The sequence below is a fragment of the Parasteatoda tepidariorum genome, chromosome 9, assembly GCF_982258835.1.
Source record: "Parasteatoda tepidariorum strain Cologne lab strain chromosome 9, Ptep-v5.0, whole genome shotgun sequence".
Lineage (NCBI taxonomy): Eukaryota > Metazoa > Arthropoda > Arachnida > Araneae > Theridiidae > Parasteatoda > Parasteatoda tepidariorum.
Window position 1 is genome coordinate 69,367,622 of NC_141763.1, and position 50,667 is coordinate 69,418,288.

General features: G+C 29.0%; 1 protein-coding gene and 2 long non-coding RNA genes across 3 annotated transcripts; 1 reads left to right on the plus strand and 2 right to left on the minus strand.

The window, feature by feature from the left end:
• Nucleotides 1-16,485: 16,485 nt before the first annotated feature.
• On the minus strand, nt 16,486-22,396 carry LOC107438434 (uncharacterized). Its single transcript, XR_001583366.4, has 3 exons — nt 22,235-22,396; nt 19,656-19,853; nt 16,486-16,735 (listed from the first exon to the last, which is right to left on the minus strand). It is a non-coding gene; the product is annotated as an uncharacterized LOC107438434 (long non-coding RNA).
• A 2,757-nt stretch (nt 22,397-25,153) lies between these two features.
• On the plus strand, nt 25,154-27,434 carry LOC139426749 (speckle-type POZ protein). The gene has a single exon (XM_071186630.2). The coding sequence runs from the start codon at nt 25,333-25,335 to the stop codon at nt 26,788-26,790; it is 1,458 nt and encodes a 485-aa protein (XP_071042731.1). The 5' UTR covers nt 25,154-25,332; the 3' UTR covers nt 26,791-27,434.
• A 9,049-nt stretch (nt 27,435-36,483) lies between these two features.
• Nucleotides 36,484-43,713, minus strand: LOC107438433 (uncharacterized). Its single transcript, XR_001583365.4, has 3 exons — nt 43,574-43,713; nt 39,579-39,767; nt 36,484-36,645 (listed from the first exon to the last, which is right to left on the minus strand). It is a non-coding gene; the product is annotated as an uncharacterized LOC107438433 (long non-coding RNA).
• Nucleotides 43,714-50,667: the final 6,954 nt, after the last annotated feature.

Consider the following 50,667-nt stretch of genomic DNA (forward strand, 5'->3'; position numbering starts at 1 on the left):
AGTTTGGAAAGCACTGCCTTAAGGCCATGTGAATAACATGTCTGTCTCCTCGGCTGTTAGTGATGGGGGCCGCTGAGATCCTGCACGGCGTTCCACATGACCGTCATGAGCTCATCGATTCCATATTCTGCTAACAGTCATGGGATTTCGACCCATGCAATACTTCGGTATGATAAACCACGATCTCGGTAGGCCACAATTCGACCTCGATCAAACTCAGACACGTGCTGGTTGGCATTTCTCCTACGAGGCATAACAGAAACTTTTTTACCCTAGAACAGCACTAAAATTCAATTTTTGTATGAGAAACTTACTGTCAAATCTCTTCTTTTATACACATTGTTGTTGTCGCTACCTCAGCTTGCTTGCATAAATGCGTTGATAAGCTAATCATTTGCATACCGCAATATGCTTTATCTGTCCTGCAAATTTCACGTTCGTGATGCGTATCCTTCCTGGTGCAGCAATTTTAATGGCCAGTTGTGTAATATGCAGTTTTTGATCAGCATTCGATATCAAGTCAACAATATTTTTACTTTTGGTGGAAAAAAATTTATTTGATAATGAGAAAAAATACCCATTAAGTAAAGTTTTATATTTTAGGTTGAATAATAACGTTTTAATTGATAATCTAAAGTTGTAATAATAAACTCTCTTTGCTTCGATAAAAATAAGAAAATATTAATTCGGTCACGATCTGCGACTTTAATAATCATCAAATGTCGTATTCTTTTGTCAAAATGAGACACAATTTCTCTTAACTAGTGTATTTTCTTTTCTATTTATAATAGCAAATGGTATGGATAATAATGGGAAAGGAAGAATGGAAATGTTTTCATTTTATCTAAAATAAATAAATCAATAAATGATTTTTCTTAATTTCGTAATTTTCTTAAGATTATTCGTTTTGGCCTTTCTAAATAATAAAAAAGTATTGACTTAACATAGAAAAGAAATATATAAGCTTCACAATAGATCTTAACATTGATATAACCATACTGTAATAAGTTTTGATATTTTCTGGCAATTAAAAAGCTATTAAACTAATGCATCAATTGCAATTTAGTGTAAATTTCTAACTGCAACGATTATTGATCACGCGTATACTCATTATCGATAGCTTCAATTAAGTAATTTCTTTTTTTTTTTATCACTTCGGTCAAATGATTTCAAGGGACTGAAGCTTTAACAAAACAAAAATTATCGAAATCAATAATTTTTTTTTATTGAAATCTGTATGATCAATCTATTGTACACGGTATTGAAGAAATAAGAGGTTAACAGTGTGCATTTTTTAGTATTTAGTCATTGATACTTCTGCGAGAAAAAATTGCAGTTTTGATAGTAACATATACTATGTTGATATGTATAATGCTACAAACTGAAAATTTGTGTGCTCTGAAATGAAAACAATGAATCAATTTAAATATGTGAATAAATGTATTTTTACATTACTCAATATGAGCTGTATCTATCCACTCCTATTTTCCGAGTATAGAAAATTTAAAAAACTGATAGTCCCTATTGGAATCTCACTAAATTGTCTTATTTCAATATTCGTGATTACTTCAATGGTTTCATTGTCTCTAAAGACTTCTATAAATGCTTTTGTAATGGAGGGCACTTTGACATCTCTTACATTGCTTTTATTTCGTTGCTCCCTTTTAGTAAAATGTCATCGCCTCATTCGATTGGCTAACAAGTTACAAATAAGTTGTAAACGGCAAAATATATCTGCAAGTATACAATATATATTATTGATGCTTGTCTGGATTGTTGCTAATAATACCATGAATATTATTGTTTTTATATGTACCTCAATAACAGGAGAGTTCGCGTATTACGATGAACCGACATTGCATGTGCACGGTTCCAATCTTTATGGTTGGAGCATTTTTTTCTGTAGTATGTTTGATAATGCCATTTAGCATATTTGCCTTTTATTATGTTACAATCTGTTATCAACTTAAGAAACTGTTGCAATGTTTTAAGAATCGCATCCTTAGACAAAGTCACCTGGAGTTTGAAATAACTTTAGAAGCATTCACTGCAGAAGTTGCACGAATTAAAAGCGTTGATAACGAATTATCATTTTTATTGTTTTTGAGCATTTCATTGAATGCCGTTTTAATATTTTGTGTTTTGTCGGCTGTATTGCATATAGATGTAGTTAGAGGTGCGTATCATGCGTTATCTTTAGGTTGTATTTTCGTTAGTCAAACTACATCCTTCTTTGCCATGATGATATCTGCTTCCATGTTATCCGAAACAGCTGAAGACGTGGCCTACATTCTTTATAGCTTGTCAAGTAGATGCAAACAAAATTCTGTAATGAATCAACAGCTATTCTTACTTTTAGCAAAAGAAAAGGCTTATTTGTCGGCCATGAAAGTAATACCCATCAAGCGAGGTTCCAGTTTCGGAATTATAGGCGCAATTTTGACCTACGTTATTTTAATTGATAACTTGAAGTTGTATTAATTAAGATTGAAAAATAAAACTTTTTCTATTAGACGAAAAAGTTGTATAAAAAATATTCTAAGAATGCATAACAGAAACACCTTTAAAAAAACTTACAATTGAGATTTTGTGAGATTCTGTTCAAGAATTGAAATCATATCTTGTAAATGTATGAAAATAATTCCTATTTGCACTCTTATTTCTTAATTCGGGAACCTAACCAATTTTCTGGCCATAGAAATGTGAAAAAATAATTTTACACTATGTTACATTGAGAACTAAAATAAATAGCTTTTAATTTCTCTCAAATTAAATAGTTTTTTTTCATCTTATAAAAATCTTCATAGTTTTTTTATGAAAAAATTATGACTTAAGTAATTATTCCCAGTAGCACAGAAACGTATTTTTTGTTTTTATCTCACGCAATTTATGATTTTATATGCGTCGTACTTTAGTAATTATTAGTATTAGTACTTAAAGTTTCATTTTTAAAAGTTCCTTCACTACTTACAGTCGTCGAATTCACAGGGGTTGGAAATTAACGGAAAGATTAAAATTAAAATTTTAATTATCTTGAAGAAACATCACAGCCTAAGTTGTCTGTTTTATTATTTTGACACTCTCTTTTATTATTTTTGTCTCTTTTATTATTTCATTCATGTTATTTTATTTAATTTCCTTGAAGATACAAATAGAATGTAGTGAATATTTTGTGCATATCATGTATAATATGATTGGAAGCTTAGTCATTAAATCTAGGTTATAAAACTTTTATATAAAATTTTTTTGCTTTTAGGAATAGCATCTTAATTATATGAGTGCCTTTACGAATTGAATATTAAAAGATTTTTGCCTTACACTTACAGAGACAACAGAGACAAATAAATCTCGATTAAATATCGAAAATTAAAAATACATCACTTCTTCTGAAAAGTCTCAGTAATGTTGGATAATATAATAAAGTAATTAAAAACTATCATGATATCTTTTTTAACTAACGTCATGTCACTTAAAATTTATATAAATAAAGATTTGTACAATGTTCATTTGCCTGTAAGTTATTCTTCATCTCCGCAGCTCAGCTGATTGAAAGTTGGACATACAAATAAACATACGCATACGAACGTATAAACAATATATACACAAAGTAACTTACGTATACAGAAAACAAATTACGATTATTGGAAAAAAATTCACATCGAGTTTTCATATGTACGTTTTCAACATGACGTATCGACAATTGTACAATTTACGAAGAATGCTTCACAATTGGATTTCTGCAAGTGACGTCATCGTAGGTAGATCGTGGCATTTTCCGATTCAGTAGCCAATCGGGATCGACTCATACGCGTGACATCGTGTGCAGATATCCAATTAAATCTGATTTAAATCATATGGTTAGGCATCATTTTCACCTCTTTTTGAGTTGCAAGTGCCCAATTTGCGATTATTACATACAAATGCACATTGCGTTTTTGAAATGCAAAATGTTGCTGGAGTCTTTTCAATTAATTTTGTAACAAACCAAATCGAAGTGATTTTGGAACTTTTAAAGTTGAAACGTTAAAAGATTTTTCTTTAAAACAGCACCAACATACACTGGTGTGCAAAATTTAAGCAACAAGTGGTTTTTCGGCCACTGCTCCCCAACAAAGTATAAGATAGCCATGAAATTGCAGTATAATATGCTTGTAATTCAGTAGAAAGATTATTTGTATGCAAATTTTAGAAATAAAACGTCGTAGGTGATGTAAGTGTACGTAAATCTTGTGGGTTGGCGCACGCAGGTCAAAGCTGTGATAAAAGGATAAAGAGCACCGTAGTTGAAGACATTCGGTGCAAGTGCAAGTGATTTGTTTTGTGAAACATGTCTTGAAGAAATCATTTAGACGACTTTACTCGAGGAAGAATGATTGGGAAGCTTGAGGAGGGGCGTAGTGTGACCAGTGTCGCCGAAGAGTTCGGGATCAACAAAAGTGTTGTTTCTCGTGCTTGGAATGCCTTTAAAACTACTGGTACAGCTGTTCGGAAGGTTAGTGGTGGCCGTCCAAGGAAAAAAACACCAAGAGATGACCGTTACATTGTCCTCCAGGCGAAAAGAAACCGTTTTCAGTCAGCGAGCGCCATATCTCAGCAACTGTGTACAGCCACAGGACAAGTATCAAGATTTACAGTGGCCAGACGCCTCCACAAAGGTGGCTTATTTGCTAGACGTCCTGAACGCTGCATACCTTTAAAAGCTAGTCATCGGCGGCACCGTTTAGAGTGGTGCAGAGAACACGAAACCTGGACACCTCATCAATGGAGTCGCGTCCTCTTCACAGATGAGAGTCGTTTTAGTGCTACAAGCGATTCTCAACGTCAGTTGATCTGGAGAAAGGTTAGAGCTCGATTTCATCCCAATAACATCGCGGAAAGAGATCGTTACGGTGGTCCTGGAGTTGTCGTCTGGGTTGGCATTATGTTGAACGGGCGGACTGAGCTTCAGATCTTCGACCGAGGTTCTGTAACTGGAGACCGCTGCTGCAATGAGGTAATCCTACCCCATGTGCGTCTGTTCCGAGGGGCCATTAGACCAGACTTCATTTTTATAGATGACAATGCCCGGCCACAACTTACTGCTAATGTTCAAGAGCTTCTGGAAAGTGAAGATATCACACCAATGGATTGGCCAGCTTTCTCTCCAGATCTAAATCCCATGGAGCATGTGTGAGATGCATTAGGGAGATGTCTTGCGACACGACAGTAACCTTCTGGTAACACCTATCAGCTGAAAGATGCGCTAAAGGAGGAATGGAGACGTTTACCCCAAGAACTCCTGGATAATCTGGTGTTTAGCATGGAGAGACGATGCCAAGCAACAATTACAGTAAGGGGAGGGCATATCCCATACTAGGGAACATCTGCCAGTTGTACTTACGCTTCTACAGGCAATCATGTGTAACTCCATTATATGTCAAATAAAGCCTTTTTTTGTTCCATACGCTACTTTAAGCTTTATATTAATTTCTGAGCCATTATTCTTTTACCATCGTTTAAGTGCAAAATAATGTGCATCATATTCAAATTTCATGTCAATCGGATGATTTCTTGTAGAGTTATGACAAAAAACGCACTTGTTGCTTAAGTTTTGCACACCAGTGTATTTCATTTATTTATTTATTTTTAAATTTCTTTTCAATCTATAAGCAAAATTTAACCGTAAGATTATATTATTTTAAACAAAAAATTACTTAAAATATATATATATATATATATATATATATATATATATATATATATATATATATATATATATATATATATATATATATATATATATATATATATATATATATATATATATATATATATATATATATATATATATATATATAAAAATGTTGTATAAAAAAAAAACATTTTATCGTAATCTATGATCTTCTTATTTTGGACATAGCTAAAAATAAATGGACATTCGTATTTAAGAATAGCGCAGAATAGATAAGACTTATAAGTAGGTTTAAGAAAATGGACGCAGCACAAAATGCGCCTTTTTAATATTAAACCAAAGACTAAATCAACCAGGAATTTTGCCTACTTTTTTTTTGTTTACTACAGATAATCAATTGTTTACAACATATAATCAATAAATCGAGGAGGCATATATATTATGTCTGGGTATATAATTGTTGTAACTTTTAGAGCGATCTCTTAAGACTTAGTTAAACTAATGTATTAAATAAGTTGTGCAAATGAACGTCATTAAACTACGAATTTATTTTGATACATTAATTAATTCTTTAAAAGAAGAACAAAAGTTATAAGAGTTGTTTCCAAGAACGAAAATGCTGACACATTCCCTTAAGTGCGTATTTTGAGCTATATCCATGAAAAAACCTATTTTAGAGAAAAATAGGTTTTTAAAACTACGTCCATTTTCTTAAAGACTCATTCTGAGCTTTTTCTATTTCCTAAAATAAGCATTTTAAGCTATAATCATTTTCTTAAACACCTATTTTAAGGTATATCCAGGATAAAAAGCTGCGATTTAGGAACGTTTTTTTTTTCAAATTACCCTCTCGAAGTTCGAAGATTTTGATAAAATTCCAGCCTCAAAATAAGTGGTTCTCTGTGTTGCACTAGGTCAGGCTGAAGGCTCAAACAAAACCAAAGGTCGTTGATTTTCAAAAGGTAGGAATTTGGTACACAGCGGGGACTTGGGGCGGATTTTAAGAACGGATGTATTTCAAGCGAAAATTAGTAGGATTAACCCACAGGCTACTGCTCAATCACGGAAGTCATATTAGTCATCATTTCTTGCATAGTTTACTGGCGTCTTGCTGTTGCGTAGTTTTGTTTGTGTACTGTACATAGTTTTCGTTGCGTAATTTTTTATTCCTGTATTATAACTTCTGTTGGTTTTGTTACCTTGGTATAGTGCACAATACTCGTTGACATTACAACTACAGCTGGTTACATGCTTGAAGTACGTCTAAGTTATTCTAATTTTGTTCAGTGAAACATTCGTTACACGTTCGAGTTTATGTTATATTGATGTTTGTGTTCATGAAATAAATATGCTTTAAGAGAAACCCGCATTTCGTACTCACTTCACCTTTTTAACCTGAATCTTGTTCACTAGGGTGAAACAGGTAAGTACTCTATTCTGTTTGTGTTTACTTTATTTTTAGTGAAGCAGCTACGATTTTTTGAACTTAAAGAGATAAGCTAAAGTCATTGTACTGCCTTGCAGACTTGGTCTTAAGGGGTTAAATACCTTAATGCAGACCCTTTAACACCTACATAAATATAAGACAAACACATTTTTTTTTCATCATTTCCATTTGTTTTGTAGTTTTTACAAAGTTAATTTTGTGTACCACCTCTCTAAACCCCCTACCTGGGGTAGGACTTTATATTAATGATTTTCCTTTTTATTACATGAAAAAAAACTATTTATCTTTTGTTTTCTTATATTACCATCGTATTTTTTAAAGATAAAAGTAAAACGCGTTTTTAGAAGTTTTTTTCATCGAGTCTTTTTAAAATACATCATTTTAAATGATAAACGAAACTGAAATTGTAATAGTACACTCTTTTTGTTTCTATCAAAATACTAAAATATTAATTCGTCACTGTTTGAAAATTTAACAATCACCGGAAAGCCATCTTCTGATATTCAAATTATATTCATTATTTTTATAAAATGTATGCATCTTATTTTCTTTGCACTATAGCAAACGCTGTAACTGATGGATGAAATCGCAAATGTAGAAAAAACTTTTAACAGAAAGATATCAATAATTTTTTTTTAAATTTTGTAACTATTTTTTAATTAGGTATTTACTTAATTATACTTTTCTAAATGAAAAAAATATTGGCTCTTGATTCTTTTTCTTCTTTTTTTTAAAAACAAACTGTCACTTCGATTTTCTTACACAATAGATCTTAAATATCGATTTAGTCATAATAAGCTTTTACTATACACTAAGTTAGCTACTTAAGCAAATAAAACTGAAAATCAATGGATCTATTGTATCTTAGTTTATATTCCTAATAGTTCAGCACGCACTCAATGGTGTTAATTAATTTTTTTTTAATTTCATACACTGCTGAGGAAATATCAGAGGACTAATGATGTTAACAATATAAAAGAAAACTTATCCAGATCAATCATTTTGAAATTTCTAAAGAAATTTGTAAGATCAATCTATCCCACACGATATTAACAAAATTAAAGTTTGGTAATTTTCGTTTAATAATTTTCAACAAATTGAATCAGTCATTATTACTTCAACAAGCTAAAATTATAACTGGAAATACATTGTATGTTGATATGTATAATGCAACACATCCAAAATTTATCTGCACAAAAATAAAAACGATGAATGTAGTTAAATATGTGCATAAGTTTATCTTTGCTTTACTAGATGTGAGCTTAATCTATCCGTTCTTTTTTCTCAAGCAAAGCAAATTAAGGAAAGTGCTGATTTCAATTGCATCTTTTATTAACTGTCTTGTTTTAATATTCGTAATTTTCACAACAGCTTCACTGATTGTTAATTCTTCGATAAATGCCTTTGTAGTAGCCAGCACTTTAACAGCACTTATATTTCTTTTATTTCGTTGCTCCCTTCTAATAAAATGCAATCGCCTCATACGGCTGGTGAACAACTTGCAACTGAATTTTGAAGAACGCGAAATATGTCCAAGTGTGCAATACATGTTATTGATGTTAATCTGGATCGTTTCAACGGCTATCATTCTTATTGTGACTTTTATTTGCAGTTTAAGAAGAACAACTGAATCTGCATTCTATAGTGAAGCTATGGCTAATATAGAAGGTGTAAAACTAATTCTGCTGAACGTGATTGGAACATATTTTTCTGTAGTAAATTTGATAATGCCATTTAGCATATTTGCCTTTTACTATGTTACAATCTGTTATCAGCTTAAGAAACTGTTGCAACGTTTTGAGAATCGCATAGTCAAACAAAGCCACTTTAAATATGAAGTTGCTTTACAAATGTTCACAACAGAAGTTACACAAATATGTGGCATTGATAACGAATTGTCGTTCTTAATGTTCTTGAGCATTTCATTGAATGCGGCGTTAATTTTTGCTGTCCTGTCTGCTGTATTTCATCCAAATGTAATTCAAGGCACATCTCACGCTTTATCGTTAGGTTGTCTTATCGTTAATCAAACTACATCTTTTTTTGCCATGATGATATCTGCTTCTATGGTATCCGAAACAGCTGAAGAAGTGGCCTACATTCTATGTAGCTTGTCAAGCAAATGCAACCGACATTCTGTAATGAATCAACAGTCATTCTTACTTTTAGTTAAAGAAAAAGCTTATTTGTCTGCCTGGAAAATAATGCCCATCACGCGAAGTTCTATTTTCGGAATTATTGGCGCTATTCTGACTTATGTCATTTTGATTGATAACCTGAAGTTGTATTAACAAAGCCGTAAGAAATATATATATATGTGTATATATCCTAGACATTTTGAATTAAAATAATCAATTTATCCAAAGGGAAAAAAAATTAAGCATTGCAGGAGTGAAGTTGTTGTGCCTTTCTGCTGGAAAATATATAAAGAGATAAAAAAATATATATTTACGTTCACGAAACACACATCTTTTTTACAATAAAAGCACGTGGTTGCAGTCATTTTCGATCCTTTCTCTAAGTGTAAATTTAAGCCTTGAAACATCTATTGCAGTAATAGCTTTTGAAAACATTTAATGTATATCAATGTATAAATAAGAAGGAATATAGTAATATCTGCAACCACCTCATCATGTTAAAATCAAATAATTTCAACATTAAGTCAAGCGCAAGCTTATAAAATAAAATAGTGCGCGAGAGAGAGTGGGATTTCTACAACAATTGATAAAGAATTATTATTTAAAGAAATGAAATTTCAAAAAAGAACTCTTACAAAAACTTCCGAACAAATTTTAATATCGAAAGACAAAACTCTCGCTAAATAAGTGATTCTAATTGGCCAATCAGCAAGTCAAGTTCCAACTCTATAGTTGCATTTCAGTAACCATGTTAGCCGATCGGCTAACATGGTTTTATTTTTACTACAGGTTTAATTGTAATTTTTTTCTTAGGAATTCTTGTACATTTTTTACACACCTTGATAATTTCAAAATTTTAAGTCTTAAAATTTTTGGGTCGAAAAACAAATTATAACGTTAGGATGATGACCAAAAACAGCGGCATCGGCAGCCCTTACGATATTTCATTATAGACAGATTATTTGCATGGTTTCTAAGGTCGCATACTAAATATAGCCATATTTTTTGCACTTTTCTTAGCCTTCTAGTGCAATTTTATATATTTATCTACTTCTATTAGTTTGCTCTGATGGAAATGACCTGAAGTAAATAAATATTTTCCTGATTTACGGTCACTGTTCATTTCGGTGTTTTATCTAAAATCTTCACGTGAGATAAGGATTGGATGACAATTAAAAAAACTTTTTATCAGGAATGGTAGTCGATGCTCCAATTTCACTTTTTCAATCCAATTTTAAATATTTGAAATAAGAATTTGAACTCCCTCAAAATAGGGAGGGTAGACAACATGTCGAAAAAATTGGATCATGGAGCGCTATTAAGTTATGTATATTTAGCGTCGAGGTCAAGAACTTTCGAGACAGCAGGAGGATTGAAAAATAAAACTATCACTATTAAACGAAGCAGTTGAATAAAAAATATTCTAAGAATGCATAACAATAACGCTTTTTAAAAAATAAGTTAATATTAAGATTTTATGGAACGCTGTACAAGAGTTGAAATCGTATCTTGTAAATGCATGAAAACAACTCCTATTTGCACTTAGTTTTCTGATGGAAAAAAAATTAGGGCTTAAGTAATTATTCCTAGAAGCCTAGAAACGTATTCTTCGTTTTATATCACATAATTTAACATTTTATACACATCCTACTTCAAAAATTATTATTATTAGTGCTTAAGGGTTCGCTTACAGCTTACATTTGGTGGTTGGACATTAACGGGAAAATTTAAATTAAAAATTTAATTATCTTCTCGAAACATTACTGCCTAAGTTGTTTCTTTTAATATTTTCAATAGTTATTCAAGTTATTTTATTTTAGTTCTCTGTAGGTACAAATAGAATTATATATATATATATATATATATATATATATATATATATATATATATATATATATATATACAGTCAAACCCCGCTATAGTGAACCGTCAAGGGACCGAAATTTAGGTTTACTATAACCGGGAGTTCACTATATCCGTTACGCTGGCAATTTCACTAATGGTTCCCAAACTCCTCCCTTTTATTACATTATATTCATAAAAATGACTGAAAAATATCATGTGCAAAAAATCATAGAAGCAAAAAATGTGTTATTTTTCATCGCTCTTCGTCTTGCGTACAAATAAAAATTAGTAATCTTTAGCTGATGAGCAATCCTCAACATCAGATATGAAAACACTTCCCGACTCTCAGATAATTTTTCCTGAATTTCTGTTGTTCCGCTTTTTAAACTTGTCTAACCTGCCATTCGAGCACATAAAAGTAGTTTCTGTAGATGGTTTTAAAAATCGGTATATGTATTTATTTTGAAGTAGAAATTTCAAAATTATTACAAAGAAAATGGGGGGGGGGGGCAAATAAGTCGAAGACAGAAAAAAGTTCATTATATCCAACTTCTTCACTTTTCGGTTCACTATAGCGGGGTTTGACTGTATATATATATATATATATATATATATATATACACAAATTAACATGAAAAACATGAATAAAATAAAAATAAAAAACTAAATGGTAGAGAAACAAGAATGGTAAAGGCAAATAGTCGTTGTCAAGACACATCTAATTGCCATAAATAATGCGATATTTCTGAATAAAGAATAATTATCCTGTAATAAATGGGATATATATATATATATATATATATATATATATATACATACATAATTGAAAAAAATATTGGCTTTTGATTCTTTTTTGTTCTTATAAAAAAAGCAACGTCATTTTTCATTTTTCTTTGCAATAGATCTTAAATATCGATTTAGCCATAATAAATTTTTACTAAATTCTGAGATGGCTGCTTAAAAAGCAATTAAAACTAAAAACTAATGGATCTATTGTAACAGTTTATAATCCTAATTGTTACGGCTTTTAATCCTTTTTCAACTCACACTCGATTTAATTAAATAATGTTTTTTCTGCTGATAAAATATCAGATGACTGAAGACGTAAACAACTTAAAAACCTATATATGAAAGAAAACATATCCGGATCAATTATTTTGAAATTTCTATTGAAATTTGCATGATCAATATTTGCACGTTTAATATATTCTTCTAACATATAGAATGAGTCATTATTGCTTCAAGAAGTTAAAAATACGACTGGAAATACATTCTATGTTGATATGTATAATGCAACAAATCCAAAGTTTATTTGTACAAAAATGAAAACAATGAATGGAATTAAATATGTGCATAAGTTTATCTTTGCTTTACTAAATGTGAGCTTAATTTATCCGTTATTTTTTCGCAAGCAAAGTAAATTGAGGAAAGTGGTAGTTTCAATTGCATTTTTTATTAACTGTCTTATTTTAATTTTTGTACTTTTTACAATAATTTCACTGATTGTTAATTCTTTTATAAACGCCTTTGTAGTAGGCAGCACTTTAACAGCATTTATATTCCTTTCATTTCGTTTCTCGCTTCTGATAAAATGTAATCGCATCATACGATTGGTGAACAACTTGCAACTGAATTTCGAAGAACGTGAAATTTCTACAAGTGTGCAATACATGTTATTGATGTTAATTTGGATTGTTTCAACTGCTATCATTCTTATTATGACTTTCATTCGTAGCTTAAAAAAGACAGCGGAGTCAACATATTATAGTGAAGCTATGTTCAATGTCAAGGTTGGCGGTGTCAACCTAATTTCGCTGACCGTTATTGGAACACTATTTTTTGTAGTAAATTTGATAATGCCATTTAGCGTATTTGCCTTTTACTATGTTACAATCTGTTATCAACTTAAGAAATTATTGCAATGTTTTAAGAATCGCATCACCAAACAAAGCCACATCAAATATGAAGTTGCTTTACAAATGTTCACCACAGAAGTTATACAAATAAATGGCATTGACAACGAATTGTCGTTTTTAATGTTCTTGAGCATTTCATTGAATGCGGTATTAATTTTTTCAGCTGTGTCTGCTGTATTTCATACAAATGTACTTAGAGGCACATCTCATATTTTATCGTTAGGCTGTCTTATCGTTAGTCAAACTACATCATTTTTTGCCATGATGATATCTGCTTCTAGGGTATCCGAAACAGCTGAAGAAGTGGCCTACATTCTATGTAGCTTGTCAAGCAAATGCAACCAGCATTCTGTGGTGAATCAACAGTCATTCTTACTTTTAGTTAAAGAAAAAGCTTATTTGTCGGCCTGGAAAATAATGCCCATCAAGCGAGGTTCTATCTTCGGAATTATTGGCGCTATTCTGACTTACGCCATTTTGATTGATAACCTGATATTGAATTAACACAGTTTTAAAATATATATATATATATATATATATATATATATATATATATATATATATATATATATATATATATATATATATATATATATATATATATATATATATATATATATATATATATATATATATATTTCTAATAAATAAAAGAATCATATGATGTACAAAAGTCCTATGCATTTTGAAGTCAGACTATCCCACTTTATTCAAAAACATAACGTTTTTTTTAAGCTTTGCAGGAGTGAAGTTATTCTTCGTTTTTGCTATTTTTTTTTTTTTTTTTTTGCGTACTAATGCCGTTTTATATCTGCTACTATTACCTTGTTCTGATGGTAATACTCTGAATTAAATGAATATTTTCCTTTACAATACCTCTTATTTACGGTCACTGTTTATTACGGTTTTTTTTTTAATCTGAAATATTCATGCGAAATTTCCATGTTCTAATTTTACTTTTTGAATCCAATTTTAAATATGTGATTGAAACAATAACATTATACTTTTTTCTTGAGTAGTATGTTTGATTATGGCATTTCAGCGGATTTGTGTTTTACTATGTTGCCGTCTGCAGTTATCTCGAACCCTTTCAACGTTTCAAGAACCTCTCGATGCCAGATTGCGAGAAACACATTAATTTGGAAGTTGGTAGCGATACGAAACTTAAGTATAGAAGTTAAACAGTTAAGTAACACTGATATGAATTAGCGGTTTTTTGTCTTTCATGTGCATTTCTTAAAAACCAGCATTAGTTTTCGTATCTGTTAAACTTCATCTTTATTCTATACGCGTTCAGATCTTTAGTATTTGTTTGTGTTTTAATAAAACTTTTTTTCCCTTCTATGTTACGGCTTCTTCAAGGCATCCGAAACAATATACAATTCATCAAGCAAATGTAATCAAAATTCTATAATGAATAAGCAATATTTTTGACTTTAGTAAAAGAGAAAGCTAAATTGATGCATAAAAGAAACACAATGATTAGGAATTTCATTTCATTGGTGCAGAAGAAACACAAATAAGTAACATATATATGAACTAGCGTTTTTGTTTTTCAATAAATGGAACATTAATTTTCGAAGCTGCGTCTGTTTAACTTCATGTATATTAAATACACATTCCAACCTCCAACATTAGGTAGTCTTTTAGCAAGTTCTTTTTTTAGGTAGTCTTTTTGCAAGAACTTTCTTTTCTACGTCATTAAGATATTCGAAATGCACCAGGTATCCGAAATATTGTTCTTTGACTTTCAGGAACAAAAAGAACTGAAATGACTCTTCTTTTCTATTATTTCAGTAATAGATAAGACGAAGTTTTATTTTTTGGAAAAATTAGGACAATTTTAACTTATATAAATTTTATTGAAAATTCGACGTTGTGATAGTATAATCTTTGTTTTTATTTTTCTGAATTGAGAAAAAAGAATTTGGGCTGTAGAAGTTGTCCAAAATTTATTTTTACTGGTAAATTTATCTTCTTTATTCTTAATTTTTATATTTTTTAGTGTTAATGATCCAATATTTTAAAAATCTATCAAGTGTCAGCAGTTTATTTTTGTATTGTTCCTTGTAAAACATTCCAAAGCGTCTAAATTGATTAGATTCTAGAAGTTAGGAGAATTATTTTCCATAAGTAAAGAGAATTTTCAGCTATCGAAACCATGCCGTAATAGCGTGCACGTTTTTATTTTGAAAGGCATCAGAAATAATATAATTTATTAAGCATTGTAAATATAAAAAAAATTATTTATAAATTATGCTTTCGATAAAAAAAATGGTGCAAATTGTAATATGGACACAATTACTAAAACCAGACGAAATTCTTCGTATATTTAACATATTAGACATAATAATATAATTTGGTCTTTATGAGCTGATCATTCGAAGATTTTGAGTCTGCTTTAGTAATTGTGTCTGCATGGCAATTTATATATAATCCCAATGGAAGATGCATCATAAGAGTTTTAGAAAAGTAATTTTTTTTAGCAAATTTTAAATAATTTTATAATTGTGAATCATGTCTATAATAAAACCATTTACATGCTTTCTTCACTTATAATATCATCAAAATCTTTTTAACCCCTTCCTTCTCGCTCCAGTCAAAATGACGGAGTGAAGTTTCACTCTCTATGTCTCGTGCCCGTGATATTTCGGAGCCGGTGTGTTCAAAAGTAACGAGTCGAAAAGATAAAAGCAGTCTATTTCTTATTCGCGGAATCATGCTTAATTCTCAATCTATACACCAGATGGTAGTGCCAGACTATTCGTCATGTGTTTAGAGATAGTTTATATTAAATTAGATGTCATCACTCAATGAGCGTGTAAGTTAAAAATTTACCCAAAAATTAAAAATGAGCACATATATTGTATATACACTTAGTGTTAGATAATTTTCTTGAATATAAAAATTATCATTTTTATAACCTTTTTCTTCAAAATTATGTGACCATTAATGGGTTTATTTGATAGATGACAAATGTGCACAGATTTTATTTCTGGTATAATATGTCTTAAAATAACGCAATTACAAAACAATGTGATAATTACGCGAAAATTTCTCTTCATATTGTATAGTGATACGATGCACATTAATGCATTGAATGACTATTTTTTAATATTTAAGAACTGAAAGTAAAAAAGCATAGAGTTAAAGCATTTGAAAGCAATGATAAATTTTTTTTAAAGAATAATGTTTAAAGGAGATAAAGATGAAAACTTTATACTGTAAAAACCGTAACTTATGATTACAATTAAGAGGAACACAATTTATTATACTTGTTTTTATAAGTCTTTTTGCATTTTAATTTTTCTTATACTAGAAATTAGTGCACTGAATAGATTTTTTCCCTGTCAAATATCATCTTATAATTATTTAACTTTCTATTTCATGTGCATTTATCTTGAAATATTGTACGGTTGTGTAATTTTAAAAATCTACGAATTTGAAGAAATATATTGATACAAAAAATTTTGGGTCACATAATGTTTTATTGAATTTACTTACTAAAATACACCATGAATATTTCAAAGGATTAATATGTGATAAAACAAACAAAATTTTAACGAAAAAGCGTAAAAACAAGCAAAATTTTTTACAAAAAAAGCGTTATTTGTATGCTTTTATTATTACTCTATTTGTTTATTCTTCAACCATATAGGCTCTTTAAAGCAAATTGTAAAATGATTTTGTTCTTCAAAATGGAATGTTCTTCATTTCTCTGAAATAGAAAAAGAAATACACATTTAGTTTTAGTACTTCGTCCCAAAAAAACATAATAATTAATAGTTATTATAACTATTATTAATTTAGTAAGGGTTTTTTAATTTTTTAAACGATTACAATTTCAATAATAATTTTTATATGCACATTAAGGTAATCATGTTTTTATAATGATTTAAAGCTAGCACATGGTGCATTGACAAACAGCACTGATAAATGACCATCATAAGATTCTAAGAATATAAAGGATTATGTTATTATGGAACACCTGGTATATTAAAGAAATCACAAATAAATAGTTTCTTGTTCATCTTTAAAATTTTTCAAAAGAATCTAAAATTAAATAATATATTTTTACTATAATGCTATGAGATGTAATTCATATATTTAATTTATTTTAATACATATTAATTCAATTTAGTCAAAATTATTTCATTTAACCAAATTGTACTTTAAAATAAATCCAAATTCCGTAAAAAATAAATTTTTTTGTAAAAATAAATAAATAAATAAATACTTCTATAATGTTGTAGATTGAGAATAAAAGAAATTGCAAAATTGATAAAAAGAAATCGTAAAATTGCTAATTAATCAATAATTTTAATTACGTTATTCTGAAAGGAAAACTCTTGCCAAAGAAATGATAATAAAAAAAATTATAATTTTCTTAAAGATATTTAAGCTGATCATCAGTTTTAAAGTCCAGACAATTCTTTTCAGCAAGATAATATAGATATTGCTTCGTGTTTAATAAATAAAAACTACCGCCTTTTTTTTTATTTTCCTTAGCAAAAAGCTTTTCATAACATTTTCAATATCTTATCATTTAGATATAATTCGAAAAACACATTATAAAATCATCTCAGCATTGATAAAAATCATTCTTTTATTATTCTTTATTTGACAAACAAACCCTTTTTCTTTTCAGATTTTAAAGTAAGAATTTTCTTTGATTTTTTTTTTTTTTATATTAAAGGCACTGTTGGCACTTATCCCGCCATTTACAATCAACGAGTACATCAACTGGGAATTTTATTACTTTTTTGCACAATAGGTAATCTGGGAATTGGAGAATACCTCTGGTAAAGGACATGATCGGTTTATGTACGTTTTTCCCCCTGCACTCAAAAAGAGAATGGAAGCATATTCAGAGACATGAATTTCATATGTACTTTCTTCAGTTGCATAATAATAATAATAAACCAAATATCTTTATGGGCTTCACAATGGGAATTTCTTTCCTACCTCTTGGTAGAAAAAGAAAGATAAAAAAAAGGGAATCTTTTATGAAAACTACATAAAAATATAACTTCTGTCTGGAATATTAATTTAATCGTAAATTTTTATTGCATGCAAAAAAAAAAAAAAAAAAAAAAAACATTTTTTGATCACATCGATAGGCCATTGCAAAATAAATTTGTCCTCTTTAGTTAAAATTATAGTGATTTAAAAAAAAACACTTTCCTCAATAAAACCAGCTACCTAATATTAAATAAATAATCCTAAGAAACTGTGTAACGGTAAGATATTACTTGAATAAAAGCTTCAATCGCTTCAAAAATATACCAATTGAAGTAACTGTTGACGTGTTCAAAAGTACCGGCACTCAGGATGCCGGTACTTTTTATCGGAAAATGTTGCAGAACAAAAAAAGAAGAAAAACTGATAGACCATAATTACTGTAAAAATTATGGTATAATACTCTAAGGTGAAGATGGATTTTACGGATGAAAGTGTAGGAACTTTGTTGCGTAATTTGATCCAGAATGCTTTACAGTGCTTAAAAAGTACCAGCACTCAGGATGCCGGTACTTTTTACCGGAAAATGCTGCAGAAAAAAAAACTGATAGACCATAATTACTGTAAAAATTATGGTATAATTCTCTACGGTAAAGATGGATTTTACGGATGAAAGTGTCGGAGCTTTGTAGCGTAATTTGATCCGGAATGCTTTACAGTGCTTAAACTATTTGTATCGATTTTAAGATCGACGAGGTTTTTTCAAAACCTCATCTGTTTTTAAACTTTCTGGACACTTTTGGACTTATGGATTTGGTCTAATTGTAATGGACCTCTTGGGGATTAGAAAAAAACAACAACAACGAACTATTTAAAGAGGAATTAGTTTTTAAAATAGTCATTTTCGGCATAAATTACTTTACTAATGAAGTACTCTTTTCATAACTGTACTATTTGAAGTTATTTTTAATATTTTATCTGATATGAAAGGTGGTATCTGGTATATACGGTATATCCTAAATCAGAGAAAAATATTCTAGTGAAATTACCATACATTACGAAATCCGCAATAATAAAACCAAAATATATGCTATTTATACTATTCATTTGACAATTTTTCCGTTCTTGTGAATTAAGTCCCGAGAATTTCGGTTTTTAAATTATGGTTCTTATTACCGCACATTTAATAAAGAATACAAAACTGAAAAATAAATTTAATTGAATAATTAGTTTTTAAACTATGTTCTAAGTTATCATGAAAGATTACCGAATTTTCCACTTGTATCAAATTTGTTACATATTAAGCAACCATATTTTATTGTTAATTTTACCAAAATAATTAACGTGCTTCGGTAATAATTACCGAGCTTTTTGGTGTTTCCATAGAGCCAGAAACACGGTAATTTTACCTTATCTCATCGAAAAGTCAAGATGAATCATTTCTTAAAAAATGCCGTTGTCATAAACACAATATTAGTTGCTTATTTGCATAATTATACTATTTATAGAAGTTCGTTACCATTTGTAATGATAAAGGAGTCATAAAAGTTTGGCTTATATTTTGTTAAGGATTCTAGATCAAGAGTAGTCAATAGTAAACAGCCTGCATATTTTCGAAATATATCTTGCGTTTGCTTTTGCGAAAAGCATTTCTGATCTAGATACATAATTTTACTTACTTAGATCTTTGAGGTGAATTTTATACTGCCTTATCTTTTGTAGAGGAAGTAGGGAGAGGCGTATGCACCATAAGTTGTTGGGTAATTGTAGTAGCTGTAGTAGTCATATGGGTATCCTCCTCCATAATAACCCCCGTAGTAGTAGGGTAATGCTGAAACTGCTGAGAGGAGAGCAAAGAAAAGGAAAAAGATAGCGACCTAAAAGTAAAAATAAATAAATAAGTGAACTAAAAAGTAAGAAGAAAGAGAAATAAATAAATAATTTTGAAAGCATTAAAAAATTGCTCACTTGGAAGAATTATACATATTTTTAAAATTATTATATATATATATATATATATATATATATATATATATATATATATATATATATATATATATATATATATATATATATATATATATATATATATATATATATATATATATATATATATATATATATATATATATATATATATATATATATATATATTGGAAATTAATTAATCATGTTCTACATAAACCTGAAAAATTTACAGTTGCTCTTGTTGTTACTTAGCCTCCTAGTGTAGGAAAGCCTACACCAGGTCCAAAAGACTCAGTCACCTGAGAACATCGAAGATCTTCTCCTGCTCAACAAACAGCTGTCTCTAGGAGGCTCCTAAACAATTAAGAAGGTGAGCAGGACTAGAGTGCCTGTATTGAACAGAAGCAAGAAGAAATTTTTTTTAACCATTCTGAAATCACATGCATTTCAAGTGACCACTTCTGAATCTTGCCAAGGCCGATTGTAAATTCCTGAGACCGCAGCAAAATTTAAAGTTAAACAAGTTTTCGATTAGAAACCTCAGGGCAATAGAAAAAGAGGAAGACCTAAAAATACTTAGAGCAGGATGATTGTAAGCGAATTGAAAACAATAGAAAAGACATGAAGAGATACAAAATATCTGACCACAAATGGAATGGAAATGAGATGGAAAGTGAGATGATGATGGAAAGCTATGATAGAAGCCCTATGCTCCAATTCGGAGTAAAGAGGAAAATGTATGTGTATGTAACGTAAAAAGTAACGTGACGTGAAAAGTATAAATAAAATATAGTCTGATGATCTAGTAGATAAGTAGTTTTGCACTGTTTTTAGAATAATGTATTCTATATCGAGAAAATTTTTCTTATTTTTTCAATTTCTTATTCCAAAGCAAATTATTATTATTATATTACTATTATATTATTATTGGTGAATATCTAAGCAGATTCTAAAATATTTTCAATATAATTTTAATTTAAATCATATAATACGTAAGTTCTTATAAAAGGAAAAAGTGAATATGAAATACACACTTTGTGAGTATGTATCGGATATTTTATCAGGTGAGAGATGAAATTTCGATAGATCGGTGTATTTTATCGGGATGAGATTTATATCAGACTCTGACAATATACTTTATATTTAAATAGTATTTTTATATGTGTAAATATTTCAAATTAATAATACATGCGTGAATTCCTTTCTTGGCATTATTTTCTTTTGCTTACATTTTTACTATCATATTCATAGACAAAATTTTAATGAAAATAAATAATACTTTTTTTTCCAAGTTGTTAAAAAAGTGTAATGTAAACTTTAAACATATAGATATTAAATTTCTAGGAGCAAAAAATTCAGTAAGTAGCTGATATCTACAATTGTTTTCTAATTTTCAATTTCAACATTTTGTTTTTAATAAGATGTGTCATCCCATTTATGAAATCAAACATTTTTAGTAACAAGTAATCTACTGTAATGATAGTCCATAATTTGAAAGATAATCTTTAAAGAAAATCTTTTAAGGAAAATATGAATCTTTTAAAGGAAATATGAATGAAAAGTGTTCCTAAACTTTGACATTAGGATAGTCAAGAACATAAATCCTGCATTTTTAACCATTTCTATTAGAGTTTTATTAACACTTTATCTCTTATAATTTTTTTTTTAAAAAAAAGGGAGGGATAATTTGCTTGTGACATGTTAGAAAGTATTCCACTGTAATAATTTGTACATGCAAAATTCGAAAGTTTATTTCAATGGGCTTCTTTTAAAAAATATGAAAGCAGAATTTTCCTAAACTTTAGCTTCAAGCATTGATGTCATTCATTGTGGCATGTTAGGATGTATTCACCTATAATAATTTGCGTGCGAAATTCGAAAGATAATTTTAACGCAATTCTTTTAAAAAACATAATCGCGGAATTTTCCTAAACTTTAGCATCAAGCATCAGGAGTATAATCGCCTATTTTTTATGTAATTTCGTTTAGTATTTTAACATATTAGCTCTTATCATTTTTCTTAATGTAATGTATTTGATTACTACAGATTAAGGAAATAGAATAATGTGAGCTATTAACATTAGCTTAAAACTTTTACATCAGAGTACAATCCTTATATAGGAATAGAATTTTTCCATTTTCAAAAATAATTTTTTGCAAGCATTTTTTCTAGACTCAAACAACTTAAATATTAGTTTCGTCCAGAATTTATAAAAATATAGATATAATTGATTTATAATATAAGTGACCATTTCTCCCAAGTACTGCAAAAGAAAGCATGTTTACTTACTAAGGTCTTCATGTTGTCAGGTAGTAACTGACTTCACAAAAAAAAATTTACTGAATATAGCAGGCGATGAACACCAAAGCACCCAAAAAGCTTATGTGACATAAGATTTCCTAAGCACCCTTTCTTTTTATACCAGCAAAAATGACCTTGCAGCGTTGCATTAGGGGTCATCATTTTGCACAAATTTTCAGCTCATTTTCTCAGCCCTGCTGTTTCATAAATTCATTTTGTAAGAGTTATTTGTGGAAGAACAATCATATTGATATATGATTGCTGTGGAAAAACCTCTAACTTCATAAGCGCTCTCTTGAATTCAAGGTATGCACAATACAGGCGTGCGAAATGAGTATATCTCTTATTCAAAGTCATCATAACGTGTCTGCGAGCTACAAGCTTCGCCTATTGTTTTCGGTCGTTTGTGTAATTCTCCTTTATTTATTATCAATTTCATTTGCTGATGTTTAACTTAACACTCGTCTGAGATCTTGCAAAATCTCTCTTTAGAAGAGAAAGTGCTAATAATTATTGCTACAATATTCTAAAGGTGTATTTTCGTGATATCGTCTGCTACTCCGTTATCGAAGCGTGAATTAGTAGAGGCGAATAAAATTTGTATTTGTTCTTAAAATGTTATTCTTTGACATTCAAATGGCAGTGTTAATTCAGAAATAATGTGAGTTTTACAAAGCACGATTTTTATTATGGCCGTCTGATTCATTTGAAAATGGCAGACAAACGATGACTAAGAGGTTATTCAACTATATAAATATTTAAAATTCGTTTAGTTCTGATGAACTAAAATGACAAAAGATTCTTCTTTAAAAGCTGATCAATCAGAAAGCTGAGTCATTTATTTATCTTTTCGTTTGTCTGGTAATTCTTCGTAGTATTTAAAATGTTTTTAAAAAAGATCGTTCACGTGGTTTATACTGGGGCCCTTTTCAAATGAGTGTTAGGTCATTTATCCTGATGGGAATGCTTTTGAGGATGGTATTTATGCCAAATTATGAAATAAAAATTATTAAATTTTACAAAGATGGAATTCAAATCCATTCAAAGCGTTTAATATGTAAATAAAGTATTAATAAATCCACTTTTTTATGCATTATTTTGCGAATAGCGTTTAATTTGCAAAAGTAACATTTTATTCAAACCTACTTTGAACCTAATTTACTTTAAATACTCTTTTATAAAGAGATTTTGAAAAAGAAATTTTTTAATCATTTAACAGGAAATACTAAATTGTAATCTGATAGTATAAAGATTTGTTGCTTAGATATAATTTTAGTAATCCGTGCTCATTTGTAATATTAAAAAGAAACGCTACTGTATAGCATTTTTAAAAAAAATTCATTTTTTACATATTTTGATAGTGGGCAACCAGGAAACATTATTCAGAAAAGTATAAGCTTAAACTTATACGAATGAGAGGGAATTTGCACATTTCATAGTAAAGCATATATGGATGAAATTAAGATTAGTTTCTGCAAACTTAAAATGGAGTTTTCTGAAAAGGCTTTCTCACTCTGTAATTTATTTAAACATTAAATAGCATTCACATAAGAAATAGTTTTCCAATCTTAATTTAATTGCAGTTTTTTTTTTGATTAATTGAAAACTTAAACATAGGCTTTAAAGAACACTTTTTATTTAATGTGCTACCATTTTATTAAAAAATGTGATGGATATCAGACATTACATAAATAATCTACAAGCTGTTTTACTTTCAAGAAAATCAGATAAAAGTTGTAAGAAATTGTATACTGCGGAAAAGAAACACGCTATTAATTTCTCATAGTTTATCATGGATTATACTAAATTTAGTTTAAAACGTGTAAAAATAAATGTTCTTTTTAAAAAAAATGATTCTTTGATTTATAAATCTTACTGTAGAAAACAACTTTAAGCCACTTTTTAAAAAGTCTTTAATACAATAAGGTATCTGAAAATTGTAAGTGTTACATGTTCAAAAGAAAATAATGCTAACATTTAGTAGTATTTTTTTTAATAAACTATACAGGTATAAGACAAAATCAGAGCATTTTACTGCTATCCTGTGGCATTGTAGCATAGACACTTTTTAATACATATCACCTCTTTTTCGAAAATTGAAAACTTTAAGCGTTAAAAAAGGTAGCTATCCTTAATAATGTCAGACATTTTCTTTTGAAAGATTTCTTAAACTGCGCTAAACTTTATAAGGTTCATTTCAAAAATGAAGAAAAAAAATTCGAAACAAAATTTAGAAACAAACTGAAATAAAGAAATTCTCAAATGCTATAAAACACTCAGAATCTCCATTTATCTGTAAAAAAATAATAAAATGCTCATGGGGTGCATTTTTTTTATACCAAAAAAGCAGCGATTGAGTGGTGCTGGCAATCAATATTTTAATCGCCATTTATTATATTTAGTTGCCCCGTGTTCGGTAGCCACCGTTAATTTTACCCTACATGTACAAGTAAAACATTTTATATCGAAATCTTAAAATTTCGAAGTTCAAATTGAGTCCTTTAAGCAGATATAATTTTTAATCGAAAGCGTGAAAATGGTTGGTTGGTTAAAAATGGATTTAGATCGCTGAATCCATAACTAAATAAAAAATAAAAAATGTAAAAAAAAGAAAGAAAAACCTTTAAATAAAAAGTTATTTGTTTAAAATTGACTGTTTTAAAATGTGTTATTTGTAACTGAAAATCAAGTAATGACGTAAGAGCTGAGAACTAAAGATTTAAAGTTAAGATAGTAAAAACAAATTAAATGCATGTACAGGCTGACAACATTGTATTTTTATCTATCTTAATTGCATTTTTCAGATAATATTTTCGAGACTTTATATCTTTTGATGTTATCGGAGTGAGTAAAACAAAACTGAGAGAGGAAAAATATCTTGCATATTATCTTTTAACATTTCCCAAAGGAATAAAGAAAACATTCGGATAATAATTGCGAAATAAGGTTATCTTTTATTTGACGCAAAACTAAACATAGATAAACTCAAAGGTTTCGCGCTATCGGTGTTATGAAAAAGCATCAAGTGTTTAATTATTTTTTTTACTGTTTTCTTAAAACTCAACATATTATTTGGACATTTCAAAATGTCGGAACGGACTGGTAAAGACGATTTTATTTTCACGTGGATTATTGAAGATTTTTTTAGCAAAAGTGATTTGCTCATAAGTCCGGAATTCACCATTGAGTCACTCCAAAAAACTGTGTGGTGTGTAGAATTGTACCCAAAAGGCTTGCATTCAGACAAATCTGTTGATTTATATCTACGGAGAAAAGATGACACAGGACCCCAAAGCATTACGGTAAATTACGCCATTTCAATAATTGCAGCCAATGGAATCAGTGTTTTGGATACAACAGCTGATTACCAGGTATTCTTGAAAAACTCAACTCTCAAAATACCCAAAATATGGGATAAATCTGATTTACTGAATAAAACGAATAAATATTTACTCGATAACGCGCTTACTATTCAGTGGCGTATGTGGACATGTTTTGCTCCAGAACCTGCTTACAACAGATGCACCGCTGTTACTCGATCAGAAGCAGAAACTGCTTCATTCAAAAAAAGCATTAAAAACTTCAGTGCATTTTACTCAGGGCATAGAGTGACTATACCTATACCTTTGAATGGGAAATATGAAATGATTTTACGGATGGAAAAGAGTGGTTTTGGCGAGTGCCTCGTTATTAGCGTGAGAAAAGGGGATGAATCCCATCAACGTTTATTTTGTAAACTATCTCTCCTAAGTTCTGCTGGCATTCCTTTGGCGACCAAAGAAGAGGAACACGTTTTCAATACTGGGAAAAAATCAGAATGGAGCTTTCCACCTTTCACGGAGTTTGAAGAACTGAAAGCGGTTAGTACTTTTTTAAGGAATGATACTTTGTGGTTGTATTGTGAAATGGCAGTTTTTACTGACAAAGAAACCTCAAAAATAACAGAAAAGAGATATGTTCCATCACATGAGGAATCGTCTGACAAAATGGCACAATTTAGAACTCTAAGTAATGATCTGAGTATTGCTTACAGAGTTAGCAAGTTTACCGATGTAGAGTTAGTTGTAGAGGGTGAATCATTTTACGCCCATCGTTTTATTTTAAGTGCAAGATCATCTGTCTTTAAAAACATGTTCCAAACTGATACGTTTAAAAGTAAAAATGGCCGTGTTGAAATAACTAACGTGGATGTAGAGAGCATGGACGACTTTTTAAAATACCTTTACACAGGATCATTAGATGAATTGGACTTTGATGATGCCATCAAGTTATTTGTTGCTGCCGATAACTATATGATTCCGGAGCTAAAAAAGGAATGTGTGACTCGTCTAAAGAAAAATGTGACGCCTTCGAACGTCTGCGATCTCATGAATCTTTCTAAAACTCATCAAGATGAAACACTAAAATCTGCTGTGGAAGACTGTTTATATTCTCATGCAGATGAGATTTTAGCTTCGGAAGAGTGGAAGAAACTTGTGATAAATGACGTTAGCTTAGCCACTGAAATGTTGCAGAAATTAACCACAAAGCAACGCAGCTATTAATTGAAAAGAAGCTTGTTCCTATACATTGGGAAAATGGGCTAATTTAGAGATTTCTGTAATGGTTAATGAATTACCCGTTCGAATATTACGTTTTCCATTATGGTGTAGAATTATTTAAGTTCAAAAGTTTATCATTTGCTCACTGAGTTCAAGATTTTCTTATTTGTGTTGCCATTGTGTCCATCACTTGCTCATTAATTTAAAAGGCAAAAATCACTTGTTTAAATAATGTGTTTCAGGGTTTAAATGTAAAGGTAAAATTGGTGTAACGCATATCAGAAACTCATACTTTTCTTAACTTTATTAATGAATGGTCATATGAAGATTTAGACTTTAAAAATGTTATTAAATTATTTGCTGCAGCTGAGGAATATGTCATCAACTCTTATTAGATATTATCAAATATTCCATTATAGCTGGCTTGATTTTTCTTAATTTTTATAAATCTATATTGTTTATTATCTATACATTGAGTACAAGGTAATCAAAAATATGACATTTAATCATATGTCTATATACTTCGAAATTATTTGAATTAAGTAAAGAAAACTTGCAACCTTTTAACATGCAATCTATATTTCCGGATTTTTCAATGTTTTCCTTATGAACATATGAAATTAAAGTTTTTTTAAAAATTCTGTCACAACTTTGGAATTTCGATTATTAATATTTTAACGATATTTCTTTATGAATTCTGCATATTTTAATAAAAAAATCATTTTAATCTTTTATTTTAATATTTCTAATTATAAATTATACTTTTACGTTTTTATGAAAAATAAATGTATAAATAAATTTTTTTTGCATAACTATAGCGATATATAAGTAGTACAATATCTTGATATTGTGGTACAGCCAAGATCAAATTCATAGACGTTTTTTGAAGATTTTTCGCCAATAAAAAAAAAACGAAGCAGTTTAAACATCTTAAACTCGAAGCAAAGTTATTATTTTAAACTCTGTATGCTTGCTGTAAGGAATTATCAGGCCTTCAGAACTGACAAATTACTTAAATATTAAAAAAATATATTATAACCGTTTTTTAAATAACTCCGTTTTGGCGAGATTTTTCCACCTACAGGAAAGTTATTAAAATCAATGATTAATTTTCAAATTTCGCGAATTTTCTGAAGCCCAAGTAATGCAACACTGGTGTAAATTTTCAAACGTTAAAAAATTAAATTATTAACACTTTTTATAATTACAAAACTGTGGCTATTCTTCATTTTTATATTTTTCACTATTTTTTGCTATGTAAAGAAAACGCTAGCTAAAAATAAGCAAACAATTAACCTGACCGACGAAAGTAACTGTTACAAATTTTCATAATCAGCATCGACAACGCTATCTAAAAATAAGCAAAAAATAAATTTGATCGTCTTGAATACCTAATATAATCTCAATCTTACATTGCTATTTTTTATTTTATTTTTTAAAAAAACATTACTTCATGTGATATGATGATAGAGCTGCGATTCAAACATTGTTATTATTATCATTGTTTGCAGGGCATTTAAAATGTTTACAGTTACAATCGACACTATTCGATCAGATTTGGTAAATTTGGAAACACTTTTAAGTAACTATTCTTTAAAATAAGATACGTAAAAAATGATTTTATGCACATTATATTTTATACAAATTAATTATATTTTTAATTAAATGTGATTAAAAATCAAGGTTGGCAAGTTTCTGCCGAAGTGGTTAAAACCACTGGTAGAAACCGGTTAAAACCGGCATGGTAGAAACCCATTTCTGCCACATTTGTGGCAGAAACTGGTAGAAATTCAGAAAATGACATAAAAGTAAGTACTGAGATTGACATACAATGGATAATCCATAGAAAAAACAATTAAATGTTAAACAAAGTACAATTTATTTACAAAATTATCACCATTCAAAATCAAATATTACATTGTTTGCACTCTGCAGTAATCTATAACAGAAGACAAGTTTTGATGCAGTTTCTAAACCTAAACAATTTCTCAATTTGCCTATGCACGAACGAGAAATTTGAGAAGATTCTCTCAAGTCCAGCAGAACTAGTGAAACTTTTATCTATTGCATATTTTTTAAAACTGGACCACCATCTAGCAGCTGGGGTAGTTGTCGAAACTTGACAGGAAAAATAAGTTTCAGGAAATTGGTCCGATTTGTTTTGTATAAATATTTGATATACTGCACTCTTTATAATTAATATAAACAAAATAATATATATTTACAGACAATGAATTAAAAAGTTTTTTCAATTATGTGGAGTTACATTTTTCAGTTTACTTAAACAAAATGTCATTAAGCAATTACTAGAACTAATATAGACGTATTTTTAGTTTCTGCCACTTTTGGCCGGTTTTTACCGATTATAACCAGTTTCTGCCACTGGCATGGCAAAAACCAGTTTCTGCCGACAAAAAGCCAACCCTGTTAAAAATGCTATTATTCAAAAAAAAATTTTAAATTTAATTTTTGTAATTAAATTATTATAAAACGAAATGAAGTAAACAAACAGAAAAAAAAAAACGATAACACTAGAATAGCTAAGTAAGTGGTTATTTAAACTGCAAGTTAAATGCGAAAAAAAAACGGAGAAGACCTTTATTGACAACTTTCTAAAATTAGGAAAAGATAAAGGAGATTAAATAAAAAAAAAAAAAGAAAAATACATATTCTTAGATTTTTTTTTTCTTATAATATTTTAATGCGCGTTGCGCGTATTGTTTTCCTTTTTATATATAACAGTCGGACTTCTATTTAACGAACTTCAATTTGGGAATTTCTCTATTTTGCGAATTTTTTCCAGAAACCTTGGAAAGTTCTTTGTAAAATAACTTCTAAATAGCGAAGTGAATTTTCTATTTAACGAACTTTTTTTTGAGATCCACTTGCCTTATTTCCCAAATTATTTCTGAGCATTTTATGGTGAAAATGACCTTGAATTGATTTTCGAAGCCACTTAACTTTTAGAGAAAGCAGTAAAATCCTTTTCCCTTTTTGTTTGCCTTTCCAACGAAAAGCTCTGACAAAATTAACGTATTTTATCAGAAGCAATTAAACTTAAGAACGCATGTGCTAACGTATGCTTAAAATTATTTTTATAATAAATGCAGCTATAATTTTATAGATAAATGTAGCTTCTTTTAGTTGAAAATGTATGTAGCATGATAGTGCAACACTGAATAATGTTTTGTTCTATTCTTGCTTTCAATGCAGATTTCTTTTATGGTTAAGATTTCTGAAATGAATAGTAGATACTAGTTTACAAGATAAAGGTGTATCAATTGCTGTTTTAATTATGTCTAGAGTTTATGAACTTAAAACCTGTTTTGTATTGTTTACATATTTCAAAATGAGATTTTCTATTTAACGAATTTTCTATATAACGAACATACTATCTGGATTTAGAGACTTCGTTAAGCAGAGGTTGACTGTATATATATATATATATATAGAATTTTGACTGTAGTTTTGAGTTAAGGTATTCGGGGGATGAAAATCAGCAATTTTGGAGTAAATTTCGACTTTTTTTTAATGTTATATTTGAATTTTTGTTTATTAGCTTTTTAAATTTTTTAAAAGTTTTGTTCTCCGATATGCAGAATCGAAGTTGTGACTGTTTTTTTCGCATGCTAACAAACAAAACAAGATAGCAATAACCTACTTTAAATGCATTTTCAAAACAACATTGATTTCGAGAATATATCTTTACACTAACCCGCCTTACAAAAAAATTTACTATAGGGTTCCTTGAAAGTTTGTATGTATATTTTATATAACATTAGCTATTTTTTGAACTGAAAGCTAAGGTCTCAATGTGAATTTATTATTGTTATCATGCTTAAAGTAAGAAATTTTAGAATTTTTATTTAAAAAATTAATACTGAACAACATATTTTTTATTGTATATTACAACTTTTTTGAAGAGTTTCGTTCAAAACACAGATAATAATGTTATTGATCAAAGGAAAAAAATATTCTGATATTTATGCATTACAATTAGTTATAGAATTGTTGGCGTGATGTAAAATATTTATAGTTCTTATGCACACATTTTTAAAAAAGAAAAAAAAACTATTTAAAAAACTTTTAAAGTTTACTTTAGATTTATAATGTCAGGACGTCCTCTTAGCTAAAATAAATTTAAATAAATAATTGAGGCTATTTTCAAAAAAAAATAATTGTGCCAACCGCTGTCGAATACTTTAATATATAATTCTTATTAATGTATAATTAAGTATATTGTTTTTAATTAACTAATTTTTTTTAGTAGTATACAAGAGATAGACATAACAGTAAACTTATATATTCCAAGTGTAACTTTTTTATGTTTAATTCAGACTTTCCTCTCTATTAATTTTTGTCACCCTTTTCAACTCGCCAAAAAAATAAAGAAGAAACAATACAAATTATTCTTTTTATGCTTCATTATTTCTGAGATCTTTATTTTGGTGTGCAAATTGGCGGCACAATAATTTTTTCAAGGGTTACAACAAAGAGTACCGCTTTATTTGTCTTCTTTCTGATTGTAATAAAAAAAAAGGAAGAGAAAAAATATCACAAATCTCACGTCCTTGGTTTATTTGTATTAAAATTTGGAGGGTAGAGAACGCATATTTCAATGAAACAAAAGATTAGTGTACAACAAACGTGATTGAGGAAAGGAAAAACCTCCCGAGTTTTTATGTAAAAAATATGAGAATGTTAATGTAATCAAAATTGGTTAAGAGAATGCACTACTGAAGCAAAACTCTATTATTATTATGATACAATAATTAGGATTTTATGAGGAAATACTTGACATTTTACATGTGGTATGAATGTACTATTTGAAACATTAGTATTATAATAACAATTTTACGTTATTTTAGTTTATCTGTTTCCATCGAAATTTTAAATATAAATAGAATATTTTTTCCTATCGAATTTTAGAGCATAAATAACCTAATACATATTTTCCAAATACTTCTTTGAAACAGTTGCAACCATATGAAAAAGTGTTAAAATGTAACGAAAATGAAGAGTCCACTTTAATTCATATTACTAAACCAATATATTTGAAGTGGATAGGACAATTAAAGCTTAGTTAAAGTTAGACTAATTAATATTATACAAAATAAGATAGTTAAATTTTAAATATAAACATTATTTTTTCCAAGTCGAATTTTTGAGCATAAATAGTCTAATTTATATTTTCGAAATACTTCTTTGAAACAGTTGTAACCATACGAAAAATTGTAAAAATGTAACGAAAACGAAGAGTCCACTTTAATTCATATTACTAAACCAATACTTTTGCATATTTGAAATGGATAAGACAATTGAAGCTTAGTTAAAGTTAGACTAATTAATATTATACAAATAAGATAGTTAAATTTTAAATTTAAACATTATTTTTTTCAAGTCGAATTTTAGAGCATAAATAACCTAATTTATATTTTCGAAATACTTCTTTGAAACAGTTTTAACCCTATGAAAAATTTTAAAAATGTAACGAAAACGAAGAATCCACTTTCATTCATAATACTAAACGAATACATTTGCATTTACGAAATATATATTTGAATATATATTTGATAAGACAATTAAAGATAATTAAATGTTAAATAAAGATAGAATTTTTTTCCTATCGAATTTTAGATCAAAAATAGTCTAATTTATATTTTCGAAATACTTCTTTGAAACAGATGTAGTCATACGAAAAATTGTAAAAATGTAACGAAAACAAATGGTCCACTTTAATTCATATTACTAAACCAATACATTTGCATATTTAAAGTGGATAAGACAATTGAAGCTTAGTTAAAGTTAGACTAATTAGTATTATACAAAATAAGACAATTAAATTTTAAATGTAAACATTATTTTTTCCAAGTCGAATTTTTGAGCATAAATAGTCTAATTTATATTTTCGAAATACTTCTTTGAAACAGTTTTAACCATATGAAAAATTGTAAAAATGTAACGAAAACGAAGAGTCCACTTTCATTCATATTACTAAACCAATACATTTGCATTTCTGTTGAATATATATTTGATAAGAGAATTAAAGCTTAATTAAAGATAATTAAATTTTAAATATAAATAGAATCTTTTTGTTATCAAATTTTAGAGCAAAAATGATCTAATTTATATTTTTGAAATACTTTTTTGAAACACATGTAGGCATATGAAAAATTGTAAAAACGTAACAAAAACGAAGAGTCCACTTTAATTCACACGAAAACATTTGCATTTCTGAAATATATATTTGAAGAGGATAAGACAAACAAAGCTCAATGAAATGTATACAATTTAGACTAAATAAGATAATTAAATTTTAAATATAAATACAATTTTTTTCCTGGCAAATTTTAGTGCCTAATTCGTATTTTCGAAATACTTTTTTGAAACAGTTGTAACCATATGAAAAATTGTAAAAACATCCCGAAGAGTCCACTTTAATTCATATTACTAAATCATTACATTTGCTTTTCTAATATATATATATGAAACGGATAAGACAATTAAAGCTATTTTTTGAAGGCTCTGCTATCACACGAAATAGCGTTCCAATTTATACCAATTGATGCTATTTTTGTAACTACCGCGAGTTTGTATTAATGAATTATGTCTGTTCACTTGCCTACATTTTCTCTATATCGATTCTAAAAATGGCGCAAAACGTAAATATGAAGAAAAGATTCAGTTACGAGAAAATACGAAGTGTTTTCGAACTACTTTTTTAATGTTTAAAAAAGTACTCCTAAGCTGCATTATTTTTCACAAATAATTGCTAATATTCATTGATTTTCTTCTAGCTAGAAAAAACTCGCCACATTGATTTTTAAAAAAGTTCAATAGCTTTTAAAATACATAAGCTTTTCTTCAGTTTAAATCTCACAAGGCTACAATTATGTGCTTCGGAAACGTATCCTACAATAATGTTAAAAGTAACAATTTCAAAAAATAATAATTTCATGCCTTTTAGGATAAAATTATTTTAATCAGAATAATAAGGGGAAAAAACACTAGTAAGAAATGTTAAGCGAAAAGAATGTTATTATACGTGTGAGATGGGCGCCAATAAGAGTAACCTATGAAAGTTCATAAGTGCTAGACCCCACACTGAAGAAACAAAAAGATCTCAAAGTACACAGTAAAAAATTACGGACCAAATTACGGTAAAAAGTACCGACACACCAGTAGTTTTTACCGGAACAAGTTGGTGAGCTAAAACTTTTTTAAGTACCATAATTTTCACCGTAATAATTACCGTAAAATGACTTAATCATTCTAATTAATTAAATATTACTGTAAAAATTGCGCTATAATATTTTACATTAAAAATGGATTTTGGGGGAAAAGTGAATTTTACGGTGAAATGGATTTTATGGATGATGCACCCAATGTGATCCGAAATTTTTACAATGTAGATAATTCAAGAAATTTTTGTATCAAATAATATAATCTAATAAAAAAAATTTCAGATTATTTAAAAATTACTAATCAGACTATAGAAAAACATTTCCAATCAGATTATACAAAAAAAATACCTATCAGATTATATAAAAGATTACCACATTATAGAAAAAGAAAAGAAAAAAATACCACAGATTTTATTTCCAAGAATATACTGAAAATGTGTATCATCCTTTCCGTATTACAGACATTTAAGTCTTATATAAATCTAGATCGATATTTCATTCAACTTTATTCTTCAAAAATAAAATATACCTAGCATGTCTGCAAAACACCGTATAAAAGAAACTGTGTCAACAATAACTGTAATTTTTAAAAACTATTTTAATTTAACCATTTTTCATAGAAGATATAATTTGTCTCTTATTTTTCATATTCTCCTTTCATCTTCCTAGTTATGAAACCTGTTTTATTGCTTTCTCAATGACAAACATGTTATAACTTATTTTTTATTCATCATTTACGTTCGCATTACGCTGCAGTTCAACTTTACTCATATTTTGAAATATATCGAGGTTATAAAGCAATTTTACTGAAGTTATGCAATATAATATTTACATCTGACTCATGTGTAAAAACAATATTATGTGAACTTCCTCAATTTTTTTTTTTTTTTAAGCAATAGGTCCTGAAGCATGAAAGCTAAAAATTCTTGATATATCTTAAAAGCAATATTTTTTTTTCCGCCTGCTTCTGGAAGCGAAAAAAAAAATTCTTACTAGATCTCGCAGTTTTTTTTTAGGAGTGGCTTAAAATAAACTCATATTTTATTTCATAACCGTCGTTGAACAACCGACCCAATTTTTTGGGTTTGCGACTACTAATGTTCAACTCCGTAGCCTTGTAATCTTGAACCCAATCCAGAAGACAAGGGAACTCCTGGATCAAGTATTGGGAGAAATTTGCCTTCGAGGAGGACTTTGCTGGAGCAACCCCGCATTTGCGTTGCATGTAGAGGAAAGCCTCGAAAACCTCCAACGGTTAGCCTGACGGCAAGGGGACTCTAACCAATGATCCGTCTACCATTGGAGATATTTTACTTTAGCACAGTGGTCGGTGCAAGCCGGATGCGGAATTCGTATCGACGAGCCATCGTTGGGATTCGAGCCCGGTTCACCTCATTGGAAGGCGAACGCTCCATCCCCTGAGTCATCACGGCTCAAATAAACTCATAGGAAATATTTTGTCAACATAAAATTGGTGAAAATTATTTGTAGGCATTTATTTTTTTAAAGTTTATCTGGGCCAGCAAGAATTATGCTTTCAATTTATTGGAAAGTCTTTTTTATTTATTTATTTTTATTTGTGGCAAGCGACATTTTCATATTGTTATGAAAAAGTTATTTATTATTATTATTGTAATTTTTTTTCAGACTTGATGTTTTTTTTTTGTTGTTGTTTGCAATACCATGAAGAAAAGAGTATAGTTTGCGTAATTACATATTAATTACATAATGCACATAATATTTTAATTTTTAGTAAATATATATGATCCATTTTTATTTTTAAATCTCAAATTTTTTTAAACCTGGTAGATTTTGACGCATCTCGTTGTGTCTCTAAATTTTACAGATATTCCAACTTTTAAAAAAAAAAATCAGACAAGATTTTTAAAATAATCCTCCAAATGGTTTAACGCCATTTATTATAAATTTACGAATTTTATTTACTTAATAATAGCTATTTGAGCAATGATGGGCGTTAAAGATATACAGTGTTTTACGCAATAGCACATATTTCTAACAGTTTTTTCAGGTAGTATGTCTATTACAAATCAATATTTAAGAAAAGGGAAAAAAAAGTCATAGAAATCGAATGAATCGCTAGTAATGAAAGTGGTACTAAAAACATTTCAGCCTATTTCTTTGCCTATTTAAACTTGTTTTTGTTTTTTATTCACGTAAATATTTATTTGTGATAAAAAATGTTTTTTTTTATTTATTTCATTTTTGAGAAAAATTCTAAAATTAAATATTACGGAACATCCTGCATAGAAATATAAATGAGAAAATGCTAATAACATTACTTCATTTGATTAGTGTGGTTTTTTTTTTCAATTTTTATTTTATTTGTATAATTTGCATTTTTAAAGTCAATGCAGTGCGTATATTTTTCATTTCTTTTTATGACCTTTTTATTAAGTAAACGTTTTGCTGAGTATTATTTTTAAAATATCGTTCCATCCTATAAAAATAATGAATACCAAACTGAATAATTGAAGATTTTTTCACAGTTAAGTGAGTTACTTACAAAACAATTTTATTTAAACTGTATCAAAATGATTAGTTACAAATGAGCAGAGTAGAAGACAATTTTCTAATTGTTTTTGGTCGAATTTATTTTGAAGTTTTCTCGAAGGTCGGTCGAATTCAAAACTTGATTCCAGTATCACATAATCTTCTGAAAAAAAGGAAGAAAAAAATTAGTGTCAGTTTTAAGAGAAATAAAGGAAAAGCAGTCAACTTTTTTCTCAAGCGATAAAACATTTCCGTGACAGCTGGCGTCAGAGTTTCACTCGCGAAAATCTCTTTGAAAATCGTATCTATGTCATTTTTCTTCATTTTATCATTGGAATTTCCCATAGCATGGTCAATTTAAATAGCTAGTAAGATAATTTGTCAAAATACACTCTATAACAAAAAAATCGACGCACCAAGAAGGAGTTATCCGATTGAAACGAAAATTGGTGGATATGAAGACAATGTACAGAATAGTAAATGATTAAAAATTTTCAGAACAATTGAATAATTTATTGCAGAGTTACAGTAACAAGTTCAATAAGGTGTTGACTCGCCTCTAGCCTGGATACAAGTTGCCACACGGCGTGGCATAGACCGATAAAGCTCCCGGATGGTCTATTGCGGTATTTCCTGCCAAATTCGATCCAATTGTCGAACGAAGTCATCAACATTCCGTGCCAGATGCACTCGCCTTCCTATCATATCCCAGACATGCTCGATGGGAGAGAAATCTGGTGATCTGGCTGTCCAAGGAAGAGTTTGACAAGCTTGCAGACAGTTCATAGCAACACGTGCCGTATGTGGTCTGGAATTGTCCTGCTGCAAGAGGAACGGTAGCAAAACAGGTCTTAGGATTTCGTCGACGTACCCCTGTGCAGTAAGTGTACCTCTAATGACGACCAAAGGGATCCGGCTGTCAAAGGAAATGGCACCCCAGACCATAATGCCTTGTTGAGGGCCGGTGTGGCGTGCAATAGTGAAGGCAGGATCCCCCCTCTACCCTGTGCGCCTCCAAACACGTCTTCGATGATCGTCAGGACACGGAAGAGGGATTCGTCGCTAAAGACTATACGTCCCCAGTCGGCATCATTCCAGCCTGATCGAGCGTCGATTTTGCGCGTCTTAGTGCGTTCTTGGTGCGTCGATTTTTTTTGTTATAGAGTGTAATTAACAAATTTAAAGTTAAGCAATGCAGGATAAAATAACTGATAGCAAAAAAAATAAGTAAAACATAACTACTGTCACTAAAATTAATAAAAAAATTCACTCAGTTATCTAAAAATTTATATTATGATACTGAATAACACTTGCTATTTTAATTTTATTTGAAGAATTTTATTCTTTCTGATATGCAATTCTCAAAACTTTTTGTGCACTTTTAGGGAAATCTTTAAATAATTAAATCATATGTTACTATACAAATTTCCTACTAATTATATTATGCGTAGTTCACATTTCCTAAAAATGGTTAAATTTTAAGCTATAAGTAGAGCCAGGCATATTTTCTTCTTTTTGGAATTCATGGAGCAGAAAAAAAGTCTGGTAAAATTACCGTACTGCATAGTAATTACATTTCTGATTTAAAAATGAATAAATAATAAAAAGAAAAAAATATTATTTGTTACGAAAATATACGGTATTTCAGCCATTCTTCCTTTCATATAGTAACAGTTTAGTGGAATTTCTGGTTTTAAAAATTATTGTTCTTATTACCACATATTCAGTGAAAACAACTTAAAATTGAATTGTAAATTTAACCGAATAAATGGATTATCATAAAACTATCACGTTTGCCAATTTTTATCACATAGTATGAAGCCATATTTTATTGTTTATTTTACCAAAATGATTATCAAAGCTCTTCTGTAAAAATTATCGAGTTTTTTGGTTTTCTCATACAATCAGAAACGCGTTTAATTTCACCACAGCTTTAATCATACTTTTTCTCAGTATATAATGGCTTCGAATAATGATTATGATAATGATTTTTCGATTAATGGTTCTAAATTCTCGTTTTCAGGGTATATTTTAAAGCATCAGATTTAAAAAAAGAAGGATAGTTGAATTTAAACAGTTAATTTATTTCAATAAAACTTCCGCCTAATCAATTATAACAGCCCCTACCACTTAACAGCCTTTGTAGGCTGCTTTGGAAAGAGATTTTATATCAAAGCACCACAGTGAGTTAATATTATATGTGTGAATAAATTTTTAGAGAAAAATTTAAAACAAAATTTTTAGTACCATTAATTTTCAAATATTGAGCGAAGAGAATTATTCAGAAAATTTTGCAATGCATAATACTTAATAAATATTTATAAATTTTTGTAGCTGCTTAAATTACGATTTAATCTATGACTGATAATAATTTACCTTTTATTAATGTGGGATAATTCATTGCACTGGAGAAAAAAAATTTTGCGGGAATTTTTTTCATTAGATCTTCGCTACTTTCGTATCGCTGATTTCAAATCTGAAATTGATTTCTCTCTCAAAGCTACATTTTTTAAAATTTTTTTAAATGACAATTTTAGTCTGCTTTTCGTCGAAATGTACAAGTTTAAAAACGTTATTTATAACATAAATGTTGCAACAAACTTCTAGGGGAGTTGGGGCACATCATCAGGATTAAAATTGCATAGGAAGCTCGGAAATGTCGTCATACGTTACTAGGGGGGCTGCTTTATTATAATATGTTTCCCAGTGTTCTTCTGCGCAGGTCATAATAGAAAAATCGACCCTAGCCACGTACGACGGCCTTTTTTTTTATCCATTTTTAATTCTGATAATTTGTCTTAACTCCCCTCGAAGTTTGTCACTTGATTTATATGACCCTCTTTTATATATAATATTTTTAAACATATACATTTCGACAAAAAAAAATAGACTGAAAATGCTGTTTAAAAAATAAAATCTGTAGCTTTTGGAACAAAACTAATTTAAAATTTAAAATCATCACACCCGAATAAGTCAAGATGACACTATTACTCATTCAAATAATGTAAAAAGCGTGCAAAATACCTGTTTCTAATTTACTGTTATGATTATAAGCAATAAATAATAATTTGCGGTTTTATTAAAAAAAATATTTACCAGTTAATATTCTTCCTTTCTTCACCACCAATACTTTCCATAATAATAAGGCCAACTATAGTAGTAAGGATATTTTCCATAATAAGGCCAATAGTAAGGGTAATATGGGTAATGGGAATGATATGGATAGTGCCAAGACTTTGCACCTGCTAGAACAGCAGCAATAAGAGCCAACAATACAATGAGAAACTGAAAAAAAAGACAATATATATATTAAAATCAGTCGATTTAAAAGTAAAGCTTTGTTGCCTTTCGAAATATGTAAGAAATTATAATATTATTTCTTATATGAGCTGTATGATAAGCATATAATAAGCTACATAATAAGCATTATTTCTTAATAATGTAAGAAATTATAATAAGTATTTTTGGTATTTATCTTTTTGGGGGGTAGAAGGAAATGCACACACTACCACAGTACCTATGTTAGTATTTAGGTACCTATTATCAAAATTACTTAAACATCTCGGGTGTCAATGATATAATGGTGATTTTACGACTCCCCCCCCCCTCGAAACAGATAAGTACTGTTTTTATTTATTGTTTGGTAAATAACACCAAAATATTACATATGAGCCTTTGTGGCTCAGGGGATAGAGCGTTCGCCTCCCAATCAGGTCAGCTAGGTTCGAATACCAGCTGTGACTGGTAGATACGAATTCTACTCTCAACTCGCATCGATCATAATGTTGATTTAAAATATCCTCTGTGGTTGACGGATTATGGATTAGAATCCCCTTGCTGCAGGGCTAATCGGGGAGGTTTTCGTGGTTTTTCTCACCATGTAACGCCAAATTGTAACATGATTTTGATTCTAATTCAGTTATACGTTTTTGATAGAATGTTGATGCATAAGCTTGAACCTGAGGGTACTTCTACTTCTATTTATTAGAATTCTTTTCCCAGCGGTGGCTCGTTGATATGAATTCTGCTCTCAGCTAGCACTGACCACAGTGTTGACGTAAAATATCCTCATTGGTTAACGGATCATTAGCTAGAATTCCCTTGCCATCGGGCTAACAGTGGGAAATTTTCGTGTTTTCTCTCTCCATGTAACACAAATGCGAGTTAGTTCCATCAAAAAGTCCTCCATCACGAAGACTAGTTTGTCTCAATGCTTGATCCAGGAGTTCTATTGTCTTCTGTATTGAGTTTTACACGAATTTTACACGATTTTGATGTAAGTAAATGTTGTATGTTTGCGAACAAATGTTTTCGATTAAGAAGAAAATAAAATCAAAATATCGTTCTGGATATGCACCTAGATCATCCAATTTTATTAGTTTTTTCATGAACTAATCCTAGAAAACAGAAGCAACAAACTCAGGTTTTTATTTGTGTTGTTATATTTTGTTTCACTACTCAGGCATCTGAATAAAATGTGTTATTACTGAATAATCCTTAAAAGCAGCCTAAAAATAGCATTTTTGTTTTAACTTATAATATTTTTCAGGATTTTTGAAAAGTTTTAAGTAGCACGCATTTTTTTCTTCTTCCAAAAGTGACAAAAAAAAACTACTGACATTTTTTAAGCTAAAAGAGAAATTAATCCTTTTTCTTGAAATAAAATTCCAGACACGCTCAAAAGCATAATAAGTATAATGATCAAATTATTTTATGCCAACTTGCTTAATTTAAAAATTCCCTTTTTTAGAGCGAAAAAAATTGTTCTATCGTAAATGAAAGGCGACAACACAAGATTCCTTACTATCTTCCTGATGTACTTTTTTTATGGTATAAAAAAGTATCTCAGTTGTGCTAGATTTCATAAAAATGGTAGTTGTTTGATGATACCGAAAAGAATAAAATTATCCTGTTGTAAAAAAGAAAACGACAGCAGTCGGTATGTTTTTGTAGCTCACATGCAAGAATTAAGATTGTTATAAAAACTTGTGGTCATTTCGTCTAATTCACCAAGCGTAAATAATTTCTGAAGTTAATGTAGAAATGCATAAATATGTATTTTATTTCAGCACTCATAGCTTAAGATCCATTTCTTTTGTGCTTTGTATTCTTTTCGAATAAACAAATGATCTGAAATTTTCTTGTTTTGTGTTAAAGTGCATTCATCTTAATATTTGAACATTTCCCACATATTTGTGAATCAGATAGGATTGTTTCGATTTCTTGAAAAAAATAATTGAAGTTCGAGAAAAAAAATATATGATAGGTTGTTTACTTTTTGCAAGGATTGATGCATGACTAAAAATTCCAAAAAATGCACATTGCAGCATATCACCCCTTCTCGAAGTAAAATCATTCCGGAGTGACCGTTTTTTGCTTTCGAAAACAAAAATGTGTTTAGGTCCTACATTATTTGCAAATTAAAAGGAGGAAAAACTAATTTTTTATAATTTTTTTTTATTTTGATATGCTTCCTCTTCCTACACATTCAATATCTTCATTTGAACTCCTCTTAACGTATTCAATGCGTAATTTAATTTTGATCTCGTTTAATAATTTTTCTATGTCTTTAAATAAATTTGATATATTTTTGTAACATAGTTCAAGTTGGGCAATATTCATTTTTAAGACATATCAAAACAGATAAGATTCGCAGAAAAAAAACTATTCTGGGAGAAATATAAAAATGTTTGAAAAGTGCAAATTACTTGTATATTAAAATATCATAAGGAAAAAGAACAGAAAAAGCAAAAGCAGACGAAGTCGTAAGGTTAAATGTGTCAATGAGATATCCAATTCAAATGCAATGATACTCGAATAATAAAATTCAAAATACTTTAAAGAAACTAAATAATGTACCAGTATTAGTATTATGCAAAATGAGACGCCCTAAAAATTTATTCATATCAATACCATATCGTTTAAAATTAATAAAAGCAACGATATTTGCTTTAAGAGAAAGCGAACATTGTTAGGCCTAATATTAAGAATAGATGAAATTTTTTAGATTTAGTTAAAAATCGTTCTCAAATTTCGCACCGTTTATGAACCGCAGCAGTAGAATATTTTACCATTCTTAAAGTAAACTAAGTATAAAACATAGATAAAAATAATTTATTAAGTTATTTATGAGATATTTATTAAGTGAAAAATTTATAAAAATTTTTTTACTTCTAAACAGCGGTTTTTGTACTACTAATTAAATGTTATCCTTTGCTTTGTTCACCAACAAATTGTAAAATTGAAAACTAATTAAATTTTCCTAAAATCTGCCATTTATAAAAACAAGCTGCAGAAAAACTTGTGTTCCAAAAAAAGCTGCTAACAAATAGGAATGATATAAATCTGTCTTATGCTAAATTATTACTCCATATTTGCTCATTTATTTTTATTATTTTTAATAAAAATAATACATGTCAAGCCATTTGTTATGTAACCTATTATTTTCTAGTAATAGAAAAAATATAAAAAGATTGGCATAGTAAATTTTCTCATAACACTAAATTTTAAATTTTTGAATAAAGTAAAGGAAGGCAGAAGTTGATCATGTTTTAAAACTAAATCATGATCAACAATTTTCAATTTTCACTGTATTTCAATTTTCCCTGTAAGGTTTCCTTAGATTTCTAACACAAACTTTTAAATTTGAGAATATTATACATAGATAATTTTAGAATATATTCTAAATTATATATTCTCTATATGTATAATCTGTAGAATATATAGCTTAGAATATATTTAATATATAATATAAGGACTCCTAGTTTTCTTTTATTTTTACCCCACTTTTTACACTTCTGAATAAAAGATGAAGAAAAAAATGCAATGTTTCCTTATGTATTTTAATACATAATGTATTCTAATATTATTAGAGGAAAACTGTTCTAAAGTTAAAAATACGTTTTTAAAATATTAAGATACACTAAGAAAGTATTTTTTTTTTGTTTGAGGTAAATATAAGAAAAAGTCCTGATTTCTACAATAATATGAGAAATTATGTCGAAAAAGAATTCTAAAGTCAAATATCTTGGCAACAAAATAAAGCATAAATTTAAGACAAAAACCAGGAGAAAAATTATTTAAGAACATACCACGATTATCTTCATTTTCTTCGGGGATAAAGAGAGGAGGTGGGAAAAAATATCCAGGAAAAAATGCTCCTTACACTACAAAAACTCACGATCTCTGCAAAAGCGATATTGACAACCACCAGTAAAAAAACTCCCTTTTTATACAAACATACCACTCAATGCATTTCTAATAATTTTTATTTCTAAAACGTACACAAATGTGACAAAAAAGAACTTTTAATTTACAAAAGGCTGAGAGAAACAAGTTAAATGAATGGAAACTCAAATTAAAGAGTTTCTGCAATCAGGGACAAGTTGGAATCCAAGGTCGTGGGGTGTAGTTTTGCATTTTGATACCTTTAACACAACTACTTCTTCATTGTAATGCTTTTTAAATAAACGGCCATTATTTTGATCGTTTCGTTGTTTTCCGGTGTTCCTTTTTTCAATGGCTGCTTCTGTTTCTGTTTTGTAGAACAAAAGATTCCAAATGGGTGAAGAACGTTCAAAAGGATATGCTTGATAACGGTTTCGGTTAAATATTCAGAATGAATGTCACGTAAAATATTTTTTATACATATATTAATGGTCTAACTATCGTTTGGAAAACTTTCACTGGGAATAATTATGACGAGTTGGAATATTAACCAATATTGATTGTTATTCCCAATGGATTGCGCCTTTTGTTTAATGTTCATAATAGTAAGGGTTTTAGGTATAATAATAGCAAATGTAAATAGTTAATTAATTTTTGAATAATTATAATTAAGGCCCTTTTAATTTTTCATTAACTTTTTATTTGCAGAATTTGATTAGGTGTAGAACTTTTCTCTTTATATATCTTTTAATTTTTATTTATTTATTTACTAATACAAAATATTTTTCTTTTTCTTCATAATTTTGTTCTGAATCGTATTTGATAAACGATTGAACCAAAAAATTCTACTTGAATATCTTGAAAATTTAAAAATTTTCTAGCTGTTTTCTAAGAAGTTTTTATGAATTTGGAAGGAAAAACTGTGAATAGTAAGGGATTTTCCACAAATTTTATTTTGTACTATTAAACAAGATTTATTAAAGATGACATCGGCATCCCTTTCCTTTTAGAATGTGTGTTTTCGTTCCTAATACCACTGCATTTTAGGGTATTATCATTAATATTAAATTTTGTTATATGGTACAAAAAGTAATTGGTGGAAAACCTCTTATCATTTTAGCTTTCATTAAAAAAGTCCAAAAGCTAGCATTGCTAAAATCTTACTCTCATTTTTAATACATTCGAATTGGTCTTTTTTTCATAAGTTACCAAATACAATTCAAAACAAATTTATATATATACAGTCAAACCCCGCTATAGTGAAGTCCCGGATATAGTGAACGAAAAGTTTGCTCCCGTGCCTTGCTATACAAGTATAATATTATTTTTTTGTAGATATAGTGAACCAAAGGAAGAGAGGAAATCGGTTATTAATGAACTTTTTTCTGTCTTCGACTAAATTTTTCTTTTCATTTTTTTATAATAATTCTGAAATTTCTACTTCAAAATAAATACATAAACCGATTTAAAAAAACCATATATAACATGGAATATAGCAATAAGCATTTTTTCTTGTTTGCTTCTTTTATCTCACTTTCCCATCCCTAAATAAAGGCCAACACCAGCAGATATTGCAACTGTAAGGGACCAGTGGGGTCAATATTTATTTCCTATCAGAGAGAGTGCATTTGACTGCGTAGTTATTCATTAATGGTCAAAGGGGTGGACACTAATCTGTGAAGATAAGACACTAATTTCAACTCGTTTTTACTGTCAGTTCAGTTAAAGAATCCTGCAAATATGTGTCACAAATTAAACTACGGCGACCAGAAAACGTAAAACGTGCTTCATTTAAGATAAGATGGACATAAACAAAATAATTGAAAATGGATGTAATCAAGCCAATATTTGCAATAAAAATGAAAGTTTAACACATTTTTTGTTACAACATATTATTTTTCAGTCCCTTATTTAAATAATGTGTAATAAAAGGAGTTTGGGAACCATTAGTTAAATTGTTTGAGGAACGGATATAGTGAACTCCCGGTTATAGTAAACCGAAATTTCGCTCCCTTGAAGGTTCACTATAGCGGGGTTTGACTGTATAAAATAAAATAAAAAGTAAATAAAAAAAAACTTTTGCCGCACATGCGCAGTATTAATTTAAATTATCAAACCTTGCGCAACCTTTAACTATTTTTTTTTTCAAATTTTAAAATGATATTTTTATTATTAATTAAAAATTACTCTAAAAAGTTAGTAAAATTTTATTGAATATGTCAGTAATTACTGGACGAAAACGAAAGGCAAAAAAATTAGTTTCTATAAGGTCGATATTTTCATGAATGTTTAAGCTAGGCCTACGAAACTTTGTGCAATTATTGCATATGATAACCAATGTAAATGATATTAGTTATAACCTTATTGCTATATTTTTTGGAAAAGGGTATCCAAAACCATTCTTTTTCATTCCTAATTTATTATTGATCCCTCAAACCTCTCAGATCTTTAAATTTTATTGATATGTATGAAAAATCGCATGACCTAGACCAGGGATGGGGAAACTACGGCCCGCGGGCCAACTGTGGCCCGCCGGAAGGTTTTATCCGGCCCGCGGACAGAATTTTAACTTGCCGATCCGTGGCGAATATAAACAATATACATTATACGTCCATTTTTTTATCTACTTTGTTTAAAGCTATTTTTGTTCTTTCTTTTTTAACAAAGTACTGATGACCTTTTTACTTTCTCTATTTTTGTTCGACAAGCCATAAATTGATGGAAATAGTTAGCACAGACAGCTTCAATTAGTAAAATGTTGAAAGCAGAAGTTCCTTATAGAATAGTCGTAGATTAGCTCCAACTAGTGTTTGTCTTTCTCGAGAAGCTGACATATGGAATCTAATATAGGTGAATTGTACTTCACATGAGGCAGACTACACATTTTTAAGTTCCAACGAGCGGATTTTTCTGCCGGGGCGAGTTCTAACATTATTTACTGCGTATGGAAAGATTGCTCACATACAACGTCATTGTGAATAATGGTGAAATTATTAAATGCATAAAATGGCTACTGCTTTTTTGAGTTATTTGTAAAATTTCTTAACCCAAAAATGGCAAATAAAAAACGCTAAGTGCCATGCGTTCAATGATGAATTGACTTTCCTTTATTTCGGAAATTAGAATTTTTATTTTAGAAATTTTTACTAGGCCCACCAAATTTTTTTTTTATAGAGTTTTGGTCCACAACCAAAAAAGTTTGCCCATCCCTGACCTAGACACTTGAAAAGTCATAAAATATTTCTGTAAGTATTTTTTGAGAAATATAAGAAAATGTGTTAGTATAGAAGTGTTTACTTAATTTTGTCCAACCTTTGTAATCTCTATAGCATTTCAATCATCTTTTTTTTAATATTTTTTTTTAACCATTCTCTTTTATCTCACTGATGAAGAGATGCCATTGTGAGATCAAAACGAGTACTGTTTTTAAACTTTTACAATTCGCCATTTGAAAATATTGCTTTTAATGAAATTTTAAGTTTTTTATACTTTTCACTTTACAAGAAAATTCCAACAAGAATTTTTTTTTCCTTACGTTACTTCAAATTACACAAACTTGATACTTGAAAATTAATAATTCGAATACTTAACACTATAAATTAAATATTTGGCACTCTCACTTTTGTGCTTTAAACTGCAAGTTTAGTAAAGTAAAAGTTACGTACACTCTTGATACTTGAGACTATGATTTGAATACTTTGCCCTTTAAGTATAAAAGAAAAATACTTAGCACATTAACCTCAACTCATAGCACTTGGCAAGAAAAGTTTTAATAATAAAATTCTTTCAATCCATTTTTATAATTATTAACTAACTATTATCAAAAATCATTCACTTTGTTTCGCAATAGTACTTTTTGCTTCCTTAATATTAATTACTAATAAAAGTTTTAAGGACAAGTTTGTATCTAGGTTTACGAAACTCAGGACAAAATTTACTGGTCCGTTTTTTGAAACACACATAAGAAAATCATTTTTATTTTAATACACTGTAAAAAATTTTAAACAGCAGTTATTCAAAATTATATTTTATATATAAAATTCTTTTCAGCTTAACTTTAAAAAAAAAATAATTTTAAAAACTCTGTATTTTTTGTAAAGAATTTTGATCTGGTCCTCAGCATTTCTTGACCCTGGGACAGTTGTACCTGTCTTCCTCACCCCCTTGATTACAGATAGTGAAATAAGTACTAGAATTACTATTTCAATGTAAATGGTGCTTCCTGGGGAGTTAATTAATTCACAAAAATTAAATTTTTGAAACATTCAGTTCTTACCATCCTAATTATAGTTTGTGAGCTACACACTATTTGTTTCCATGCTTTCACCTTATTGACCTATTAATTATAAATATAGAGCAAGAAAATAAACGTGATATTTTACTATTGATAATATTTTAAGAAAGTTTTATAAGAATAAGCTCTTTATTTATTTAACTCTTTCAAAAGCGTTTTGTTATCCTAATAATAAAGCCTTTTGTCAGAAATTAATGAATTATCTGAATGGTCTCATGATTATACAATGTCCAATTAGTTCAAGAATTCGCGTCTCATTTTGCAACCAGCTTATTAAGAGAAAATTCTTTTTTCAAAACCGAATTAGTTTTTAAGAGTACCCAAAGTAAACGAACACGGACTTTACTATTGAGTGTTAATAAAATTGGACTTTGTCTTATTACTAGGGGGCTCCTCCTGTTCGCTTCGCTCAATAAACCCATGAATAGGTTGCAGTCATTTCTGTTTCTTGATGATAAACAGATTATCGAACCAGAATTAAAAATTATACATATAAATAGTCCCATAAATGTTTTATTGTATTCGCAGATTTTTTTCCACAGATTTAGCTTCCGATTCGATTAGGATATAATCTAAACCTATATAAACATTTTGCAACTTCATCTAAAAACTTTTTTTTAAATTTTCATTAATTTAAAAACTCGTGAACCAAAGTGATTAATTTAGCAATGATGTGAAAAACGAAGCTCTAATATTGCTTTAGAATTTTAAACAGTTATTTTCCGTTTAGTTCTTTAATTGTATGCATTAAATTAACACAGCTTTAAATTAAAATTATTACAAAAGTAAATATAACTTATTAAAAAATAAAGTAACTTATTGATGGTGTAAAAGTTCCCTAAATATATTTACCATAAAATGTTGCACTAGTGAAGCAATATCGAAAAAATTGCATTATAATATGAAAGTAAGAACAACTCTCTTAGTTTTAAGTTTTTAATTGTAAATAATAATCAAAATCATACATAAAATAATAACAGAGAATAACATTAAGAAGAGATAAGAAATAAGTGTCACTGGTAAATACGGTTTATTAAGTTATAAATGAATAATTTACAACATTATAACTTCGATTAATTTTATTTGCTGATGAGTTTTGGAAGACAATAGACGGTTTAATGGACGACGGGGAGTTGCTCGCGATCGTCCATTAAAATGAAATCAGAATCAACTGAATCTATAAAAAGCGAACACAGAGCTCCAAGAGTGCCTCTACTAAAGACATGGAGATCATGCGGCTATCCAATATGATTTCTTCCCAGACCATCACACTTATGCCTATGTACAGAATTTGCCATATGCAGACAGAATAGAGAGCTTAGAGTAAAAAAGAGATATGTTAAGAGAGAAACTACTTTTGATTGGTTGAAAGGCAAAATTTATCGTCAGGGGGGGGGGAGGGTGGAAAATCTTCCTTTCAAATAACGCGGAGTGGAAATCGTTTTCTGTAAGAAATTAATATTCTGACAAAACGAAGGTGCTTACGAACTTGATTACTTACTTTTTGGCAATAAGAAACTTCATAGTAATAGTAAATGTAAAAATTGTTGCAAAAAAATAGATGACTTATTCGTCATTTGGAGTTTATTTTAATTGTTACATACTCTCATACACTTAATATCATATTTAACTCATTACAGAATGAACAAGATGGTGAAATAATCATTGAATTTCTTAATAATAATGTTTCAATCTACCATTAACAATATTTCTATTGGAATTATTAAGTATTATTTAAGATAAAACCTTTTCAAACGGAGAGTTTGACTATTGGATAGTTTGGCTATTTTGTCTTTTTGGCGCATATAGTGTTTGCAGTTTAATGTTTGGTTATGTTCTCTTAATATTATGTTTTTAATTTAAATTAAGTATTAATAATATTGATTATAGTTTCGTGTAATGCAGAACTGTAATCAATAAGACAGAATATTTCTCAGAGACAGAAGGGAGTAACTGAAGGAACCCTGATATAAATATGATACCCTGAGATGGTATCATATTGGATAAGCACGGCCCTTATATCTGTACTGTTACTGATTTGAGTACCAGTAATAGTATAACATCCCTAAAGTAAATGGAATAATCTCATTATTTTTAGTTTTATTTGTCTTGATTACATTGTTGAATTTTTATCACATTTAATAAAACTTTAAAAGGACGATTTTCCCCAATTTAATTTTGAGAGCTTGTAAGGGACATGCGATTACTGTTTACCAATTATGAAGCAATATTTGTCACGTATATTTCGTGCGAATTTTACATACGATTACATAAGGAAGAAAGAATTACAGGAATGCACTATTGTTTATTGGAAAATGAATTTTTTAAACTATTTACTTATAATTATTTTAAATAGTACTGGTCACTTTTTTGAATAGCAACTTCAAAATATTCTTTAATAAAAAATAATGTGCAGACGTTAAAATAACCATAGAGATTACCGTTTGTTTAGAGATAAAGCAGTAAGAAATCAGATAAAAATATCTTAAGTGAATAAAAGAGACATGTCTAATTTTTGTAAATAAAAATTGTTTTCTTGGTCAGAAACACTCACGAAAGTTAGGAGATTCAAAAAAAAAACACCCCTACAAAAACGGTAAAATTTCCATATTTTTAGTTTTATATTGGCGAGGAAAAGTATTATTTAGTTTTATTTTTCACGATCATGATTGTTTCATTTTAGCTATATTCAATAGGAGTTTTATAGGGTTGTCGGATTTAAGT

What these genes read in the sequence shown, in the direction of transcription:
- LOC139426749 (XM_071186630.2), top strand. Translation starts at nt 25,333, where the DNA reads ATGTCGGAACGGACTGGTAAAGACGATTTTATTTTCACGTGGATTATT.